At 35.2% G+C, this 72,089-nt stretch overlaps 3 protein-coding genes across 3 annotated transcripts; all 3 read left to right on the top strand.

Annotated features, from left to right (window-relative positions):
• The first annotated feature begins 4,862 nt into the window (after nt 1-4,862).
• On the top strand, nt 4,863-5,634 carry LOC129255580 (uncharacterized). Its single transcript, XM_054893925.2, has one exon. The coding sequence runs from the start codon at nt 5,035-5,037 to the stop codon at nt 5,632-5,634; it is 600 nt and encodes a 199-aa protein (XP_054749900.1). The 5' UTR covers nt 4,863-5,034.
• A 39,203-nt stretch (nt 5,635-44,837) lies between these two features.
• Nucleotides 44,838-48,224, top strand: LOC129256292 (homeobox protein HB1-like). Its single transcript, XM_054894536.2, has one exon. The coding sequence runs from the start codon at nt 44,889-44,891 to the stop codon at nt 45,528-45,530; it is 642 nt and encodes a 213-aa protein (XP_054750511.2). The 5' UTR covers nt 44,838-44,888; the 3' UTR covers nt 45,531-48,224.
• Nucleotides 48,225-56,770: 8,546 nt separating this feature from the next.
• LOC135153431 (prostatic spermine-binding protein-like) lies at nt 56,771-64,489 on the top strand. Its single transcript, XM_064095985.1, has 2 exons — nt 56,771-56,920; nt 64,271-64,489. The coding sequence occupies exons 1-2, from the start codon at nt 56,771-56,773 to the stop codon at nt 64,487-64,489; spliced, it is 369 nt and encodes a 122-aa protein (XP_063952055.1).
• Nucleotides 64,490-72,089: the final 7,600 nt, after the last annotated feature.

Raw genomic sequence — 72,089 nt, 5'->3', positions numbered from 1 at the left:
TTCCAAACTTGATATTTAAACTCCATATTGAACAAGATATGAAAATCACTTAACAGGCAATGCGAGCGCGAAGCGCAAGCGAAAATTTTATATAGTGACATGAAAGATTCTTTTTATTTTCCACGTCTTCCCCTCATTTTATTTTATTCACTCGTCTTCCTCCTCTTCTTTTTTCTCCTCTCTTTTCCCCAATTTTCTTTCTTTCTTTCCCTTTTTTTTTGCTCCGCCAATAGGGGGGGGGGGGCATCCCCCCTGGATACGCCTGTGTTATCTGAATGGAAATTTCATGAGAATTGCAAAAATGGCATTGAAAACGTGGTAGGGTGAACTGCTCACATTCTACGAGTTAAAACATTTAACTTTTAAGGACCCGAATATACTTTATTTCAAACATTCATATTTTTTTTAGCCCACACCTTTAATTACTTACCATATTTGTATTGCTCATAAAATTCCCTTTCAAATAATATATAACTTAAGGGGATTCAACAATTTCATTGAGGTAATTTTTATATACAAATTTATATTAATTTTCAAATATCCAAAACCAACATTTTAATGGTTTTGATCTTAAATTTCTAATTAATCATATTTTTTAAAATAAGTGTGTGATGTGTATAGAGAGGTGTATTATTATTCCTGTTATATTAAGCTGTAAAATGCGACCAAAATCAAAGGCCTAGCCCCTTGAAAATCAACGATACGCATGTTTAATACTAGCAATACAACAATCTCGTAGAGTCACATTACATGTAATTTGTGCCGCTTCCACCACCCCTCACCTACCCTTGCTTTATTCATTTTGTCAAGCAGTGTCACAAATTGATATGCATATAATACAGCTTATACTCTGTTATCAAATGACGTCAATTGAATAAGAATACATCTCCTTTCTGCCGAAAAATCACGCCTTAAATTGTTCCCAGGCGAGAATTTCTTCTTTTTTTATGTAAGGAATTTTAGGGTTTTCTTAATTATTATCATTATTTAGGATTAATTAAATGAAATTAATTATGAAAAATGTTTAATTATTATTCTACTAACCTCAAGCTTTAAAATGTGACTAAAACAAGTCTCTAGCCCTCTGTGTGCCAAAGTTATTCATGTTTGCAATATAAAACGTGACTCTCCCATAGACTTTGTGTATACCGCTTCCCCCTCCTCAACCACCCTCGCCATTTTTCTATCAGTCGCAGTGTCGCGAATTAACGTGCTACTGCGCTTATTTTTTCAGACATGGTAGAGCATATATTTATTTTTTAAATGATACCAATTTTATGACAATATCTTTCCGTCCAACTGAGATATGGTATGTTAAACCACATCAAAGTTGAAAAAGCGTTACAAAACCACCTATTTGTGGGGCGAAATCAAGACACAGTCATGTCTATCTATCTATCTATCCATCCATTTATCCATCCATCCATCTATCCATCCATCTGTATTTTAGTCTATCTATCCTATCTCTCAATCTGTCTATAATTTTTACCTCTCTCTATTTGCCTGTTTATCTTATTGCATGACCCTGTCAGTGTCTCCTTCAGCTATGATTTTTGTTCTTTATAAATTTTAAGTCTATTATGAATGATTTTCTTTATTATGCATACTTCACCAGTGTATGTCTGCACTATCAATAGATCGGTCCAATTATCTTTACGAAAGCCTATACATCGACATCTTACATGATGATATGAAGTTTTTTTTCATAACATACATGTTCCAACGAGAGATGTAAACGATCTTTTTAATTGTAGGGGTTTTTGTGAAATGCTGCCCTGGATGAAAGGAACCCCAGGTCCATAATCTAGCTGATTAGTCTTTTGTGGCAGAATAGTCGCAATTTTTATCTAAACGACCAAATTTCTAGTCTATTATGTTGCGTAGAACACTGGGATAGTACCACCGAGTTGGACTGCAACTTTCAACATTTTCAATTGACTTGATTTATCTAACAAAAATATATAAAAATTTTGAAAATCTCTCATTAAACTGTAAACTTTTTTTTTTTTTAACACCACCTTGCTTAAAAGTGATCAGATAGGGCCTACTTAATCAGTTGGCTACCAAACACGGCCACTACAGCACTACTCTTTTAAAAAGTAGGATTCTTATTTTTTGTTGTTGGGATCAGATGATCTACTCATTTGATTTCTTTCGTATATGAGGTCAATTATGACACCATTCCCTAAAGGTCGGTCAGTTTGACTCCATTTCCTACAATGTGGGTTTTTGCAAATCATTTTTCAGCCTAGTTATTTTCACGATGCTTGTGTCGAATTGGTTTTGGACATACAGGAGAAAAACTATTCTGTCTAGATTAATACCTAACTTAAATAATAAAATTCTTATAGATTAAAAATCGGCTGATTTAAATTATCTTCCCACCAGTCCGTTGACCCTTGATAATAAGCTAACTGTGATACCCAGATTATCAACCGATATCTGAGTTTCTTTTAAACAAATTTTCCTCAATTTAATAAGCACAGCGTGAGAGGGGAAGGAACTACCAAGAGAAATGCGTTTAAAAAATAGGCAGCTAGGTAATTGTAAACAAAACAAAATTATATATGTTTACAGCATACCTTCCTCGTATACAACATGTCCAATGGGATGTTATCATATTTAGAATAATATTTTAGTCCGAGCAATACTTTGTTCCGTTTCCTTGATCTTTTCACCGTGTTGAGGTAACGTATGTATCCGGTCCCATATTATTTCTCAACAGTAAACTCTGATATATTCTAATTTTCATTATAAGTTTATAACCAAGTTGTTGCGTATGTATATTTAAAACAGTTTAGTCTACTGGTTTTTCATACGTGAATGTACTAACTACTTCCAGATTTTTGCTGACTACGAATCTTATATTTTAAGAACAGGGGTGTTACATTTAGGGCCTAACCGCACGTAGATGTACACTCTTAAAAGTGTTGGGAAACATACCGTCCACATAACAATTGGTAAAAACTTAATCCAATTCTGGGTAGTTTTAAACCAATAATGTGTGCTTTGGGTGAAAACTACACAGTATTGGTTGAAAACTACCCAGAGTTGGATAATTTTTTTAAATCAATTGTTGTGTTGACGATATGTTGCCAAACATTTCAGGAGTGTAGGGTACGTATTAAAGGTATGGGGAATAAGGCAGGATCCTTTAACCACTCCAAATGTTCAAAAGGATCTTTTTTATTATAAATTTTCATTAATTTTAACCCATAATATACACCATATCGTTCGATTTCGCTTGAAAATATTCAAAACTACCTTTGAATCAAAAGAGTCGTGATGTAGCGGTTCTGACTCTCGCCCTGTAACCAGACGGTCGTGTGTTCGATTCCCTCTGCGGCCTGGAGTCCCTTTGCAAGGCGTCAATCCACACTTTGCCACTCTCCATCCAGGTTTTAAATGGGCACCGGTAGAATGCGAAAGCCTATGTAGTATTCTTAGCAATCGACTCTTGAACTATTGTTGGAATGTTCCTCACGGAGTGGAGAAAGTGCATCCATTGTGTGTGTGCATTCCAAGTTCCGATGACCGGGATGTATAATAAGTAAAATATGCATAGCGCTTAGAAGCACAAGTTATTAAGGGCTGTATAAAATTAATGTAATTAGTATTACCACTTACGTTTCGCTTCGCTCGCTCACTTGTAATCACGATAATTTTACGTAATATTGCTCCCTCCCCCTAAAAAAAGGACTGTTCTGTCATTGGGTCTTTTTAGTAGGCCCTATCTCATTCCAAATATTTAAACCCTACAACCTTCTCGCCAAACTAACCTCTTCATCGATCTGGGCAAAAATAAGAAGAAAGAGATGACAATGCATTCAGTCATTTTCTGAGTTGTTCAAACGAACAGTGCTATGTTTATTTTTATCATATAAGCACAATTATTTATTAATCAGCTCGTTCGCTGAGCTTTTAATCATTATGCACAATTTGTAATTTTTTTCTGAGTTTAAAACCAAGGGGGAAATAGTGGTCGTATTTAAAACATTAATGCAGTATAAATAATGTTATATCAGTCGTTATCCTATTAATTTCCATTTAATTGGTTGTAACGTTCATTGATAATTGCCTACTTCTTTCCCTTAATTTGTTTTAAAATAAACCAAGGAGTATGATATAGTGAGTTATCATTATGGATAGTGACATTAAAAACAATGAATTATTGATTTTTTTTTCTTTTCAATGTAGACTTATTAAAAACTAAACAAATGAGCAACATGGAAAATTTACACATCTGGCATAATAATGTTTGTATAGATTTAAAATGCGATTTTTTAAATCAATTCAAGTATAGTTTTTAAATTTTATTTTGTTTTGTGTTATTTCATTATAATGGGCCCGTTTCATAAAGGACTTGCAAATGTTGTAACTTTGCCATAATGGCAACTACCATGGTAACAGGGCTCAGCAGCCAATCAAAATCAAGGTTACAGTTCCAAGTCCTTTATGAAACGGGCCTCATATCTTGGAATGCTCAGTATCCTGTCCTACTAAAGATGTAGAATGTGTGAAGAAAATGAATACAGTTTGAGGGAAGATTACCTTTTTTACTTTTTAATCAAGTAATAAATGACTTATGGGCTCTGCTTTAAGCTAGAGGTGTATATTTCAATTCCAATTCTCAAGGAAAAGGAATCAAAATACCCATAATTCAACATGAGAGGGTTAAGAATAAGGGAAAATTCAATCATTTTTATTTTTGTGTGTTATATTTCAATACCTCATATCCTATTTTCGGGTAATCATGAGTCTTAATGGAATTTTATGAGTAGTCTGAACTATGGATTTATAATTTACCATTGTTTGTTAACAATTGCATAATTAATCACTTCACAGGTTGTGTGAGGTTCATCACGGCCTGTGATTGGTCGGTTGACTGCATGACATCTCGCCCAAGGTGTCTTTGACGAGGACGACTGGCTGGATAGAGAGTTGCAGGAGATAGTGGTAGTAAATCCAGCCGACTCTGCCCGACCAGGAAGCCCATAAAACTCCGTCTAACGAGCTCACAAATCAATCGTTTAAATGAGCTCAATGTTTTTGAACTCACTTTTCAGCAAATATCAACCGGGTGAAGCGTGGTTTCCGAGTGGTTTTGATCCCGCGGTGAGCGCTGCCAACAGGAACTGCAAAACGGGACCAGGGGAGCCCGCCGTAGCGGCGGGTGCCTCTTCTGTAGGGTGGAGAGGGATGCATGCGGGTACCGCTGCTGGACATTATCCCACTTTTGATTTTACAAGCTCCAATTACTACACGTCTGTCAATAACACCCCTTTCAGTACATCATATGGGTACCAGGCATGCGGTTTTGCCTCTACTTGCCCCCAAGTTCAAGTGCAAAACGGGGGCTATACGGACCAATATACCACTTACCCCCATCATAACGGGTATGCCACGCCCAATATTACGGCTTACCCAACTACATGGAGCCCCTCCCAAAAAGACACTGGGTTTGTTAGTCCCGTGAGTGGGGCCTTTATCGGGTCGGGACAGGACATCACCATTCAGGGGCACCACGAAGGAAAAACACTCGACAACCACATCGATTCCAAAGCAGATGACGGAGAAAGCGAACCTGTCTATAAAGGTCCTGTGTATAACTGGATGAAAATACCAGGTGAGTAATATAGAATCATGTTATTTATTTTCTTGTTTTCATGTTTTTTTTATTTGCCTTGATGTGCATGTTTTATTATCATTATTATCATCATCAATATCATCATCATCATCATCATCATCATCATCATCATCATCCTCATCATCATGGTGTGTGTTTTGTTTGTTTTTGTTTTTTGCTCTTTACCGTCCTCAACATCAGCGATTGCTTCTCTAAAAAGCAAATTGACCATGTTTACATCCGGTTCGAAGTAAGTAAAAAAAAAAAGGAGACAAATACAAATACGACCTTATATTAAGCTATCCGGTTATTCATTATCATGCTTTCTATGATTCTAGAACGAAATATAATTATAGAATTACCAGCCACATTTACATGTTTATTTTTTGTAATTTCCTGAAATTGATATACTTATTGCCATCGGAATAATAATGATTAAATTTAGTTATCCAGATATCACACATTTTATTACCTACAGAGTTCAATTTGTAAAGCAATTAATCTGTTATCACGATAATAGGAATTTTGAATTATTGCAGTAATAATTTCGCATGACGATAGATAGCCTGTAAGAACGTCAAAATACTTTATTACTACATTTAGATATTAAGAAGAATCAACATAATATGCAATTTGCAGAAGGAAGAAATAGAAAGGGAAAAATTAAACGACAAAAGAGAGAGAGAGAGAACGGGGGGGGGGGTCCGAGAAGGAGAAATAAATAGATAGCCAAAGGTAAGATGTGAACTGAGAAAGAAACAAAATGATGAGAATGGATAACATGCATTGCCACTGTGTGTATTAACTCAACTATTACTTTAGCTAAAATTCTGGGAAGTTTGTTAGAGATTATACGTATGCAAATATGAAATGGAATACTATTGTCATCATATTCGTAATTAGTAGCTAATGTTTTGATCAATCGTTTCTATTACTGTGGTGGTAAACGGGTATAAACTTCCGTAAATGGATAAGCCTCTGCGGATGCGTAACACATGCTCGCGATGATTTCTTATTTAAAACACTTACCTTGCTTTAAATACATGGAATTTGATATAAAAATACGCCAATATGTCATACCGTCGTTATGAAGTGATCAATAAAACATTTTTTACGCTGTATAGCATGTAACTTAATGGCAGACATCGGCGCCCTTTTTTGTTCTATTAGAATTCATGTTATTATAGGTTAATGTAATGGGTGTAACCTGATAGTAAAACTATGAATTTGATTTTAGAGTTGCCTCTAGAAATGGATTAGACATTGCGACAGATTCGGTTAATAAGATATGTTATTAATAGTTTTAAGCATTAAATGAAGAAAAAAACCAGTAGTAGTGGTAGTAGTAGTAGTAGTAGTATGAGCTGTACTATAATAGTAAAAGTAGTAGTGCACATATCAGTTAGTTGTACTATAGTAGTAGTATATACTACTACTACTACTACTACTACTACTAGTAGTAGTAGCAGTAGTAGTAGTAGTAGTAGTAGTAGACGTAGTAGTAGTAGTTGTAGTAGTAGTAGTAGTAGTAGTAGTAGTAGTAGTAGTAGTAGTAGTAGTGGTAGTAGTGGTAGTAGTGGTAGTAGTGGTAGTAGTGGTAGTAGTAGTATAGTAGTAGCAGCAGCAGCAGCAAAGGTAGTAGTAGTATTAGTAGTAGTAGTAGTAGTAGTAGTAGTAGTAGCAGCAGTAGTAGTAGTAGTAGTAGTAGTAGTAGTAGCAGCAGCAGCAGCAGCAGCAGCAGCAGCAGCAGCATCAGCAGCAGTATAGGGATAGGATTAGTGATGTAGGTGTTTTGATAATGGTGGTGATGGGACCATTGTAGCAGTGGTGTTGGTAATTTGGATCTTTATATCAAGTTTATCATGTTTATTTCCATTTCATTTCCATCATATACATCAAATGCATGCAAATTATACATAATTACATATAAACTACAGATAAATCATAATAACCTTACAATTACATAAAATTATAATAAGAAAAGCATAAGTAGAAATGAGGGTATCTACTAAGAAGGGTCCACTAGTAGTACAATCTGTACAATTCGTGGTAGTAGTTGAAGTAGAAGTAGTAGTAGTAGTAGTAGTAGTAGTAGTAGTAGTAGTAGTAGTAGTAGTAGTAGTAGTAGTAGTAGTAGTAGTAGTAGTAGTAGTAGTAGTAGTAGTAGTAGTAGTAGTAGTAGTAGTAAAAGTAGTAGTCACGTAGTAGTAGCAACATCAGCAGCAGTAGAAGTAGCAACATATTTATTTTAGATACAATATGTAATTCGTTGTCCAACTATTGTAAGCATTTTCAAGTTTCACTTTTGTTTGTCGTATGAGGTGTGTAAATGAGGGATAAGTTGTCATATAAACTATTTCTGCTCTATTTCATTACATGAAATGTTAAAAATTTCAATTTACTCCACTAATTTAGAATATGGCTAAAATCTATATTGGATATTCGAAGTCCATTTTTTGGAAAGATGTTAAAATGATTTGATTTGAATTTGATACTGTGATCAACTCAAGAGCTTATCTCTCATCAAATAGCCCCAAAATGAGATATTTCATTTCATGTAATGAAATATTGGAAGAAAGATAGCGAGTGAGTGATATCATCGTATTTCTTATTTGCATATCGCGCATTCAAAAATGTTTGCGAATTGTGCAAGTATTTAAGTTTATCTGATTTGATAGTTTTCCCCAAAGTGCATGTTTTTTTTTCATAGATTATATGAATGTGCACGCCCTAAAACAATTATGATGTGACTATTTGATATAAAATAAAAGTATGTCTCATTGGACATATATGAAGACATTTTAATTATATGTGTTAATAATAATAGATAAAAAAATGGCCACTTTACTTAGGTTATTACATGAATATTCGATTGTTAGATGATAGACAATATTTGTCAGCTTAGTATATATGAGTCAGTACGGGGAAGTTGTCATTCTTTTCAATGTTAATACTCTTCTTCTTTAAAAAAAAATCCGTTAATGAAGACAAAACTGTTAAGTTAACATCAGTAAATGAATTTTCGTCGAAGCTGATTTCTTTAAAATTGCCAGGCTGAAATCGACAATTTATTTTCTAAGAACTATACGTGTCGTACTAGTATAACCTTCAAATTAGACCTTAAAAAAAAATCAAGTTTCAAATGATTAAATTTCAAACATCTGGTGTGACAACATGTAAGTCTAATGTTACTATATCAGAACATATACCTCTTTCTCAAAAGATTATTTTACAATAAACAGCTGCTTGCGATAAATATTGTAGAAAGGGTATCAGCTGCGTCGCTTGGTCAGATCAGAAACGGAAGGGGAGATGACAGTCACAAAATGGGTAGAATGAACTACAGCACAATGGAAAGTTACTCGTAAAAAGTAAATAGGGCCTATATTGAATATGGGGAATTGCCAATTCGTCTATTGCTAACTCGTCCACTCATCACATGGTCTACCTTCATTTAGTCTTTAGAATGCCATTTCGTCCATCAACATTTCGTCTAACAACCATTTGGTCCAGTCATCACTTCGTCACCAGTTCTTCTGTGACCATTTCGTCTTATAATCAGTTGGTCTAAAGTCTACTTTATTTTCATTCATTTCGCCCAATTAACACTTAATTTATTTTAACAAATATGTCTATATGGACTAGGTGGCTATTGGACCAACTGGTTATTAGACGAAATGGTAAATGGACGAAATGGCAATTAGACCATACGGATACCATTCCGAGATCAGTGTCAGCATAATGAAATATTTAATTGAATTGAATCCAAGTTTGTCTGGTGGATGACTTAGGGATTCGTTATGTAATAGCTACGTCTGCACGTCAAGTTAACGTAAATTAATATTGAGATTGAATCTTGTGACAACTGACGAGTCTATTTTTATGATGACACGTCAAATATAATTAGTTTGCTGTACAGCATATCTTGATCCGTCTAAAGCAATGTATAGAGCGTCGAATTATATAACCTATTATGGATTGTGTGTTAATATTAAAATGTGTCCTCTAATCACTTGAAATTTCGTTGAATTCTATATATTTAAGAACACCAAGAGAACGAAAATGGGCATTGTGCGTTCAAAAGAGCATGTGGGTGTAATGATAACTTTGAATTTACAATGATAAGACTTTGACTCAAGAATCAGCAATACACGATAACTTTTTGTGGGAGCTTTGAGCTATTCATGTCCAATGGACAGAGGGAAACCAAGAGGACAGTGGTTTTACAAATTTCCCTTCTCAAATCTAAGTTGTCAAACTACCGATTCAACAGCCAATGGATGACCACACTTTCAGGTTTTATGTGTAGGGGTGCGGGTGGATTGGTAACCATCGATGACATTGTCAACAACAAAGGCTAATTACTAAGAGTAGAGAAAAAATGTAATGAAGCAAAGTAATTCACAATGCTACACTGATGGGACATGGGATCTTTGGTTTCGCGGGCATGCGATCTTTTGGACTTCTATCATCTGGATATTCTATATTCATGATATTTTGCATTCAAAAATAAACTAAAATTTGGGAGTTAATTTTTAAATCAAGGGCCTATGTAGGCCAACATAACTTGTATAAGCAATCATTCAGCATAAGACAGTATATAGATTCAATACAGTTTAAAAGAGAATGTTTTTAATTATGTATTATTTTTTAATGCCAACTCTGTTATTATTCAATTGTGATGACATTCAGGTTATTTTTATGTCAGAAAAAGAATTCCCCTTTAACAACGCCAGTCGTGGTTGCCCATGGACAATCGTCCTCAGTGGTAAGCATTCGACCGGTTTGCGTTTCGGTCCCATGGGAGTTATCCGGTATTGCAAAAGACGCCGCATATGATTTCGGATCATGTGCTGTAATATCGGTTTCTCCATGGAAACCAGATATAGCACATGATATAACACTCATGTGATGTTATAATATCAAAATCGATATCATTAAAGGGAAATAGAAGATGAATTATGTTTCACGTTGTGGTGGGAACATCGTCAAATGATACACAACTTAGATCTTGTATATAGAAAGGCTAAGTGAGATGAGAAATGAAATGCGTTATTCTTGTGGTTTTGGTTTAGGAAAATATGAAGAACTCATCAGAGCTGCAGAGTAAAAATGATTAAAAAAAAACAAGTAGTGCAAATTATCAAAATATGAGTGATAATGTGAAGGCACTTTTTTTTTCTCAAAGTGATATATGGCAGGTAATTGTCATGTTATTCAAATGAATTAATGATACTTTTACAACTAGAGGAAAGGAGATATTACAATTGTTATTGTTTTGTATTGGGGAACGGTAAGTTGATCATCGTCTTTTCTTTAGTAAGGATGGCGATCTTGTAGTTTGTTAACATCTTATTTTTCATAGCCCTGTGTGCACAACTCTACTTTACATTTCTAAAACATGGATAGAGTCGCAAGCAGGTGTCCTCTTTTTAATGCATTACTCACTGATGAAATATTTCACACGCGGGGAGAGTCAGTTGACATGGTCTTTGCTTTATGCGTTGATGATCTGTAACTCCTCTCTTGGACGTGACGGATGCTGATCGGCTAATTGGCGGGTTGTTCGCCGGGAAGGCCCCACCACGTCGACATGTCTGTGCCTCGATTGGTATGACTGAACATGACAAACATTGAGAGATATTGAGAAGATGCAGGGCTTATTTTCAAATTGGAATGCAGTTTGTGTAGCTCACTTCTTCAACGTGTTGATTTGTGTAAAGGGCATGTTTCAGTCGAGAGCAAGTAACCCAGTGAATAGGGTTTCCTATATTAATTTTAGGCAAAAATGAAACCGAACTTAATAACAGGGTCAATTAAATGAAGACATAGAATAATATGAAGATAAACTCGCTGAAGGTAGTTAACCGTTGAAAACAAAATTATTTAGATTAATTTAAAAAAATAAAAATAAGTACTCTATAATCCTATTTACCCTATCGTCCTTATACTTAAAAAGCAATACTGACCCCTACCTTATTAACATGACATTTAGATGAAGACATACAACAATATAAAGAAAATCCCTGAATGTACTTAACCTTTGAAAACGAAATTACTTTGATGAAGTGATTGAAAAATCATTGAATTCAGTAAATCTATCTATATCAATCCAAACAAACAGTGCATCACATTCATATTGCACATTAACAAATTTAACTTATTTCGGATATTATTCCAGAGACTATATAGCCATTCATGAACACTCCAAAGCGACGTTCTGAAAGATTTGAACACGCGGTTACCCCCAGATTTCACGTAAACGGTAAAAAGCTAATGTACAGAAAGGACCAGTTTCTGATCAATTGGTTTTATGACAGTAATGGTGATGGAGCATCAATCCAAAAACAATTTTAGCAATTGGCCTTGAATTAGATCAACAAATATATTTTCGTTACAGTTTCCTTTGCTTGGATCAATGGCAGTACCAAAACTCTTGAACTTTATAGTCTGGCAACCAGCTCACCACCAATGCCTCCATAATGGATCATTCTAATATAGGATAAGCAATTGTCTAATAGAAACTGCTTGAAGAAATACTTTTTTTTCAATATTTTGTCGCTATTTTGTATTACTTTTGTATAGTTTGATAAACATAAATTTCTTCACCTTGATATAGAGACAGCCTTGGAATAGAACTTCGTGATGTTCATCATGACTGTTCAAAACATAAAAATATGTATAGACTGAAATTCTCCCTGGTGTGTGTTACATAAAACTGTTCGCAAGTTAAGAGCGACTTTAAGCACGACTGGTGAACCTTTCTCACGGGCTAGATAATCACCAATGAACATATAATGGTGAACATCATTTCCCACGAGAAAGGATCACCAGTCGTTCTTAAAGTCGCTCTTAACTTACGAACAGCTTTATGAAACGGCTCCCAGGTGTATTCACATAGATCACAGTCTTTCAGCAGGCTAAACCTTAACATACTAAATTATAATGGGATTATATTTCTCGAGGTATGTCTGAAATAATTCAAATCTCAAATTAACGTTACGTATAAGATCAGAATGACAATGTCCACACGATTATTGCAATCAGTTATATCGGGAGGAGAGACCTGCAGGTTACAGTGATTCAGTTCGCTTTTCGCTTCCCAGGCACAGGTGATGCCAAACAAATAATAATAATAATAATAATACACATATAACAAAGTTTTTGTACATATGTCTGTTCAGAGTTACACATGAAATATGGGAAACATTTCAGATAATTGTCAAGGAATACCTACCTGATGAGGCATACCATAATACAATCAAGTATAGTATAGTATTAGGAAGGAAACCATGTCATTTAAATAATGATTTGTGGTCTATGAAAATAAAATGAATAATTTTGTTTTAAAGTTTTTATTTTGTGACGTCACAATTAGCAACAGCTGCACATTTATGTCGTAAATGAATTTAAAGAATCGTGTATGAAATACTGAGAATAAAATCACGTGTCTGATGATAATAAATGCACACTGTTGGATCTTTCGGTGGTATTTTTTTATTTTCATTTTTCTTTGGGGGGGGGGGAAGGGGAGGGTAGAAGATGGCAGTTTATGAGATTTATATCTATGCGGGATGGGCTCTCATCTGACGTCACCATCTAATTTTGATCAAGTCATTACACTAACTTTCTTGTGTGGGTTTTTCCCATTAAAAAAAATCTGAACTAACTTTACGTCAGAATGAACTTCGTCCTGTGCCAAGTATTATCAACTGTGAGCTAATTATCAATTCAACGTATTCATTTCAATTTAACATCACTGATGTCCAGTGGATCAGTGACCTGCTGAGCTCAAACTGCTTGAATGGTCATGAACATTTTGGCTAGGTTCTCGTTTGTGATGTCAGTGGCCTATAGGCCTATAATACCAGATAATAATTATTACAGTCGAGGTAATGGGAGTTTTATATTAAGGTAATCTAATCTAATCTGACTGGTTGGTCCAAGTTTTGTTCCCTGATGCAGAACCGATAGTTAACATGCAACCAGGGTATTTGTCCTGAGAATAGTATTTCGGTTCCCAACTTATACCACAAAACATGCAGAGTGGTCACTTTACGTATAGGCCTATTTTATTTGATCAAAGTGGTTACCCTGGATAAATGTTAGTTATTATCACAACTAACAATCTTGATGCAATGTGCGGTTTTCTTTTTATATCTGACGGGGGAAGGTTCACTTGTGGATATCTTCTCTTTTTTATATAAAAATAAGAATTTTGAAATATTTCAGAGACAGTCTACCAACGATGTTGATGGTATCATGTAAATCGGCTAATTTGTTCACTTTCAACCCATGACTGTATTTCAACATTCAATATTTGGAAATCATTCTAAGTTCTGTTATAAACAGTTCCATGCCAGTGATGATGCACGAATCATGCCTGACGACAGTTGTCCTTGCTCGTATCACACACAGTTCATCCCTTGACCCTTGACCTCTGGTGGACATGAGACTCGGGTTCAACATCGAAGACGAGGAGAAGGAGGATCATGAAAAGCGGGTTTATGACTCGAATCGTCAACGGCCTAATTACTCCATATTTGAGCGATTGATGGGTATTACTTCTAAACGGATTTATGACATTCTCCGAATGCGGTGGAACGAATATGACAGAAGTTGATCGAGATTTTAATTTTCGAACGACATTGGCAATATGATGATAATCGTTTTCAATTTTGATGAAATGGTTTTGGCCCATACACTCTAAAAAACAGGTTTACCCTATATTGGGTAAAATGGGAACGTGCATGTTGGTTGGGTAAAAAGATGCCCAATATTTTGTAAAATATTATGTTGCGTTGAAATAAATTTTAAAAAATACCCAGCAAGCATGCATGTTCCCTTTCTACCCAATATTGGGTAAAATTTCACTCAGTGTTTTAGCATGTATAATGCATTCAACATTTATTTCTACCTTGTTAATTAAAGCAGCTAAAACCCGTAGTATGTACAGTGCACAGTTGTACAAACCAACCAGATGGAATAGAACATTTCGAAACACTCTATTGGCATATACCAAGTTTAAAACGTAGTATACGAGTGGAATTTTAATTCCCTAAAACAAATGCAATAACTCTGATTTAGCAAAGTTGTCAGACCCTCCCGGACATCAGGCTCCCAGTATTTTGTATACAAAGGGGCTGCGTCAGGATTGGGGGAGGCGCAAGACGATCTAAATAATTGATCATATTTTTACACAATTGAATTATAATAGGGGTAGAGTTAAACTACCCAGATCTCTCCTTTTATTATCTTTTCCATTTTCATCAACTTTTCTTCCTTTCCCCTTTGCTTAACCTTTTAGATTCCCCTTTTCACTACTTGTCATATAGGGACAGCCAATCCTACCCCCCCCCCCGTGGTGCTACTTGTGTGTATACTTCCCAATTTCAATAAAAATAACCTTGTCATAGTGTATATATGCAAACAGGTTGAAGCGAGAAAATGACGAATTTGAAAATAAAAAAAAACTATTTCTAATCATTATAAGTTCACATCTACCGTTGATGACAGTGATGTAATGTTTATTCATTATCTGAAAAACATCGGCCTATAGGCCGATGTATTCTCCTAATACCGGCTCAAACTTCGCTGTTATTTTGTTGTACTGATCCTTCAAAGTATGTACTGATCTACGTGGTAAATGTCTTGCGGTTAGTTTTGACACACGAAGCGTTCGAGGCAGTGATTCGCTTTTATAAACAGAACCGTGTGTAAAGTTGTCCCCTATAGCGATGTGGTCTCTATATACGTGTGATCTTTAGATGGATCAAGTAGGCGGGTGTAAAACCATACGTAAACTTGAAAACTACAAAAATTAATAAAGAATTGTACCATCATATTCTATATATTACAAATAGAGGTGTTGACATTTAACAGTTTAGTATTGTCAATCACTGGCCTACAGAGGGGGGTGCTTTGGGGCTCTGTCCCCCAAAGTAATTAAACTGCTCTACCAGCGGAACCTGCATAGCATAATAAAGATGACATGAAGAAAAAAAGTACCTGACAAAAGGAAAGAAAAAGAAATAAAAAGAGATGAAATATGATAGTAATTTGTTGAATATTATGTTCAAATCTAGGTCAGATATTAGTTTCAAAAGCTGAAAACTCTCCCTCTCTCTTACAGTTTTTTTATGGAAATTTCTGACGTGCGCAATATTGTGCCCTCTTGAAAATATGGTGCTCATTTCGCCACTGCTGAAAATACTGTAAAGTAAAATAACATTTAACAATATATTATGGTGTTCTCATATAATATTATACCAGGTCGATTTTAAGAAATCTGACAGGGCAAAACAATAATTGCATTATCTGATTTTATGAGGTAACGAGCTAAATCCATGCGCGCGACGGTGGAAAACGATGTGAAAGGTATACAAAAAGGAGTAATGACAAACAAGGACTAAATCGATATCATCATACTTCCTTAACACTTCCGTTTCCGCTTCTTGTCACGGAAGACGATTGGTTAAATTTCCCACGACCTTTCACCCCCTATCATTGAAAGATAATTTATTTCGCATGAGGTCTTTCGTGGTCTTGATGTGCACGATCAAGAAACACACCGTTATTATACCATAATAGCTCTATGATTATACCATAGAGCAGATTGTTAGGATCGCCCAAGAGTAGCGATTGCTTCAGATCAGCCACAAAATTAATATTGATAACATTGCTTGTGTGAACTGTATCTATAGGACTTAAAATCTTAAATTTGCTATTGATTTACAATCGCAAGTAGGGGTAAGACGGATGCCAATGTTTGGTAAAAACAAAATATAAAAGGAAGGCGTCGCGTCGTTTAAGTACTGCTCCTAACATTCACTAGTACTGTTGGTCTTCTTTTTGCCATTTTTTTTTAGACCAAACGGGCTTCATTTTGTACTGATGACTTAAAAAAAAAACGCACTCTCTTAAAAAGAAATCCTGAATCTATGCCTGCTATTATTTCTCTATCATGTCTGACCATTCCTCGTGTCTACTAGTGAAGCAGTAAGGAAAAACATTCATGTGCAGTGCGATTGAAATAAATAAATGAACAAAACTAAATTGATTAGGCAATACATGCCAAACGATTTCAAATATTTAACTTTGGCTTAAGTTAATATCCCTCACGAGCAAGTATAGTTTCATTCTATCTTTCCTTCAGGTACCCACATCATCGGGACAGACCGTAAGCGTGGTCGCCAGACCTACACCCGTGCTCAGACTTTGGAGTTAGAGAAGGAGTTCCATTACAATCGTTACCTGACGCGGAAGCGACGCATCGAGATCGCCCAGGCCGTATGCCTGTCTGAGAGGCAGATCAAAATATGGTTCCAGAATCGGCGGATGAAATGGAAGAAGGAACGAGTACGGGACGGTGTCGGTGACGAGGAGGACGACGTGAAAGAAAGCGAGGGCGATGACGTCAATAGTTGTAGTATAAAGGAGGATGAGGACAATGAGATAGACTCCGATAAAGACCTGGGAAGTCATTAACACCATCGTCTTCGTCTTCATCATTATCAGATAATCTCTCTTCAAGTAGTATCTGTATCATCCCACTTTACTTTGGTCATATTCGTAATGATGCCAGCGTAGATCTGCAACTGGACAGTATCAGGAAGAAATCGAAAGATTCTTTGATTCTGATGGGAAGATCAATGTTTTTATCACTTTGTCATGATTATGATTATATGTGTTAAGTCTATGAAAATGTTTAGATCTTTTGCTGCACTTGCAATTTTTATTGCAAGATAACTTTACCATGTTACTACTTTCCTGCCTGTCACTTGCGTATACCGGAAGATATACCCCTACCATGCCCACACACTTTTCGGAGGGTGTATGATCCATACAAGAACCCCCCCCCCCCTCATTTTCAAGAAATGATTTTTAATCATCTAATGATCAAAAGTATAGTTTAATTAATGTGAATTTAACTTTCTAACATGACATCCGATTTCGATGAGATTTTCACCCTTATGCTTGTTTTATATTTCTGTTTTGACTCGAATCAACTTCCTGTTGGGATGTAGTTATTCTTTTACTTAACGGAGAGTATAGTGATCTATCTGAATGTTCACGTTATTCTGTCATCGCCCTAAGATGTAGTAAAATGTGAATTGCAGCTGAATTCAATGAAAATGATTATTGTGTGAAACATGCATTGGAATAAACAGTTCACACATTGCCTAAGCCATTCAAAATGTAACCCGACCCCTCCCTCTTTGACACAATTAGAATGACGAAGTTATATTCGTATATTCCTGACACCGCATTTTATTTCAAAATTTTGAAAAATATTTTCTTTAGAAAATGCTTTGAAAATATATTTTTTTTCTGGGGATGTCATTGTTTCAACTTGTCGAATTTTAATTGAAAGTGAATTTACCAACAATATAAACATAATTGCATAATTACCATAAACCCAGCTAACGTAAAAGCAAAATAGTGTTTTTATGTTTCACCATGTTCTACATCACTTCTTCGTCGTTAGTTTCAAGTCCAAGTCCACATCAACAACATACTGATTGGGAATAATTTGACAACATCGAACAAAAAATACCCTTATTTAGTCTAAAAAATAGTTACATTATGCACATATACGTAAATTACATGAATTAGGAAGCCCACGGTGTCACACATTTCACTTCTTATTTCGCATGTCATTAAATGTAATATAACATATATCATTTTTATTCTTACGATAATAAGCTCTTTAATGATAAACTACTATGCTCCATGGGAAATTTTACATTCATTATGGGAAAACAAATTGTTTATATTTTATATTACAAAATTCAAAAGATTGCATATCGCCCATGGTGTACATGACATTGTTTTGTGACATATGAACGAGAATTGAAAATGACTACTTTTCTTTTAATCATCCGATGTGAAGAAATTGTCAGAATTAAGTTTGTTTCTCTATTATTGTATTCAACTCATTTTGTATTTATTTAATTTGTTATTTTATTTTTATTGGGGTTGGATTTTACCTTTAAAGGACAAGTCCACCCCAACAAAAAATTGATTTTAATAAAAAGAGAAAAAATCCATCAAGCACAGCACTGAAAATTTCATCAAAATCGGTGGGTGTAAAATAAGAAAGTAATGACATTTTAAAGTTTCGCTTAATTTCGCAAAACAGTTATATGCACATCATGGTTGGTATGCAAATGAGGAGAGTGATGACGTCATCCACTCACTATTTCTTTTGTATTTTATTATATGAAATATGAAATATTCTAATTATCTCCTCATTGTCAAGTGAAACACTGATTAATTCCTCCCTGAATATGTGGAATTGGCATTGTTTAATACCATATGATTCAGTAAAGTCGGTCCCTATGGTCAAATCTGTAAAAAATGAAATATTGTATAATTAAAACAATAAAAAAACAAAAGAAATAGTGAACATCATCGACTGACTCATTTGCATGTCACTGAGTTGTGCATATCACTGTTTTGTGAAAAATAAGCGAAACTTTAAAATGCCATAACTTTCTTATTTTACATCCGATTTTGGTGAAATTTTCAGTGTCATGCTAGAATGATTTTTCTCTATTTATTCAAATCAACATTTTGCTGGGGTGGACTTGACCTTCAACTGCATTAGTCTGCCGATAAACTAATCGCCATCTGTAAATAACATGAAATGTGATTCGACTGATAGAATTATATAGTTGCACCACTTGTCCTCTTCAAAGTATTGTATGTAAGACATACGAAGAGACATGTTAACATCGATAGTGTATTATACTTGTGTTGTAAATAAATATGGGATAGACGTTGTTTTGAATATCTCTCTTTTTCAATGTTTTCTTTTGAGAATCAATTACATCGATTTTGTAAATTTCGAAGATGTGATGGTTAGATGGACGAATGAATGTGATTGACTTTGTATGTTGGTCCATTATTAAAAATTGAATTGTATTTGTTCAGGGACTGTATAGATCGATTATTTGATTTAAAGGACAAGTCCAACCGAACAGAAAATTGATTTGAATAAAAAGAGAAAATCAAACGAGCATAAAACTGAAAATTTCATCAAAATCGGATGTAAAATAAAGAAGTTTTGACATTTTAAAGTTTCGCTTAATTTCACAAAACAGTTATATGCACATCCTGGTCGGTATGCAAATGAGGAGACTGGTGACGTCATCCAATCACTATTTCTTTTTGTATTTTATTATATGAGATATGAAATATTCTAATTTCCTCATAGTCAAGTGAAACAGTGATTAATTGTTTAATACTATATGGTTCAGTCAAATCGGTACCTATGGTCATATCTGTAAAAAATGTAACAATTTATAATTCAAACAATAAAAAACAAAAGAAATAGTGAGTGAGGGACATCATCGACTGACTCATTTGCATGTCACTGATTTGTGCATATCACTTTTTTGTGAAAAATAAGCGTAAGTTTAAATTGCCATAACTTTCTTATATTACATCCGATTTTGATGAAATTTTCAGTGTTATGCTAGTTTGATTTTTCTCTGCTTATTCAAATCAACATTTTGCTAGGGTGGACTTGACCTTTAATCTTTGATCTCTTAATCGAAAGCTGCATTGATTGATTGATTAGTTGGTCGGTTGATTGATTGATTGGTTGATTGATTGATTGATTTTGGTTTCTGATCGTTAATTGATTGATTGATTAAGTTGTTAGTTTGTTATTTTGGAGGGATAACTGGACGCCCTGTTCCTGGAACGCCGTGTGCGGCGCTCTTCACATCTTAAGCTTTTTCGGAACATTTCATTAACTTTCGTTAGCAGAATCTTTGTCGTCACTAAATAACGCTCGTTTTTTATGTTGGCATTTTTCATTTTTTGGGGGAAATACATGGATACAACTCTGAATGGTTTAACTTACATATCACTGACTTGAAATTTAAAAAAGTTGAAACTGATTGCAAAGAAAATACGTTTTTTTATTATATGTCACGTGATCGATGACGTTTTTTTTTTCCCCTGTACCATAATACGTTCGGGGGGAGCCACTTCCTTTCAAAGATGCACAACATGATTGTCCAAGAAAACTCGTAAAGCCGGTTGAAGTTTCATCGTCGGGCGATATCTGTGCGTACAAAAGAATGGGTATCAATAGCAACTAATTTCTTAATCTTTATTTTCAATGAATACTCAGGCGTTGTTGTAATAGGTTTTCTCATAGTGTAAACAACGTCCCCCGGGTACAGAGATTTTGTTGCTCTCGGGTACTTTCCGATTTGAGAATTATCTTGTTCATTTTGATCATCGTACACGTTTTTTATTCGGAAATATTCGGAAAAGAAAACGCAGCTATATTTAGTGCATCACATATGTGCACACTGCATATCGCATATGTGGGTCATCATTGACATTGTTCGCCGTATTATTCAGGGTGATGGGTAAGTGAAAAGTATGGTCGTGTGACCTTACTTCGCGCGTGACCATATTTCGTGGACGGTCGTATGTCTCAGAAAGTACTTAAAGGGATGGTCCGGGCTGAAAATAATTATATCTTAATACGTAGAGTAGAATTCACTGAGCAAAGTGCCGAAAATTTCAACAAAGTCGGATAACAAATAATAAAGTTATTGAAGTTTAAAGTTGAGCAATATTTTGTGAAAACAGTCGTCATGAATATTCATTAGGTGGGCTGATGATGTCACATCTACACTTTTCGTTTTCTTATGTTATTACATAAAACCATAATTTTTTTATTATTTCATACTTGTGTGAATAATATGCCTCCCTTATAATGAAATAAGTTGCAGCAATAAATATATAATGCACTAAATCAGTCGTCAATCCATTTTTCTTGTTCTTGGAGGAAAAAATTGAATAAACCTAATTTCATATAATAAGATACAAAAGAACAAGTGGGGATGTGACATCATCATCCCACCTAATGAATATTCATGACGACTGTTTTCACAAAATATTGCTAAACTTTAAAATTCAATAACTTTGTTATTTGTTATCCGATTTTGATGAGATTTTCGGCATTTTGCTCAGTGAATTCTACTCTATTTATTAAGCTATAAATAATTTCAGCCCGGACCATCCCTTTAATATCGTGAAAATCTTATATCAATACCAGAAATTATCACAAAACAAAAAAGTTGATTCGAATAAAAAGAGAAAATCCAACAAGCATTACATTGAAAATTTCATCAAAATCGGATGTAAAATAAGAAAGTTATGACATTTTAAAGTTTCGCTTAATTTCACAAAACAGTTATATTCACATCCTTGTCGGTATGCAAATGAGGAGAGTGATGACATCACTCACTCACTATTTTTTGGTATTTTATTATATGAAATGTGAAATATTCAAATTTTCCACCTGTTGTCCTGTGAAACAATGATTAATTCCTCCCTAAACATGTGGAATAAGCATTGTTTAATACAATATGGTTCAATCAAGTTGGTCCTTATTGTCAAATCTGTACAAAATGATATATTGTATAATTCAAACAATAAAGAACAAAAGAAATAGTGAGTGAGGGACATCATCGACTGTGACATTTGCATGTCACTGAGTAGTGCATATCACTGTTTTCTGGAAAATAAGCGAAACTTTGAAATGTCATAACTTTCTTATTTTACATCCAATTTTGATGAAATTTTCAGCATAATGCTAGTTTGATTTTTCTCTATTTATTCAAATCAAATTTTTTCCGGGGTGGACTTGACCTTTAAACTTGCAACTATCCATGTTTCAGAAATGGGAGTAATTTTAAAGGTGCATATAGTGTGACATTGGTAAAGGTGCGAAGTTAAACCAAATTTTCTCTGTAGGCTGCAGTTTGTAACATCAATTTCCTCAAGATCCGTACAAATCTATTTCCTCTGAACCATTTCTTTTTATGAAAGATGACAATGAAATATTATAAATATTCATTGATTATTCCTTCATAAGCCTATCAGGTTCATGATCTGGGCCGGATATTTGCATGAAATTCTTACAGATTTTATAAATATAGTGTTCTTTATCAATCACTTCATCGTGAAATCATAAAAAGAAGTCCTCCCCCTCCAAAATATAGATTATTTTTCAACAAGCATGAAACGATGGGGAGGAGTGTACGATAATCGGTGGAGGAAGAAGCAGTGACATAATGAGCCAAGAACTATAAGGGAGCAAAACAGCACGACGTGCGTGGGTTTTTAAAATAAAAGGCGCGAGCGACCTCCCCCCCCCCCAAAAAAAAGACCTTTTTTAACAAAAATAAAATGTTGTTAAGATTTAGATATAATGGGCGACAAAGCGACCACCTCCCCTCCCCCCCGCTCCTTCTATGCCAGTGTAAGAAAGAAAAATATTAATGAAAAACGAAATGAAGATGGGAAAAGCAAATAAAGAACAAAATGGGGAGAGAAAAAAAGATAGGAAATAAGACTATATCAAACTTTAGAAGATGGAGAAGGTTTGTAGTAGTGGTGGTGGTGATGACGACGACGATGACGATGTTGATGATAATGATGGCGATGATGATGATGATGATGATGATGGTAATGATGATGATGATGATGATGACGATGATGATGATGATGATGATAATGCCGATGATGATGACGACGACGAAGGGGAGGAGGAATAAGAAATCAAATCAACGATTACGAAGGTGAAGGGAAAAAATGCAAAAAAATAGTAAAATACGCTTGCACTGCCTGGCATCATCCAATATCTCTCTTGAAACCTCTATTCCAATAGTTTGGTCATGACTTACGCCGCACAGATGACCTTGTAAATCAATGTACTGGTGATTAAACAAATTTAATGGAGTCCAATGATATACTTTTCAACACAATAATTATCATTTGAACTGCATCATGCCACGCGATCTACGCCTATCGAGGTGCAACTATTTTCTGAATGGCCGACCCTCTAAAGAGAGACTAGAGATACCTCGTGGCAAAGTCATGAAATACGATTATTGCGTGTAAGAGTCATAAAGAAATCGAGAATGGTCATAACAATTTGCCGAGATAGGGAAACAGATAAATTACAATGAGCCATTATGTTGGTTAAGCAGTCATCCTCTCTCTCATTTTTCACTTTCCATTGATCACTATTGTTTCTATTTATTACCCGACAAGAGCACGAAGGAAGAGAAGGCGAATAATTCACTGGTTGAAGTTTGGAACTATTAAAAAGGCGGGCGAACGAATACAAACGAAAACATATATCTTGCGATGTAATGTATGATAAACTATTTTTGAGAATCTGAATGATCTCTTACTGCGTTCAATAAATCAAAAGTCTCATTAAAATATAAGGATTCGTTTCCTTCACCATCATGAATAAAAAGAAAGGGGAAATAAGTCGACACAAAATGTGCATAATAATTATGCATCATTTCTTAACAATCCAAAACTCACAATCTCAGTCATTTCATTTTTTTTTTTAAGTTTACAGGAAAGAGGATATCGTAGTACATTTTGAATCTCTGTCTATTTAAGTAATTCAGAGAGAATGATATTGACAATTTTTATTTTCATAGTTTCTTTAAATCTCGCTTTCCTTATTGCATGATTGATGCTGGTTATCATTCATCGGATATTTCCCGGGAAAAAAAAACAAGCATAAAATAGAAAGCTAATTATCATTACATTACAAGGTTACAAATAGCGGAACGAGTCACGCACCCTTATTTATAAATATATCAACTAAAATTAATATAATCATTATTATTGTTGTTATTATTATTATTATTATTATTATTATCATCATCATCATCATTATTACAAATAATATTAGCATCATACCTTCATTTTCATGCGATTTGGTAGGGTTCATTGTAGAAAGAATTCATCTTGTAAACCCAATAATCTTTGTTTTAATCTGATTCTACATTCACTCTTTCATACTTGTTTTCGGTCTTCTCAAATTACTCATCTTGCCGCCAACCTCACCTCAGATAAATGACGAAAATATCACGAATATGAGCCCGAACCTTCTCGCTGATGTAGAATTTATGAGCCCGCAGAGGCAGCCCTTCGTTGTAGCTAGTCACTCCAGCGGTGTCACCTCATCCCACTGCCGGAGCTACGGGCAGACAGTGTGGTGAAAGATAGGGGTCAGGTGCCGAGGTCATTGGTTTTTTTCTTCCTCTTCTTTTTTTTTTACTGCATGGCTCTAACATCGGGTTCAAATATATTGAAAGCTTTGCTTTCATTAATTTCCCGTGCCTTATTTTGATATTTGAATTTATATTAAAAAAAAACATATTTCCTTTGTATATGATTATCTGCAATGCTGAGGGGAAAAATGAATAGGAATATTGCCAATTAATGAAAACAACTTGGTTTATATATATTAAGTTTTTATTGTTTTCTGGCTTTATATAGAAAAAAAAATTGCATAGAAAAATAACATTCAATGTATTTCCTGATCAAAATGGATGAAAATGTAGACCACTTTGCTATTGTCATCTGCCAGTTTCCTGTAGCTTTGTATGTGTGTAGGCCCTATAATATAGGCCTAGATTGCCTATCATGCCTATAGTATTAAGAGCCATCGCAGATCACCAAATAAGTTTTTTTTTTATTTATAGCGTGATAGGTCCATGTAAGTACTAAGTATTTTCGTAGGTCCATGTAAGTACTAAGTATTTTCGATGTAATTTTCTACGTAATCGATTGAAAAAAAAAACATAATGCAAATGATACAAATTTACAAATGGTTGCGAGCCATGCCTATTCATTTATTTTGAACAAAGAATAGGCCTTACAATAACGTTGAATTTGATATTAAATTAATTTTCATTGTTCAAAAATGGGAGAAATTCAATCTATTTATTTGTTGACAATTTACCATTGATATTACAGGAGATTACACAACTACGGATATATTCTTGAACATACTCCATTGAGGGTTTAAAGGAGGGAGCAAAGAAGAAAATTTAGAGAGAGAGAGAGAGAGGGGGGATAGATAGATAGATAGATAGATAGATAGATAGATAGATAGATAGATAGATAGATAGATAGATAGATAGATAGATAGATAGATAGATAGATAGATAGATAGATAGATAGATGGATGGATGAATGGATGGATGGATGGATGGATGGATGGATGGATGGATAGATAGATAGATAGATAGATAGATAGATAGATAGATAGATAGATAGATAGATAGATAGATAGACAGACAGACAGACAGACAGACAGACAGACAGACAGACAGACAGATAGATAGATAGATAGATAGATAGATAGATATATAGATAGATAGATAGATAGATAGATAGATAGATAGATAGATAGATAGATAGATAGATAGATAGATAGATAGATAGATAGATAGATAGATAGATAGATAGATAGATAGATAGATAGATAGATAGATAGATAGATAGATAGAGACATAATCATGATACAGAAATAGAGAGCGGGGTTACTAAGAGTTCAAACAAGGATGGGCACTGTGCTTAACATGCCTATAACACCCCCAAAATACGATGACATCGATCCAGATTTCATTTCAGCTATCCCTGTTGACATTCTATTTTAACTCTCTATACTTCTCTATACAAAACTGACCAGAGGACGTAAATTTGACTGTTAAACGTAATTATCCAAAAGATTGGTATTCCGATGTTCTTACGCGCGCGTGTGTGTGTGTGTATTTAATGGGGGTGGCTGATTATATCACTAACGAAAAAAAAATTAAATGATGTTGAATTAGTTATTGAAAGGAGTCCTCATACATGCAAGCATGTATCCATTATTTTGAAGAGTTATACATTATCATGTACAGGGTGCCACACCCGATTAGCAGATATTGTTTTTACTGTGATTCCCTTTTAGATATTATTTTCTTGTTTGTACACCAATTATATCGTTGTATATATATGTTTGGTTATAAAGCTTCAACTTCAATATTGCTTTCCACCACTTTTTTCTGCGTCAGATGATGGCGTACTTTCATGCAGATTGCAGTATGCCCACTGCTGAGTCAGCATGAAAATGATATGTCTTCATCTTGAACAAAACCGTAAGGTGAATATCTATCGATAAAAAAAGATAAGGCAGTGAATCTTTCATTTTCAGCTTGTTAATTTGTTTGATTTTTTTAATTGATTTTTTTACTCCTTGTATGTGCTTGGTTACTTAAGAACTCCGTGCATATTAAGGATAGTGCTTTTGGAAGTAATTTGCCTAGAGTAGAAGAGGATGGTACCACTGTATTCAGATCAGTGGATAGTACATGGCGCCTCGAAGAGTTTTGAAAGAGCGCCATCTTTCGACAAGAACTATATTTATTTTTTAAGTGCCTTTGTTCTTAAATTAATTTTTTTTTTTTTTTCAAAACGTAACAGAATAAACATTATATCAAAGTCCAACAGCATTCTCAATCGTCGTCGTGGTATAGTACTTATGAATCTTGTCTTTCAATCGGGGTGACGTGGGTTGAATTCCAAGTCATGGCGCGTTTTCCTTCAGCAAGAAATTCATCTACATTGCATCCAAATTGTGCTGCACTCAATCCAGGTGAGGTGAATGGTTACCTGGTAGAAATTTATCCCTTTAAACGCAGAGCGCGTAACATCTGCTCTGTTAAAGCCAGTGTAATTATGCTGCATTCCTGTAGAGCGCTTAGAGACTTCTGATAACTACTTTGAAAGTAAGTGTTAGGCGCTATATTAGCTTGTATAACAACAACAATAATAATAATAATAATGAAAAAATAATAATAATAATAACAATAAAAAAAAATAATAACAATAATCATCATCATCATCATCATCATCATTATTATCATTATTATTATTATTATCATTATTATTATTATTTTTAGCATTATTATTAATATCATTATTATTATTATCATTATTATTGTTATTATTATTATTATGGATAATATGGATTTGGCATATATATGTCACAAAAGCAGATTAGATAGTTGTATTTGCATATACACAATCATTTAATGAATCACAATTTGGTTCAGGGTCCCGTCTCATGAAGAGATACGATTCTTTTTCATCTTGGCAACTGCCATGGTAACAGGGATCAGCAACCAATCATAATCAAGGTTACTATGGCTGATGTCATAATGAAAAAAAAATGTAGCTCTGTATGAAACGCACCCCTTGGACTCGTCTTACAAAGAGTTGCGATTGATCCGATCTACCACAACTATGGAAAGCTAGCTACGTCAACATCTGAAATGCATATTATATTATATTTTCTAGATATACTCGTAAATCAATCGTCGTCTTGACACGTCAGTGGGCTCCTCTTTATTATGGATGTCCATGTAGGTTGAGGTTAATCGGATCAATCACAACTCTTTGTAAGACAAAATCCTAGTCTGAAAATTATCTGCAGTAGAAATCAATGTTATAGCCTTCATTTCGTTATGTAAATTTCAATCACGCCAACAAATACCGATGGTCAGCTGCAATGGTGCGATTACAATTGTTGACACATTTTGACAAGGCCACGTGATAGTTTTGTTTGAAAAAAGTGGCGGATAAACGCACCCATAGTAATATCCATGAGTTGCATACATGATCTAGCCTAGCTGATTTTATATATTTAAAAAAATATTTGGTGATCTAAAAACCCACTCTAAGGAACCACTTCTATACGTTTATGGTTTTTTAAAATCATTTCTATTAACTTTTCCACTTTAATCTTTCATGGAATATGGAGGCAAACTCCTTGGGAGGGGGGGGGGTCGTTTGACAATATCTACTACCAAATAACGTCCGCGTGGAAGAGAGGAGTGTAAATAGCTGAAATGATCATTATGATACAAAATTCGGTCAAGATGTCGTGTCTCCTGTACGATATACCCGGAAAGGGGTTATGCTTGAATTCCATGCAACTTGCAACCCCGCCTTTAGTTTCTCACTGACTTTAGATCTTTAGATGAAGATATTAGAAAGGGCGGGTCCATCGAAGGGTTTTACGTCGTCCCTGAGCTCTCATCATAAAGCACACATGGGTGCCGTAATACTCCGGTCTGTAGGGTGAGTGACCGATGAAATGGTTGAGCATGCCTCTTTAACTGTCATTATTAAAACATGGAGGTAAAAAAGCCTGGTTGTCTGATGTTTTATGAACGTTTACATCTCGGCTATGATAATCAGACCGATGAAATAGTTATGTTTTAGAATGCTAATAGACCCCGGTGCTGCCCTTCTAACCGATGATTATGACATAAATTTCAATGGAGCGAAGCCCGCTACAAAATCACTGTATAAATTGTTGACTGTACATGGAGGTACCGCATTTTTTTCATATCTTGATATTTTTGTGATAATTTTCTTTTCATTTCGTAATAGGTGGAAGTCCATTACCTTTTATAATGGCTATGATATGTTAAGAACATATATTTTTAAAAAAGAATAGCGAGACACCTATATATGCACCATATAACTAGGCTTATAAACGCAAATGGAATATGATAATGATGCCATCTATACCCGGGTTGAAAGTGGTAAAAAGGATCCAATTAACTTCATTGTCAGAATCAGGAAACACGTCAAGATCAAGTTTTTGTGTCAGTACCATGCTTATTGTTAAGAGGAGATAGATGAAAAGAAAGAGAGGTAAATATAGATATTGGGAAGGAGACATATTAAGGGGGCAGAGAAAGAAAGAGAGAGAGAAGGGGGGATGAAGGGGAACAAATAAGAGATAAACAGGGGACTCCAATTGATATCACAAGCCGCGGCATATCCTTGGTCATTTTGTCTATTGTTGGCAGTAGAGGGCGCCTTGTCCTTTGGATCCAGGATAAACAGATCGCAATAAGTGTATGTTTTGATTGAGAGACATTTGATATTGTTGGCACCACTTTATCGGCTGTATAACTGAAAACTATTCGATAGGACTTATTAAAAAAAAAACATAAATAAAATCTCTGTCGCATGGCATCGCATAGTCTTACCGGTTTAATTGATTAGATGGAGGGTACTGCTATGTCAGGCAAGCTCCAAATATGCGTCATGTTGTGCTCTACTGTAACGTATTGGTCAAACTCTATTATCATCATTACTGAATAATGGTTCGTACTGATGGTACACGGTTGCTGATTACTACTGATAGTAGAGATATTGGAAGTAGGCCTCCTTTTATCGGCATTCAAACAAATGTTATGAATCTATACTTAAATGAATTAGGTGTCATAACAATAAAATGATAAAACCCTGACTTTCAAATGCACCCTGTGGTAGATGTGGTTTCTGATAGGTTGGTCAGGATCTTTATCATGAGATAGATAGCAGGATTGGATAAAAGTTAAATGGTAAAAATACAGACGACATCAAGTCGCAATAATAAATTATCTACTCCATTGGAGATGCGTAAGTTTTTTTAGAAACAGGAGATCGATGAATTCTGTATAGCACTTCGATTTACAACCAACAGTGAAGAACAAAGTGACCGGAAACACCGTCCCAAATTTATGCAATATATTACATGTATTACAATTTAGAGTTCCCAGCAGGGAAATCGAAATGAATGTGATTTGTAATGTGAAATCAATGTCTTTAATATCGAATGATTACACTTATTATACGATGCACCTCATTTTATTTCAGTTCATCGAATATCTTTACCTAATTTATTGAAATATCTCAACTAGTATGTATTAATGATTATGATTGGAATCGATTGGGGCAGTTTAAAAAATGAGTTTATAAAAGACAAAATTATATTCCAGTGGGGGGGGGGGGGTCTATGAAGTAAACGTGATCATACACTTCCAGAGATGTAATAACAAAAAAATCTAGATAATGGTATCAAGATGACCTTGACCCGATGTCTATTGTCATAGAATAATTTTTGACCCACAAACTTTGCTTTTCTCCTAGTAATTAAGCCAATGACATCACGACTTTAACGACTTTATATCCCGGTTCTATATTGTTTCAGATCACACTGTTTTCGTTTCTCTTTTTGAAACAAAAAAGTTGAGGAAGAATGATGATAATAAATAACATGTCCTCTTCGATGAGGCATTTACCGCTTCCGATATTGCACAGAGATCTGTCAAATACCATCAAAACTAGTCTTGGTACTAAGTAAGACAATAATTTTCCCCTTTTGCAATCACGGATTGATTAACTTTACTCAAAAGTAATAGAATAAATTTATCTATTTAATATGATTTAACAAATTTCTAAGTGTGTTTTAACGAATATGTAAGAATACGATGGTGAGTGCTATTTCTGAAGAAAGTGGTTATAAGCAGGGAACACGGAATAGTAGGAATGCCATTATAGGCCGTCATACTACTCTATTTTGTTTATACATTATACATGCAGGGAAGTGTGAACGCAAGGCAAATGCTTAATTTTACACAAAAAGAGTTCGTTAGATGACGGTGATGAGTCGAGGTGAGGATAAGTGAAGTCGCACATGCAATGGGCGCCATGCCAACATTGCCAATGGGGCGAAAAATGCAACCAAAAAAAATAAGAAAGGGAAAGGGGATACCTCAAAAAATCGGAAGTTTTCCCGTGAACCCAGCGATCTGGCTTCTGCTTTGCTTTGGATGTGCAGGAGCCCTTTATATTAGCAGGAGTGGCCGTTTGGGTGGCATTGCAAGATGAGGCTGTTCCAGAGTCCATTTTGGTATATTATAAAACGTGACCATTTCTAGCTTCACCTGAAACACAGACTATCCAGGATCTCTGTCGTCCAGGCCATGGGCAAGAAGCCGCAGAATACTTTTCACCTGGTGACCCCCAACACACCTGAACAGCCAGGTGAGTGAGACACTGGGAAGACATATCGCACGAACATTTTTTCCTGCTTTATAGGAAAGTGGGTCTCTGTGTTTGGACGTATGCGAGGCTGAACTACCAGGACGGAAGGTGTGATGAACAGATAATAGTTAATGATACGGTTTTCGACTTCAGATATGTCAACATAGTGTCAAATATACGACAATCACAATTGAATGATTTAAACAATAAATTTCTTTACAAAATAAACCATGAATGTACCACTACAAATACCCTAAATATAAAAAAACACTCCACAATAATTAATGGAATGTCCTTTCCAATCCACAGCAGAATCATATAAGATCTATGAAGAAGATTATAGGGTAACATGGTAGAACGAATTGAGGTTAAAAGGACGAACTTATTTCATCATCCCTCGTATATTGTTTTTATATCTTGATAAATGTAATACCTTTATACACTTGGAAAAAATATGTATTACGAATTAAACGGGTACTTTGGTTTGATATTAATATGCAATGACTGAGCTGATGATGCCATATCAACACTTTTTTTATTTTGCAGTTGATTGCTTTATTCGACTTGCTACTCCAACAACTGAATCTTCACTGAGCCCAAGCTCATTGATCTCTGTCGCACGCACGACCTTGGGACAAATGAAATATATACTCCAAGTTTACAATCAAGCCTATATCTTTATCAACATTGATCAGTTGATAGAGGATTTGGATATTCAAAATACAAAGGGTATGTTGCATGACGTTTCTAATGGTATTGTAACATACTTTCTAAATGCAAAGGTGTGAATTGATGGATTTGTCGTTCTTTCGTAGAGTGAAAGAACTGTCAGTCTCTGAGCATGCTGAGTGATAATGCATTTTCACCTGAGTGCTAGAGATTGGTCTTCAGCCATCTCACCTGATATAGTAGAGTGAACAAATTGACAACATCAAGTTGGACTCTATAACATTAGATACTTTGGCCTTGACTTGGCATATCGCAGATCTTTCTCATTAGCAGCCTTCAAGTAATCTACATCGTGTTCAATACTAAGGAGTTGTAGGAAGTGCTGTATATGTTATGATGTACCCACTGGCGTACCTAGGATTTTCCAGAAGGGGGGCAGATTTTTGGAGGATATTTCGTCCGCGACAAGCAAAAAAAAAAAAATCAGGTTCAAAAGAGGGGGCCCACGTCTGTTTTAATTGCATGTGACTCGTCAGGGGGGCAGGGATACGTCCCCTGCATGAGTTGTGACTCGTCAGGGGGGGGGGGCAGTCTGCCCCCCTCCTCTTAGGTACGCTAGTGGATGTACCACAGTGCAGTATGTGTTGTCATCATCCTACCCCCACTTTCTCAAGTCAAATTTTACATTGACCCATCCCTCTGCGAAGTCGGAGCAGGGACTTCCGGGTCAAGTCTTTTTTCCCCTTTTTTCTGCTCCTAAGTCATTTATATGTTTTGTAATTACGGTAATTGTTGCTATGTCTGTTATGCATGTAACAATGGGGTTCGATCGAGGGTTGAACAGAGTTTATAGCCAGGGAAACTATCTTTTTTAAAAAGATTTTATAGGATGGTTGGATATCAGAGGATGGATGGTGGATGTCTTTGTCTGAGACGCACTGCTAACTACCAACCGACGTATACAGGGTGGATCGTTGCCCGGATCGTTGCCGTACAGAACATATAGGTTGTCTACATCTGTCGCTATCAGGCAACCAGCTTTTGCTCTGAAGTTGTCATTGAGAGAAAGGTCAAGCAAGTTTCTTTGAACATGTCGAATGGGCGGATCTTTTCTAGATTGCGATTGCGTACTCTCCAGCGGAATTGCAAAGCCAAAAACAGTTGCCCTTTAGTGCATCACATGGGGTTATTCCGATTGCTGCTTGAACGAAGTGAGCAGTCAAGGTTGACGAAAAAATGCACCTGATGTCTAAGATTTGCGGTGATGAATATGAATACAGTTACGTGTGATTGATATCTATTCTCTAGCATCACAGTACACCATCGGCATTTATCCCAATGGTCATTCATAACTCTGCAGATGGTGCATTACACCATCTTTATTTGACAAATAAAAGTTGCCGTCGTTAATTTCGAAACGAAAAAAACACTTCAGAATCCGGTTTCTCATTTAAAAAAAAATAAAGGTCTGAAATTTTCAGGCGTAGAGTTTATAGATAATGGGCGGGAAGTTGGATGGGACAGTTGCGACATCCATATCTTCAATAAAACAAATAAATATTACTATAGTGCAACAGTATGATGATATTCCCATCAAGCCTATGAATGATAAGGATATTCGTAACTCAATGGTTTGATTGCCTCGCTCACTCATTCACCTAATAAATAGTGCTCCAATTCTAGCTCCTTTTTTATTTTGTAAGGTTGTAAAAAATACCTTTTATGAAAATAATATCTCATTATTATTATTATTGTTATTATTATCATCATTTATTAGAGGGGATAGGGGTTGTATCATATATGTCTGCATGTATCATGCACAAAGTAGTGCAGTTCATGACGCCGAATCTTGTCAGACCCTTGCTCACTTTTTGAGCAATGAGAGAAAATCATTGTCATTGTCATCCTGGAGGCAGAGGCGATCGCCCCCCCCCCCCCCGAGCCAATTGAAATATGACGAGCAGTTATATCAGTTTTGCCCCCTAATAATAATATGGATCGTATATACTATCCCTAATTTGTATTTTATGTACATTTTATAGTTTATCGTTTTAGCAATAAAAAATAAACTGAAATAAAAATTGTCGAATCAAATTCATACTATATGTTTTTATGTTGTTGCTGTTACTTCCAAAAGTTGAGAAATAAAACAATTACAATGCATTGTGACGGATTCCATAGTGCGTGGACCCAGGTGTCCGTACCAACATACAGTTTCTATTAGGATCAAAATCAAGTGATAATGACCTAGGGATTAAGTCATTGAACGAAAATAAGAGACACAGTGAAGTGGAGGGGATGCTTGAAAGCCAGAATATTGATCGCAATAGGCCAATACTATTATTCGGAGATGAAGTTCAAACGGCACACCGCAGTGGGCCCCCGTCTTACAAGTAGAACATCCGGCGTCTGACGGTGTATTGTAGTTCCCGCGGCATTGTTGTGTAAAGCCCCCTTTATTATATCCCTTTTTAATATACTGACCCAAAATGGAACATTTTAGGCACTGTCTAAAATGAACAAAACATATGAAGAGGATAGGAATGTCACTAAATTAATGATGCGAGTGCGAAGCGCATGCCGGTTTTAGGGCGACATAAGCGGGACATGCTAAGCACTTTTTTGTAATCATTGGAAAGCATTAAATCATTTTTTGACATAAGGACCTGGAAAAGAAACATTTCATTGACTGTTTGTGGCCAAATTGTGGGAATTCACGAAGAAGATATTATCTCACCATTATGCGAGCGCATGTAGGTCGCTTGTATACCTCGCTCTAAGAAAGAAAAAATGAAAACTCGAATCGCAGGCAGAAAAAAAATGACTTAAAGATAGGACATTTCAAGCCCCATACTCTACAGTGCGTATAAAAAACGGGACAGTTTTGAAAAGTTTATAAAAAAAATTGTTTGAAATTATTATATCTATATTTTGATGTTAATAGATGCTCTGAGATCTTATCTTTGAAATGCCATTAAACAAAATAAATTTTGTTCATGCTTGAGCGAACACGGGACGTTTTTGTCGAGGGTTCAAAAAGAGGCTTGCGCCAAAATGGCAGAAATGAAAAATGTCATGATTAGACTTTTGGCTAATCAACAGAATTCCTTTTAATCTTTTCATTATCTTTGCCATAATTTTCGAATTATGCAGTCAAATTTCATTTACAAATTTATTTATTTACCTGAATTATATTGTTTTTCATTTAAACTTCTTTTGCCTTTGAATTTTCCTCCATAAGTAAAAAAAGAAGACCTTTTTTCAACCCAAGTAAGAAGATTTGCATTATTAATTGGGACTCTTATTCAAATCGTTTTATAATGTGAAACAAATTATGTTATGGTACCTATAAAAGACATGAATCCTATTTTCAAGAAGTTATTGAATCCTTCACTAAGTTTAATTATGTGCTTGACAGGAAAAACAGGAAAGGATTTATGTTTTTCAATGGCAATGGTGTATGAGTCAATGGAGCAAGATATGGCAGATCTGGTAAAATGTATTAAAAAGTTGTGAAGCGAGCAAGCAAAAATGTCCACTTTTTTATTAAAATATCAAATTTTGTGATTTTGACATAATATTCCGAAAATGATATCATGTTTCACTATCTATGTTTTCTGTTATTTTCCTTTCCACTTTTTTTTCTTGGTCACGATTTTTTTATTTGGGGGGGGGGGGAGGAGTACCCCGAGCCCTCACCCATTAGTATGCCACTGTTCAAAGGCACCATAACCTTTGTAGCACACAATGAAAGGATTTGAAGAAAAAAACACGCTCTCCCATACTTTGGTTTTAAAAAAATTGTTCTTGCCTAAAGAAGGAATATTCAAAGCTAAAAGACAAGATATTAAAAAGGAACAACAACAGAACTATTCTAGCAAATAAGTAGATTTGGAAATGAATTTTGACCGCATAATTCGAAAATTATGGCAAAGATCTTATGATTTTTTTTTAATTGAGGGGGGGGGGAGCATCCCAAGCCCCCGCCCATCTGTGTGGCACTGTTCAAAAGGCACCATAACCTTTGTAGCACACAATGAAAGGATTTGAAAAAAAATCCACGCTCTCCCATACTTCGGATGAAACAAAATTGTTTTAGCTTGAAGAAGGAATATTCAAAGCTAACAGAGAGCATATTAAAAAGAAACAACAACAGAACAATTCAAGCAAATAAATAGATCTGAACATGAATTTTGACCACATGAATTGAAAATTATGGCAAAGATAATGAAAAGGTTAAGAGGAAGTCTGCTAATTAGCAAGAAGTCCGATCATCATATTTATAATTTTATGCCATTTTGGCGCAAGCCTCCTTTTTAACCCCAGACAAAAACATTCCGTGTTCGCTCAAGCATGAACGAAACTATTTTTTTAATAGCATTTAAAAGATAAGACCTTAGAGCACCAACTAACACCAAAATATAGACATTATAATTTGAAACAAAAATTTTATAGACTTTTCAAATCTGTCCCGTTTTTTTATATGCACTGTATATGAACTCAGTACATGGTGAACCAAGTTGTCGATACTATACAGTCTCTATAAAGGATCTAATTGCGTAGGAGCCAAGAATTAATTCATAGAACAAAGACATACATCTTTAAACGTTGATGTTAATCCGTGACGTCATTCTATTCAAGAGGGGATGAAACAACAGATCACCCCTCGTAACAATGGCGTAGCACATAATGTTATCAAGCGGTGCGCTCGGAGACGCTCTCATGATTGGGCAACTACGACATAATATTGAATATATGAATGTGCATTAGACAATTAGATCGCTGACTCATCCCAGGGCGTGAAGTCGACAAAAATGACGTGCGCATATGGCTAGCTATGCGAGAACTTAATTTTTCATCTTCTTCTTTGTTTTTAAGAAACTTCTGACGATGTGATTTGGAAAAGTTGAATGTCAATTTAAAAAGTTCAATGCCGATTTTCAAATTAAACAGCAACATTAATCACGATTGAAAACGCAATTACAAAACGGAGATATAATGAAAAACAAAGGGTGTGTGTTCAATGTCCCCCATTCCTGGTCGTAAAAGGAAACGTCTTTGAGATCGCTATTGGGAGTAACATTTGGACGCCGAAAAAATATACGCTTGAAATCGCGATTAGGTCAGATTTTACGACCTTCAGCATCGCGATTGCGACATCGAACATGAATGAGTTTTGAAGCGTATTTGAATTTGCTCTCCTAGTGGAAGCCAACACAAGCACCTGGCAGAAATTTATCTTTGTTGTTTTAGCAATCACTTCGCAGACACTTTCTATAACGAAAATAATCTATTAAAAGGACAAGTCCACCCCAACAGAAAGTTGATTTGAATAAAAAGAGAAAAATCCAAAATGGATTACACTGAAAATTTTATCAAAATCGGATGTAAAATAAGGAAGTTATGACACTTTAACGTTTCGCTTAATTTCACAAAATAGTTATATGAACATTCTGGTCAGTATGCAAATGAGGAGACTGATGACTCACTATTTCTTTTGTATTTTATGATATGAAATATTCTAATTTGCTCCTCATTGTCAAGCGAATCCTCACTGAACATGTGGAATTAGCATCACAACAACCATTAAACGTCAGATGAGAAAAAGAGATAGGCTTTAAAAAAAAGCACACAAACAGTCCTGTCCAGAAGCATGGAAAGCATACTGGCAACATAGGAATCAGATTGCTAACAATGTACATAGGACACGTCGTGAGTATATCATCGGGAAAAGCCTGAAAGACAATCCAAAGTCTTTCTGGTCGATCTGAAAACATTGGTATCCCAACGTTGCGTACTTCGACCAAGCTTTGTGCTACAGCCTTGGATAAGGCAGAGGCATTGAATGGCTTCTTCCAGTCACTCTTCACTCGTAGCCAGCCTCAATCTCATGTGCAGAAGGGACCATCTTCTTACCCAGCCATTGGCCACTTGCAAATCCACAGGACTGGGGTTGAGAAGCGCCTTCAACAGCCCAATCCACCCAAGGCTAGTGGGCCCGACGAAATTCCTCCAAAACTTCTGAATTTGATAGCTCATGAGATTGCCGCTCCTCTATCATTCATCTTCCTGAAAAGCTGCAACTATGGCATTGTACCATCTGACTGGAAACAGGCATTGGTTCCTCCCATACACAAGTCTGGTAAAAAGTTTGACCCCTCAAACTCTAGACCAATCTCGCTGACATGCATATGCAGTAAGGTTATGGAGCATATCATCCTGAGCCATGCATCTAAGCACATCGCAAGAAACAACATCCTTTCTGGTGCTCAGCATGGATTTAGACAACTGCGACTCAATTAACATCAGAAGTACATGATTGGTCTTCTATCCTTCAACGTCGAAGTCAAGCGGACATCGTCTTCCTCGACTTCCAGAAGTATTTTGACCGGGTCCGACATCATCTTTTGTCTTCCAAGCTTGAATTCTATAGAATCACTGGTAACTTTCTGCGTTGGAAAATGTCACTTCTTGCTGATCGGAAGCAGGCAGTTGTCGTTGATGGATCAAAGTCAACATGGAGAGATGAAACATCTGGCATGCCCCAGTGTTCTGTTATCGGGCCAACCCTGTTTTTGCTGTACATCGATGACATATTAGATAAATGTACAGTCAACGATGCGTCTCTTCGCAGATGACGGTGTCATTTACCGTGAGATCAAGCATTGTGACGACTACCGAATCCCCCAAAATTACCTCCAACAACTGTCTAGTTGGTCTACCAATGGATGATGGACTTCAACATCAAAAAGTGCGCAGTGTTAACTATTACGAGAAAACGCACTCTAAACATCCAGCAGTACCATCTGACAAATAGTGTGATCCCTAGAGTTAACAACTACAAATTACTTGGGTTTCACAGTTTCTTATGATCTGCAATGGAACAAACATTGCCAACCATTCGACAGAAAGCAAGTCGTACTCTTGGCCTCCTGCGTAAGACTCTTTCCTCTTGTACAAGAGATGTGAAGTCGAGGGCCTACACATCATTGGTGCGCCCTCACCAATACAGAGAGCAGCGGCTCGCTTTGTGTACTCTGACTACAGGATCTCCACATCACCTTCTGCTCTTGTAATGTCACTAGAATGGGAAGAACTTCACACACGCCGAATCCTGCCACGTGTTCTCTCTTTCACACCTATCGTCACCCCAGCAACATTTTTCACAAGACATGATCACAACTTGAAGTACATCATACCTGAGGCCACAATCGACCCCTTTAAGTTCTCCTTCTATCCAAGAACGATAAGGAACTGGGAACAACCTACCAAGCTCAGCTGTAAACACCACAGGAATGTCCAGTTTCAAGGAGGCTGCTCTCCTTGCCATCAGAATGATGCAGCCTCCTGTTGGATCCCAAATGATATAAAGTCAATAGCTTGGTTTTTACTTGCACTCGGTATAGCATGTTTTACTGTTTCTACAAATTGCTTTGTCTATCCATCACCATTTCATGACGCTCCTTCCAGTGGCTCACTTTTATTTGTCATCCCAGTATTATAATAGCTTCCTGTATGAGCTGCCAAAGGGACTCCATCAAATATCAAGTATATGGTTTAGTAAAGTTGGTCTTTATTGTCAAATCTTTAAAAAAAAATGAATATCGTATGATTCAAACAATAAAAACAAAAGAAATAGTGAGTGAGGGACATCATCGACTGTGTCATTTGCATGTTACTGAGTTCATGGAGTTGTGAAATATCACGGTTTTGTGAAAAATAAGCGTAACTTTAAAATGTCATACCTTTCTTATTTTGTATCCGATTTTAATGAAATTTTCAGCGTTATGCTAGTTTGATTTTTCTCTTTGTATTCATTATTTTTCTGGGGTGGACTTGACCCTTAATAACAAAGCAGTCTTTGTCGACAAGCTGTCAATCAAAACAACTGTGTCGTCCTGGACTCTGCACAGACGACAAATTTGCACTTATTTTTCGTCCTGTCCGAATCTTTAAACGATGTGCTGTCCCGGTCCACCAACTTTCGACAATGACCTCTAATCTGTCCATTATGATTTGACGGGCGTTTTCAGTAGATGCTGAACGTTGCAGAAAGCGTCTGCGAAGTGGATGCTAGTCTGCAAGCACAGACTCATATTTAACACTTTAACTAAAACCATGTCTAGACTGAAGGCTAGACTTCAAAGACTCTCTCTGGAGCCAGCCAGAGTTTATAGTGAATCTAGGCTCACTACTTCAGATTCTGCATTACGTACTGTGTGAAATTTCTAAAACCAAGGGTCTGTGCCTGCAGACTTAGTGGATGCTGAAATAAAGCTGAACGAAAGCGGGAAATTTAAGGACGATCGACATACAATCAGGTTTAGATTTTGGCCACTGAACGGTGCACCGCTGATCGTGTGTGTGTTGTGTTTTATAATTGCATTTTCAATCATGATTCATGACTTGATATTTCAGCTCCAAAGGTGATAGGCGAATAATAAAACTTTCCAAATATCCAACAACAACAACAAAATTTTTGTGAAGATTGTCTTTTAAAGAAAATTCTCGTTTCTAGACGATTGAGATTCGCGACTTGTTCCTGATTCCGAGGCGATGAGTCACAAATTAGTTGTTAATTTTTAAGTGGGCGGGAAATGGAATCAATATCCTTTGTCTACTTTTATTCACTTTTTGTTTCGAAAGATCGATTAAAACAAAACGCACCGATACCGGTCCTCGTACAAGTCACATATTTGTAGGGGATTTCCCCCCCCCTTGTCTTTTCTCATCAAAATCTAACTTTTGAGTCAAAAGCCTCTTTGATCCGTAGTAGATTAAAACAAAGAGAATGACACCTAACGAATCTGTATTAATATATAAGTGTATATAAAATTATGCCTACAGTATATGGAGAGAGGCTCATGACATTAACAAATTAAAAGAAAATAATAATAATAAAAATTCCAAATCTTTTTCTGATTTTCGTCAACCTTTAATTGATATGTTTATTTAGTTGTTTATTTCAGATTTTTTTTTATTAAAAAGGTATTAGGATCATGAGGATGAACTTCCCCTAAAACAATACCATCCAAGAGTCTTGTTTCAGTGTGCCTAGTATCGGTGAGAAGAATGTATGAGTCGGTTTGTAAAATTGCAAGATCGTAGTCGTATACACCCTTCCTTGAATAATGATAATTAAGTATTCTAAGGAAATAATGTGAACAAATTTGGTAAAACGAGTATTAGAGAAATCAGCCTTTTTTAATTTAGGAATATCAAAAATATGTAATAATGACAATGAAAGATGATTACTACTTATTCTCAGTGTCTGTCACTTATTCTGTGTTCCTGACCCATGGCAGGGGCGGCGATCCTGGAGGGCCGAGGGCACAGTGCCCCCACTTTTTGAAGCACTGAAAAGTTCCTTTTTTTACGAAAGAAAAAATGCCCCTCACGAACCTGTACTGTGCCCCTTTCAACTGAGAAGGACCCGTTTTATGTGTGAGCAAGTGTCTCCTTGCCTTCTTGTAAGTGCCCTTTCTCGAATCAGTGCTCCTTTACACCTAAGAGAGCCCCACACGAACGCGTTCTGTATCCCTTTCACCCGAGAAGGAGCAGTTTTATGTATTAACGAGTGCCCCTTTGCCTTCTCATAGGTGCATGTTTTTCATATCAGATAGTGCCATTTTCGAAAGAAAAGGTGCATTTTTTCCCCATGCCCCCCCCCCCCACTTTCCGATGTCACTCCGCCAACTCTGACCCAAGGGTAATTATTTCATTGCCGGTCGCTACCCCTGACCCTCTTGTGAAGTGATTTAAACCACACTACGCCTTTGCACAGGATAAACTTGAATTGTCAGTAAAACAAACAGATGTGTATTGTTTAATGAGTTTGACGTCACGTCATATTAACAAATAAGCGAGGAAATCCGTGGTTCCCATGTGAACGGATCACGGATAAAGGAAAAGTACCCTCGGTTCTCATACAGTAAACAATGGTCATCTTCATTTAGGGATTGTTCAGATAATTTATTTTTATCCCATCTATGTGAAAGGTTGTAGGTTAACTTATAAAATGGATTAAATTAAGCAAGGCAAACACTTGATGAAAAAAATGTAGTTTTTTTTTAATGCAAACCGTCATTTAATAATGAAGGATAAATAATAAGCACCATGAACACAGGAAGAGGAAAAAATTAGAATAAGACCGTGGACATGTAGTTGTATGTCCATTATAAGACGAAGGGGGGGGGGGTGGAAAATGAAGAGACGGGGTAAGGAAAATTGAAAAGAAAAAAAAGGAAAAACTGATAGAAAATAGAAGTTTAAAAGAAGTCATTTCAAAGGATGGATGTTGTTTCTTTGCATTTTGCATTTTCTACACTTGCGCATTTACCTTATAAAAGAGAAGGAGGTATCCACGCCGACCTGATATCCAATCGCCTCAAGCAGTGTGGCGTCACATCCCAATAATAACCCTTGTTTGAATCAACTTCATCTCAAGTAGTCTTGTCGGTACCACAGACCGAGATTTGATAGGGGGAACAATGACTTAATGGGGCAAATGGCTTTCACTTTTGTCAAGTTTTACAAGATTACCCGTTCAAATTGAGAAGAAAGGAGAGATTAGTTACACACGCTGTACACCTTATTGCACTTTCAAGTATTTTGTGCTTCCGATGTTTGGTGCTGATACAACTAATCTCTCTCTCCCCTCTTTTTCCCCCTCTCTCTTCTTCTTCTTCTTCTGTATGTCAATACATGAAATACTAGTATGAACTATTGTAATTTTCTTATTATATTAAACTAAAAAAATATTTCTTCCTGAACATGTGCAACTGCTATTTTTTTCAATATTGTATGGTTAAAAAAATAAGATAAAAGAGAAACAGTGAGTGAAATCATAAATTCTCTCATTTTTATATTATCACTGTGCTAGATTGTGCATACTGTTTTGTGAAAAAAAATAAGCGAAATATTCACATGTCTCATTTTATGCTATTTGATTTCGATGAAATGCGCAGCATAGGCTTAATCTATTTTGCTCTTTTAATTACATTCAACACTTTCAGAATATGAAAAATTGTTTACTTATTCTTAAAGAGACTTTCCCATGCATAGTTTTATTAAGAAAAAAAATGCATGAGTGCCAAATAATACCATTAATTTATCCGATTTCAATGATGATTATAGATAGCGTTGGGATTCATAATGCAATTATTATCATGATCATCCTAAAATATCATGACTACATGTCATTGAATTCGGTATCATAACTTCCGATTGAAGTCAATGATAATACAATAATAGTTCGAAATGTTTATTGATTTTGATAATGAGAATTATATAAGCAAAATCAGTATTTTTAACAATGTTTCTATTCTAATAAATGTACAATTTCTTAGTAAGGAAAAAAGTGTATAATCGATTACTTCCGGATCTCCTATATTTTGTAAAAAATGAAAATCCCCTTTTTTAAGTTCCACGACTTTCGACCACAAACAAAACTATTTTTTCATACGGAAGTAAACGAAATGAATTTTGCTGCCTGTTCATCAAATAATGGTGGTTTGAGATTGTTTGATTATGTTTTATTAACGCACAACAAAACAAAGAAGTACATTTAATGACAGAGATGCACGACTCGACGAGTATGTGTGGGATTTATTTCATGATTAATCTATTTATGAGAATAATTCCCCCGGTATGTTAAGATACATTTTGCTTTAATTTGATACAACTGTAAATATCTTTCAAACGAACCTTGAATAATATATCATATCATCGGGGTAAAATAATACATTGTTTTGAATTTGCCGAAATCTGGAAATGGCAACAATGTTGGACAGCAACAAAATAATTCTAATTGATGATTTTAGAGCCGTGAAAATAATGTTCTATCCAAAATAGAATATCGTTTCTTCGTAGGATTTATTGTATAATAAGTGGGCGTGTTTGATTCAAAGGGTTCATAATACCTGGGGCTGTTATGGAAGACTAAGGGAATTTCGAAATCATTGTTAAACAATAAATCGAGATGTGCTCATGTTTATTCATATCTAAAAGTTTCACCATTTATGTGTTTCAAATATGTGTAATTTGATTTTTTTTTTACTGTACAATAACTGCCCAAAAACGTGAAAAATGGTACTCCATAATAGACTTATTTCATTTACTGAAGCTAAATACACGGTCAGCTCAGAAATGGATTGGTATACAAAATCATTACTGATAGAGATAAAATTTCCAGACGAATTATTCATTTATTATATTTTATATATGATTATATATATATTATTATAATATGTTGATACTGGGTAACATTTTCAGAATAAATGTTTTCTTCTTCTTTCTTTCTTTCTTTCGAGCATGCTCTTGCCTGTTAACATAAGAACTGTACAAATAAAGGTAAGGGATTTTTAGATAAATAATTTGAAGAAAAAAAAAATTTTGCAGAGTGATCTGATGGCATCATAATATCAACCTTGGTGAAGGCGCATCCCTTACCAGTCGCTTAATGGCTTTAATTAGCGTGTGTGTCTGTGTGTGTTTTCTATAGTATAGAAAACTTACGCATCGCAAATGGTTTCCTTCATGTTTGAAGTGCCTCGATTCCTATTGGTCAGTAGACCCGTCGGTATCGAGTAGGAAAAAAACCCTTCACATCCGAGCCGCCGTTCGGATAAATGAGAGACCTTTTTTTAACGGAGGTCCAGAGTACATGCAGGAATCTCAAATATTAACCAGAGTCATGCAGCCTCAAATTCAAAGATTATTTCCAAGCGACAATTTATAGCATCAATTTTGCAAATAGTAAACATCATTAGCGGTGACAGAACGACCAGGAAGAGAAGAGGAGCCACTGGTTTAGTTTCGTAAAGGGTTTTCTCGCTGTTTTTTATTTAATGAAGTACTTTTATCATTTCTTCTCACCATGAGTTCGAGTTCATATTTCGTCAACCCAGCGTTTTTTCCGACTTATCCTCATGCAGGAGAGCAGTTTTATGCCACCCCTCCCGGCAGCTATGAACTCTCATCATGTGCTTTTAGCAAGAACCCCAAAACATCATCCTATTCATCAAGTTCTTCGCCGCCGAGCCTCGGGGCGTCGACAAAGCCATCATGCACCCAGCAGCTCGGTGCTACCACATTTTATGGGGGAGGGACATTATCGAACTTTTCTACGGCAGCAGGGTACGGTGACCATTCGACGACGTCGGCAGGTTACGGGTCCATCTCCCAACCGATCTCACCAACGAGTGCGTGGGATTCCAGAATGGCTGCCACGTATAATTCGACTTCATGGGGTAGCACAGCGGCGGAGTTAAGTGACGGGAGCTACAGGGGTAGAGTGAACGCTCTGGCCGCTGGTACAGGTTGTTTGGTATCAGCCGCAGCAGTAGAACCTAACAACAATCATTGCTCACAGGTGATGTCTCCTTGTAAATCTACCTCAGGTTATCCATGGATGCCCGTGGCAGGTGAGGAACATTGTCTCTTTGACTTGATTTTCTTTGAATGCAAATTTTGTCATGTAGTGCCGCATCATCGAAGATGTTACTCCAGATTGGGTTAAATTAAGGGTAAACATACTCGTGTGTAAAATAATGCCAGATTCATTGTCACTTTTACTCAGTGCTGATGAAAATCATGATTGACCCGATAAACATTGTTATTAATCTATATTTTGCGAAATTTCCTGTCAAAATAGGCATGTTCACCATTATGACCCAATATTTATGACATTGGTCGATTTTTTTTCTCACTTATGACACCCAAAGTCTTTAGGCTTACAGAAAAAAATGGGGAAAAACTATTAGTAGGGCTTGTTCAGATACACCATCCAATCTATACCAAAATTGAAGTTGATAAGCCCAGAAAGCACCATATCTGTTGAAACATATCCCCTCATTATCGTTAATACATAAACTAAAATTATATTTACTACTCTATCTGTATTTTCAATATGGTATTTAAAATCATTATCGTGTCAATTACTTTTCTTATCAATATCTCTTTTAAAAATCACCTTTTCCCCATAACTGGTATCAACTGAGCTTCATCACTAATCAACTAATATTATTTACTTGTATTGTAAGGGATACGAATTGATTTAATCATCATGCATTGTGGGGTGTGTTTTTTTTTTGTTATCTTTCCCATTATCTTTGTTTGAAAGCTATTGTCTTGTGAACATATTCTATTCTGGATGTAGCTATAACAAAATATCAAGTATTTTGTTTGGCATAACGTATTATTAGCGGTTGTACACGATAGGAAACTAAACTGAGAATAGTTTCGAAGTCACGCAAGCGTTGATTTCCTCTGTAAACGAAAAATGAAACTACAATCACGATGGTGGGACAGACTGGTTTGTGGCAATCGCTTATTTAAGTAGGTGAATAAGCTAGAATTAGAAAGTAAGATAATTTTTTTTTTTATGTTGATGGTGTATAACAACATTATACATGTTATACCAACATACCATATAGTAGGCGTGTATAATGCATTTCGTTCATACACTGATGTTGAAGCTAAATGTGTGCTCCTTTATCTGATATATTATATTTGTATATTCTATTATCAGCAGTTACCTTAATTAGTCATGTATTGGATAATAATTGTGCAAAGGTGTCAAATATGAATTATATTACAGAAAAAATATTCAGTAGAATATTTTTTTTTAAAACATATTTACAGTGTGGTGCATTATTGACCTATAGGGGTGAATCCTCGGAGCGTTTCTTATGAAAAAAATCACGCAAATATAGTTAGGAAGGAAAAACCCCAAATCATACATAATTCTTAGATGAAAAAAAGGAATGTAATCAGGTAAGAAAACTATATGTAGCTCTATGCTACCGGACACATGCATCTTTTTAGTTGATGAAGGTACATCTAGCAACGAATTCCATTTCCATGGTTGTCTTAAAAATCGTATTTAATTACGGCTAATTGAGGAAGAGCCCAGGCAACGCCAACGGATTAGTTGTATTTGTGTTTGGTATTAAGTTTTTTTCTTAACTTCTTAATGGGGCTAAGATCGTAAGTCACAGACGATAAGCCAAGGTTGTAACTGACACCATAATACATGTCATGAGGACACGCATTCAACGCGTTTATTTTAACGTTTTTATGACGTCGTAAAATCCAAAGTTAGTGACTTCGCGTTGTGATAATTGGTCTACCACGCGCCTTCGTACAGTATACTGAATCCAATTCGTTTATTTCAACCATTCGAGCTGTTCTTCTGGATCGAAATTGAAATCATCGTGAATTTCTTCAGTTTATATTTCCTTTTGTTGGTTTTAACTATTGTATTGTACTCTGACGCATGCGTGGTGTGCAGTAACATGGTTAAATCATATGCCTGCAGTGTTCATGCATTTTTTCAGTTGGTAAATCCCATCATGAAGGTGGCTATCACATACTGGTACAGATCATTCTTTCAGCTCTTATGTCCTAAAACTTTTTAATTAGCGTTTTTCATGTGAATTTTACGATTGTACAGGAACGTTTCTTTTCATTGTTTTTTTTTAATGATGGGGAATTATCTGTACAAAGCCTGTCGACTCCTGTGGTTCTTATTTAACTTACTCGCTTTCTATATGTTTAATAACGTAATTGCGTCTCACTGAACCGGTGAGTAGGAGCTAAAGATAGAAATAATTAGTCTCCTTATTTTTTTAATTCAAATCAATTGCTCTATATACAGAAGGATCTTGTTTTTTTTTTTCTTTTCTTTCTAATCCTTGTGTATGATAAGACCGAAGGAAACCAGGCTGGCAGACAACCCCTGGAAGTCTTTTATCTAATTTGATCGATCTACTCTAAATTTCCGGATTTCACTTTCCGGCCACATCTGACAAGGTGCATGAGGAAATTCATCGACAGATTTAACTCCACATCAATATCGTATAAATTTGATACAAATTAGTTATATATGCGATATTTATATAAAACAAATACAGGTCGAAAATATGATAATGCATTTACATAACATAATTATATTCGTTCTACACAACAATGAATACTATAATGTCCAATGGTCTGCAAGATTAACATGGTGAACTTGAATTTGATAACTTGCCTGGTTACTTTCAATATAATCCAATGCAATTACACTTTAGTCATAAACAATTTTGATTTAACCAAAAGGGTATTCATATGAATATATCAAAAGCTTTTGGAATTAACTCCTTGCACGCTGAATAATTTTTGAGGGGGGATAATAATTTTTTTTTCTATGTTATTTTCTTTGATTCAAGATTTCCATATTGCCGCACCATTGATACTAATTATTATTATATAGATGTTATGCAAGAACTATTGCCTTTTATTAGCTTACCTAATCTGAAGGTTTGTGGAGAAAACTAATTATTACGAATTGAATTTAATTGTACGAATGTACAAGATTGCAACATCAGCGCGCTAAGGGTTAATACTTGCATTATACTAGTTATTAACCCCCTATTTCACAATTAAAACACGGCTCAAACATTTCGTTAATAATTATGCTGAGTAGATCATGTAGATGAAAATATATATGTATATGCTAGATTTTATATTTTACATGGTGCTGTGTGCATTATACCAACTCCTTGATTATACGTAAGTGTACTTGTGGGATTTTTCTCTCTCTCTTTTTTTTTGGGGGGGGGGTTATGATGGAATAATCCTAAACATATATGTTTTTAAGTGTGAAAATGTAGGCCCATAATGCCATTGTGCGGCAAAAATAGACAATGTTTTTAAAGATATTTGGTGTAATAGAAAGTGGTACTTTATTAATAGGGCATCGCGGCTAAGGTCTTGGGTGTGTTGTGGTGATAACTGGTGTCAGTTAACACCCTAGTTGTTTATCTCTCTATCACTTTCTTTTCTTCCAAATTCATTATTAGTATTTTTGCATGTGACCTATCATTTCTTTCCTTCTATATCATTCTTAAATCGTATTTGAATTAGGAAATTAGATAGGGCCTACTTTCATAAACCTGTTATTCTTGTCTATGTGGACTTTTTTTAAACCAGGGTTGTTATAAGGAATTTGTATTTTGTTGTTGATCTTCGTGATTTTTTAAAACAGAATATATATGATTCGTCCATCATTTGATCTTCAAAAGTCGGCCAGTTCCGGCGGAGGAGATTTCAGTGGTTAACCACTGATTTCTCTCCTTGTCTTGCCTCATCCATGAACTATAACCCTGACTCCTACTGCAGTTCACTTCATTCACAAAAACAGCAACCAACATTTAACACTACGCGAGGGACTAGAAAACTGATAAGTTGTCAAATCGATGGTGTAATCAGTTCATTTTTATCACGTAGTTGTTGTTTTTTACTGCTTGATAAGTTACGCAGCTTTTAGATTTTTCCGTATCGGATATTCGCCCATTGACAGTACTTGAATAAAAAAAAATGTGGGATTGATAACCATGATAAGCGTGATTTGGACTCCTTTCGCTCGAGTGAAAATTGGAAAACTTCCGTTATTCAATGTAATGGATGACACACCTGTAGATAGATTTATCAAAAAGATAACCAATTTCTAAAATATTGTTTTCAGTCCCTCCATCTCTCTAATTATCTATCTATCTATCTATCTATATCTATCTATCTATCCATCTATCTATCTATTGTCTACTTACCTACCTACCTATATCTATATATCTATATATCTTTCTCGCATTTCTCTTTCTTACTTTTCTTTTCACTTTTCTTCCTCATCCTATTCTTCTGACTCCCCTTCTTAATTCTTCTCAGTCTTCTCCTTCTTCTTCTTCTTCTTTTTCTTTGTCTTTTTCTTTTCTTTTTCTTCCTCTCTTCCTCCTAGACCTCTTGCTTTTCACCCCCTCTGCTTTATATATTTCTATACTACTCAATAATATTAATCATCAGATTCATTCCATTTTATTCCTGTTTTTGTCATGTTAATCCTTCCCTAACACGAGCACCCTGTCACCCTACCCCTCTCCTCCCCTTCCCCCTCCCCTCCCCTCGCCCTCTCCTCCCCCACTGCCTGCAATCTGCTTTTAGCGACCCCTCTATACAAAATGTGACATCTAAAGCTGATAATGGCTGTATTCATATACATATACCTCTAGCAATATTAAACCCTAAAACTTAATATACTGTATGCCATTTTTATAAGGCCAATCAACTGTCTGTATCAATTGAGATACCTGACCCCATTATGTGCTTGAACAGAAAATAACAATACAAGCCCCCCCCCCCCCCGTTTTATCTTTCTGAATATTTAAAATATAAAAATTGATATCACGAATCATTGCATGAGACATCTTTCAAATGTTAAGCCTCGGCAAAGTTACGACTTAAATAATGAAAAATCGAATGACTCAGAATTAAAAGGGGTTATAATACTTATTAAAGTCCTATATGATTTTTTAGCTGTTGGAAAGATAGAAAAATTATGCTAGCTTTCATATTCTTTCAGGACGAAAAAAAAACGGTCTACTTCAAACGCCCCTCAGGACCCTCACATTTATCCCTTGAATAAAAAAATAAATAAATAGTCGAGCCAATCATTTTGTTTTTATCATTTTTAAAGCATTTCTGTGTATACAGTGCATGCGATGCACAAAAAAATAAAATCAATATAAAATTAATATAATATAGAAACATTTAATTATATATTTCAGATAATTTTTATAGATTATTTATTGGAAAAGACCAATCTTGTAAATAAATAATTCTAGTATTTATAAAAAGAACAGTTATTGATTTGATAAGAACTACCACTATAATCAAATGATAACATTAATGGCGACAGCGATGATGAAGATGATGGTGACGATAATGATGGTGAGATGACGATTATATTATATAACAACAGATAATAATAATGATGATAATAATAATGATAAAAAATAATCATCTTCATCATTGCTTAATTACAAATGATTGAAAGAATTAAGTTGATACGTGTTATGCGTTTCTTGTGGAGAATTGCTATTATTAATGTTGTTTGTCAGAAAATATGAGTCAGAAATATGTTAGAGAATGTGATTGAATGTGATTCAAAATATTACCTTCTGTTCAATAGATTCAACATTTTCTTTTATCAAAATGTCTAATTTTCTTGATATACTTTTCGAATTACATTTCATTGTATTTTGTCTACTATATCAATTTATTTTCTGCATTTTGTTCTTGTTCCAAATCATCTCAATCATGTAGGCTAAGCATGTGATATCGTTGATTTACTTAGATAAAGAAATACAAGAACTAAGAAAGTCTACCAGATTTTATCAATTTTTTGATAATATATTGGATTATTCTGTAAGCTACGAAATTAGTAGTTAGATAACCAGTTCTCAGCCAACATGATCAAGTCAATAGACTCGTCACATTATTAACGATATTAGAGGAAGTAGTGCAAGCAGTAAATTTTCCAGCGCAAAAAAGACCGATAATCATTTCATAGTAATGATTCTTCCCCTCCAATATCATTATAGCTCTTGCATATTAGGATAAAGACGAGAAGCAACAAGAATTGGTTCCGAAGATCTGAACTAGCTGCGGTGTCAAGACATCGGCAGCGGCGCGGTGACAAATTGCAACGGGGTCGGCTCGGGGCGCGTGGAGGCCACCAGACCCATTAGTGAGGAGCGGAAGGACGCGGCTGGTCGCCGTGCGGGGCTTGCGAGACGTGATGAAATATTGAATGGGATTTCTTTGCGACCTAAGGAAACTTTAGGGCGCGAAGGTTTTACAATCATCCCATATATCATGCCGAAAGGAACAGTGTAAAAGAAAAAGAGGGGGATACATAGTTTTCCATGAAGCAATGTGTTTTATAGCTCCATGGTTTTTTTCATTTCAGAATATTGATGCCATACTGCACGCACAATTTTGATTATGATATTGATCATGGATCGGTGATGATGGTGGTAGTGGAATGAATATAAAACACCGGTTATGATGAATTTAATGATGATAATTGTTATTTTGATTAACAGGAATGTATAACCTGATACACATCGTGACTAGAAATGAAAGCTTAAGGACAGGGCAAGAAATTGAGAGAAATAATCGCCCAGTTTCTTCTCTCGTGACTTAAAAAAAAAGCGACGATCTTGGACCCCATCGACTTTTCCCCTCTGTACTATATATACTATATTCTACGATAAAAAAAACTGTGACGTAACGCTGTTTTTCTTTTTAAAAATCCCGTAATATACTACTTCCGATTCTTAGTTTGATTGCTCAATACATCTGCTTCCACTTTTTTCCCCCGAATCCGTTCAAAATCTTGAGATTTATTTTGTTTTGATAATAACAACTGCCAGACTTATAATTCAGAAGAATCGAATCCCATTATCAGTCAATTTTGTTTCAATATGACCCAAATATAAACACAACTAACTTGGAAATATTTCTGACTTGCGCGCTATATATCTCATTGTTTTTATCACGTTCTTTTTTAAAGTGCCATGTATGATTAGAAATTAATTCGATAGACAAGAAATGGCCTATATTATATCTCAAATATGAAAAATATACCTGAAATTGTATTTTCATCATGTTCATGGCACGTCCATTGAATAACTTACAGAATATAAAATTGATATTTTGATGTTCGTTTTATAATATCCAAATGCAGAAAATTATTATTTTTTATATTTTGGCAGGGTCCAATAGTAACATTTAAGATCACAATTGAGATACACCTTGTTCATTTTGTTATAATTTGTTGAATAGTTGTTCTAAAAAAAATACCCTCTCTGAAAATACTGCATGGTATAAAATTAAAATTTGTCGCGAAACATTATGCTTATTTGGGGGTAAATTCATATTTCGAATACATCTTATACTGCACAATAATACAACGACTGAATTCGGGTTCAGTCACCATAATTACCTGTGCTTGTTATCAATGGATTATATATATAATCTGTTCATTATATCAGAATGTCCGTATTTACCCATACCATGGATAGCATGTATAATATTCATGTCTTTAAAACCAACATTTTATAATTGTAACTGCCACAAGACTCATGTTTTACTCATCTAAATTCTTTTAATTAGAAGGATTATTTTCTTTCGAAAATAAGGGATCAAAATGTTGTTTGTGATGTGCACACTGAAAAGAGATTCATTTGAGGCAACTTGTGATTTTGGAGGTAATGATTGTTTTTATTGTCTTGAAAAGAATAAGAAAAGAATTGGGATATGTAATGAGAGACTGAACCCATTTATGATATAAATTTCTACACTGGAGTTCATAAACTAAGTTTATCTTTACATTTTCGAATACTCTATTTTCAAGAATGTAAGATAAAACTGAAGTTATCCCACACAATTTGGCTATTAATCTTCTTTCTCATTCGGGGATTGATTCCAATTCAAAGGTGCATGCTGATGTAGTTACTTTCCAGAATATTATTAAATTTTCCTGTAAACCATCACGGTAGGTTCTTGAGATCCTTCAGTCGGGACATCACAGGAAAGACTGAGAATTTGTTTGTGTTCAAAGATAAATCGTGCATGGCTTGAAATTATTTATTCTCTCACGTAGTAGCAATCTTTCTTTTTTTCATTCGTGGGAAAGGATGGCTATTAGGCATACTGGATGTTTTAAGCATCAAGTCTTTCTTAAGTTTTGATACATCCCCAAGTTTAGGTCACTATTCAACTTATATCAAACTTTATTATAAGCATGTGTAAAATGCCGAGGATGATGTGAAACGAAAATTGTTTAGTAGACGTTTTTTCAGATTTAACAAGCAAATTTATTTTTGTCGGGAGTCCAATTGCTTATTTTTGTTTAAATTTTGTCCTACAAAACCATCTGTCAAACTTGTAACGGACTGATAAATTAAGGTTATAATCTTTTATATTTATTTCTGATATGCAGTTATCAATGTTGTGACGTAGGTGTTACACATGACACACTATATTTTGATAGTTCTGCTATAATGTTTTGTTTCAAAATTTGCTTTTGCTTTCTTTGCGATTTTTAAAAATCAACACGTTTTCCCCAACCATGGATTTGTATTCAATTGGTTTTGACATTTTATCGCATACATCACGACACTCACACCACGCAGTTGTGATTACCTTCACCTATTTCGTGAGGATTCTTGTAACCACTGTCATTATTATGACGATGATTTATGGTGGTGACAATTGTGATGATGATGATGATGAAATGGGTATTGATGGGATATGATATGGGTATTGATGTCGATATGGGTATATTGACGTCGATAATGATAACGTGATTGTTTCGATGATAGAGTAAAAGAGGTTTTTTTTTTTCGAGGGTGACTTGTACCATTTCTGATTAATGATCACATTATTTTATAGGAAGCCTTTTGTTGCTCTCATTGATCCACAATAATCCAGAACGCCTGTTAGTATTGATCTGCTAAATCTCATTTTGATCTCTTTTCACACCCTTTTAGGGTAGTATCACCCGTCTTTTATCGGCTTATTTAGATACATAGACCTTAATATCCCATCCATTCTGCTCAAAACCTGCATGAGCGACTCGTTTCAAAGTACCTAAATATCTGGAAAAGGATTACTCTTAAATAGAAGAGAAGTAAAAGAACAACTCAGAATAAATTGCTTTATGGGATTATACGCTACTCAAACACTTCGCACATCAGGAATTCGTGATTTATCTTTCAAAAAATGTTAACGCAATTATTCTTAACCAAATAAATCTGTTAATATGTTAGACAAAATAAGTTTTGTTTTTGCTACCTCTTTGAACTAGCAAGATGACAATAATATAAGTCTAGTAAAGTTATTGTGATTGTCCCAAATCCGAATGAAAGATCAGGAGTTCTTTTTTTTCCAAAATTAATCAACCAATAGACTAAAATAAAACAACGTAAAATTAAGTTTTTATTTGCATAAATGCTATACTATCCCAAATTGCACATTTGTTTGTGTGTAATTTCCGGCACACAAGTACTTCGGATGTTGACAGAAGTTCATTGAAATGTTAGTAATACATGCTAACAAGTAAAGTAACAAATGGAATTCCGAATATACCCCAAAATAATATTCCGATAACACGTTCATCAATGTTTGTTGTCGTTGGAAACAATATTTGGGACACTTTTAACGCAGATCATTGCAGTTTAGGAATATTCATGAAAGTAGGAAAACAGATTCAGGTACGATGGCCAGATTTCATATTCGGTATATTATCATTGTTTCATTTCGACTTCGCGTTATAATCATGTAATATGCGTCTCTAATTAAACTTTTGTCAATTAGAGACGCATATTAAATAATTATAACGCGAAGTCGAAATGAAACAATGATAATATACCGAATATGAAATCTGGCCATCGTACCTGAATCTGTTTTCCTACTTTCATGAATATTCCTAAACTGCAATGACTGCAATTTATTTCATATTGATGACATGCATTTTAAGTGGTCATACAGTATTTCCCGTATTTTATCTATTAAAGATAATGTTCATCAAATAAGTTTATGTGGGCTAAAGATACACATAGGTCTAATTCATTATGCATTCTCCATGAACAGAAACGGCAATTGCTCAAAATTTACATCGCGTAATTGCGATATAAATACAATATCCGAGGTAAAAGTTGTTTGCAAACCATACACATTAAAATACTGGTTATTAATTTGAATTCATCAGAGGAAGGTAAAATGTTATCATACCCACAATGATTTGTCGCCTATATAAACTGATAAAAACTAAAAGCAATCAGAGAAAACATACAAAGACAGTACAGTCACAACACCCTGACTAATGTCTGCCATTCTGCTATACTCGACGATACATTATTATATGTTTGCTCGATCCTTTTTACTAATTATCAGTATTGATAAGGTCCAATGTGAGCATATATGTATCTATTTATGGGTCTATATAATTATGAAATAAGGTTAACAAAGGAGACAATCATCAAACATATTGATTTTGCTTAATTGTTTTTAATGTGATTAAGGTATAATAAAAACAAACAACACTGCGCAAGAACAAACAAAATCATGCATGTTTGCCACCACTGATATGCCTCAAGCATAAACAATATCTTAATGCAATATTCATATCTATTTGCATAATGTATCACTTTAAAAAAATGGCCAAGAGAAGAATGAATCAAGGAGCATATAAAACAAAGATTAGTGATTAATAGCAAATATGAAAGAACACTTTATAAACTAAATGCGCATGTAATATTGATCTTGATTGGTCAGTCCATTTAGCAATTGATCGATAATCTTTGAGTTACGGAGCCAAGATGGTAATTTTATGTAGACCTATATGACTTTCTGTCAACCTTTGTCCTGTTGGAATCGATAAAAAAAGTAAAGCGACGTCGAAACGAAAACAACAAACAATATTGTATGCATGTAAAATCCTAAATCATTAGATACAGTGAGTCATGCAATATCGGTCTTTATTTCTAGATGTAGGTTTACATAAAAATGAAAATAATTTACACGCACCTATCAGCGACCTATGTCCCTTTTCAATATATGATACATGAGTTATATTAACTTGTATTTATCACTAGATTGTTTAAATATATCTTTATATCAACACTTTCATAATTTAAATAGTATTTTATAATGTGTCCACTTCTTTGTTCTTTGCTCAAACTTTCTGCAGGTCCAAATGTTGGTCTTGAAGTCGGCAGGAAAAGATGTCGGCAGACCTACACTCGTTATCAGACATTGGAGCTAGAAAAAGAGTTTCATTTCAACCGCTATCTTACACGAAGGAGAAGAATCGAACTCAGCCATCTTTTAGGATTGACAGAACGGCAGATCAAGATCTGGTTCCAGAACAGACGAATGAAATACAAGAAAGAGAGCAAGAATAAAGAAGAAGGAGCATCGGGAGAAGGTGAGGGGGACAACGAGACCGATTCAACGGGTACGGAGAACGCTCAATCTCAGAACGCTGTACACGGAGTGACGATATTGGAAAAACCATCGTCGTTAGTATTGCATGTAGAAGAAAATGTTGGATTGAACGTTGTACGACATTCGTGAAAATGTTGACATGGTAGATGAAAAGTGACTGTATTTAAACAAAACATATTCCTTGACGTTAATTGGTAATTTATACTGAAAATGATAAATACAAAAAAGAGTCAGGGGATTGATTGATTGAAGAGTTTATGTGGAACCCAAGGGTATTGTGATATCATACTTTGGCGTTAATATTGTGTGTGTATGTGTCACCTGGATGTACATAGTAATATCAACTCGATGTGTAAATTATGTATATAATCTATGGACTTTGTGTGTATAGAGAGCAAAAATAACATTCTTTGAATGTTGACATAGTTTTAATGTATGCTGAAGTACAGTGTTGCCGTTATTGTACACCGCTCTGGCGTCGGACAGTCAATGGGGGAAACAGCACGATGAGTAACTCCATTCGCTGATTTCATGCAGTCACGTGACTCACCACAAAATATACGCTCATGCAAATTTGCTATTTTGTTGTTGGTTTATCACCCTCATATTTTCACAGTACTAAGTTATGAAATTGCTGCACTTAATCCACGATGTACAAGTATATCATTACACCCAATGATAATTTAATGGGTATATTTTGTTGAATAATTTTGAAAATTGAGAGGAATGTCGTGTAAAGTTTTCTCAGGAGGTAACGTGCATGATCCCAGTCACAATTAGAAGTGCAAAAATCAACCGAGTATATCATTTCCATGTAGGAATATTTGTGTTTTAGAAAGGGAAACAACACATAACTACATATAACTACCTTTTGTTACAAAATTAATGATCTTCTTATTGTGCACCAAATTTCTGGTCATAAAATAATTAGAAACTTGTAGTCTGAGGCAGGGCAGTAATTCGTATTAAGGTCATTTCTAACTCACCTTTAAAAAAAAGTAAAAACCCATATAATCACACAGTTTCTAATATATCCAATCATGAACATATATTTAATGGCTTATTGATTCTACACTTCAAATGTAATCCCAGTTGTCATGATTGTATGGTGGGCTACTTGGCCTTTACTTAGTAATTAGAGGGGAAATGTTGAAATACTGTTTAGTATACAACAATCATTGTCAATGGAGGTGAAATTGATTGAACTGTGTTTGACATTCCAGGGTGTATCTACGCGTATGTGATCAAACAAAAACTTACAACATTCCAAATATTAATGACTGATACTCCTCTCATTCAGGAATTCAATGAATATTTGAGAATGTATCAAAAGAGTCCCTGACATTTTAGTTTTCTTTTACAGCCAATTCTTTGATACTTAATGATTAAGATATAACTGACACTTAAAAAACAACTTTCTCGAATATCTGGTAAGATAGGCATGTAATCATATTACTTTTGCAGAACTCGATTCGATTCATGTAAAACTGAATAGATCCTATTTATCAAAATGGCAATTTTATTGTTTCCCATATCGATGAGAAAATAATGTTTAACTGAATTTCTATTAAATGGCTCTCTGATAAACGTATCTATTCAAATTTGAGCAGATTGTTTTTAGAGTATGCTATCAAATGATATTCGTTGCTATCATCATCAGTGCAATTGGATGTGGGTCAATGATTGTGAGGTCTTTTCTCCGAAGCTCCAATCCGTCATATTTTACTTTTCCCATCCATTATACACTTTTTAATGTGAAGATTTCCTTATCCAAAGTGACATGATTCTCTTTAGAAGTTATCTTAATTACATTCCACTGTAGATTTGCAAATTTTAACTAGAAAAGAGTACACTCTGTAATGTCAAGTTTCAATGTCATTTACAACGTTTATTTCAGAGAACATACCACGGAACCATCTTAATAATTATCAAACTATTTCTTTATGACGTTTAAAAAATATTTTATACTCTCATATATTTTTTTTTTCTATTTGTCATAATTTCTTTCTCGACCAATCTTAGACATGTTAAAACCAACCCGTTTACATTTTACTTGATGCATTTAAAATGAACTGGAGTAAATCTTAATTGTTTCCTACCCGTAATGTCTTCAATTTGTTGCGGATGTCTTAGCCACGAAATAAAACAGTTTAATGTTTCCTGTCATTTTTACTAATGACATGTCAGAGGCTTTAGATAGTAATCTTAAAGATGTACTTGCTGATAAAGACTGTAATAACCCATGTATACTCTATTATTCAGGAAATATCTACAATGCATGTCAGTTTGATCAAGTTGAATTGCGGTAGTCCTATTCAGCAGTGCACTCTGTATATCGTTCAGATGCGTCTTGCCAAGTCATGGCTGTGTACATATAATCCCATCTACCCATAAAACTATTAGATCAGAATGAAAAATTAAATAAATGCTTGTATATTTGTATTAGGCTATTGTTAAAGCTAGTCCACAATGGCAAATATTCGGCCCATTTACAATATGCTTGTTTAACCCTGATAACTATATAGCAAATGGAACATGACGTTGAGTTGTGTTCCAGTGCAAGATGTTTCAACAGATGTGCAAAAATAGACATCCTCGAGGGATGATCTCACTTATATCGAACATCGCTACAAATGCAAATGACTAAACTTCTTTTTCGTCTTCATTCATTTGAGAGTTAGATATTATCCAATACGATGTAACGATGCATTTTGAGGTTGATGTTGTTTGTTCACAGACGATGTCCTCGCTATTTTAGCGCGCGCTAAACGGTTTCGCGCCATTGCGCATATGATTATCAGTTACAATGTAGAAATATATGTTTCTTATTATGGATTCATGCCTACCGTCTGGTATGTGTACAATCACCGATGGTGGAGCAGGACACGAGGAGGGTCTTTGAATAAAACTTGATTGATGATGTCGATTTCTGAAGAATAGATCACGGTAATTGACCGAGAAAAAAGAGGGCGAGCATGCAGAAAAACCTCATATCTCACGCCTCAATGCGTGATAAATCTGATCGTGAATCAGTATCAGGGTACTCTCACCGCGGAGACGAGCTGAGTTGATTGGATATATTGGGATGCGCTCAATTTGTTTCAGTTAACCATGCATGTGTTTCAGTACCCCCCCCCCTCCCTCATTCCGTTTTCCAGGACCTTTGCTATAATTACTTAACAACATATAGCTTAATGACGAAAGTCTATGTTGGTATGTTTACAAAGCATCGTCGGTCGGTTAACATCTGAACAAAACGTTATTAATTGCCTTTCCTGCTGTCATTTTCATAACAAGAAAAATTATTAATGATGAAATTAAGCAGGACGGATGGCAAGAGATGCTGGACACGGGCGAATCCCGAGGGTGTTTAAACAATCCTGTCATACTCCAGAAAAATGGGAGCGGGTTGTTAAAATAAAACAAATAATCATAAAATTTGAATCCAAATCACTTAAGAAGTCACGTGTAATTATAACATGACTACCTCTTACTTTAGACATCATCATCTGGTGTTTCTGATTTATTACTCGTTGCCCTCCATTTAACATAGTATTTAGGTCTCAACATCTGCGTCATGAATATGCATTTAAACAATAAAGCGATGTAATACTGAATCAATCTGTAATAGATATACCAAGGGTTTGCCCATTGCCACACATGTACAGATTTGTAGACTTAAAGAAAAAAAATCATTTTGAAACATACCAAACCATCCATGAAATTCATGGTAAACCAGATTTCTAAAGCACCCGTGATGATAGACAATGTCTATTGAAAAAAAACTTTGACAGATTTTAATGAGAATTGCGATTTTTATTTGGAAAATTCTCTCCGAAAACGTGCCGAATGATATCATTATCAATTGAAAATGCTTTGAGAAAAGAAAAGTAATTCATGCTCATGTTTTACTCTAGTTGTCTAGTTTTAAATAGACGGGTGTTCGGTATATCAATTTACTTTGAAAATGTTAAGAGTGGAAATTATTAAACTGATTTTGACTTGTATGTGATTGTTTTCACTGAGCTATAAAGGTGCAAATACTTGTGATTTTTTTTATTATTGATGTCTATGTGTGATATGTGGATATATTGCTTTAAAACAATAAAGACAAAACAAAAAATGCATTTTTCAGATCTACCCCTTTCTATCTTTATGAATATGTGTGTGACTTGCATAATTATATTGATATCACAGTCATGACAGTGATATACTTAAAACAAGACTGTCAGGGATGATCACAAATTGATTGGTTGATTAATTGGTTGATTGATTGGTTGATTGATTGATTTATTTATTGATTTATTTGTTTCTTTCTTTATTTATTTATTTATTATTTATTTATTAATTTATCATTATTAATTATTTTTGATTTTTTGTTTATTGATTGATCAAGTTTAGTGAGTGAGTGAGTAAGTGAGTGAGAGAGCGAGCGAGTAACTGAGTGAGTTATTTTATTCATTGATTGATGGCTTGATTGATTATTTGATGATTTTTTTTCGATGATTTGATGGTTTTTGTTAGGGGGTAGTCCTAAAATTCACTTTTTAGCTTTATACTTATGAAACAATATAAATATGTAATAATCTCATAGGCCTATTTGAATAGTGCGAGTGCGAAGCGCGAGCTAAAATTTGTTGAAACGTCATGTATTTTGTCCTGAAAATTGAAAATTTGGGCAATGTTTGTGATCCTGAACAAAATGCGTATGTAAGTAGAAAATCATACTGCGAGCGCGAAGCGCGAGCAGACATTGTTAATATATAGGGCCTACGTTCTGGCCTGATCTTAAAATGACCTGTTAAGGACTGTTTGCAGTTAGCCATGAAGACGATACATATTTCAATGATTAAATATATTTTTGTCATTCCGAAGCACTTTTTTCAATCATGTACGGGATAGGTATATAACTAAACAATTGATGCAAGCGCGAACAAAGAAAAAAAATCAGACCTAAAAACTGGACACTCTATTCATGTTTTTTTAATCATGAAAAGAAACACGGGTAATTGGGCATCTTCCTTCATTATGCGAAGCGCGAGCAGAAAATTTTGGATATTCTGATCTGAAATTGGAGAAATAAAAAACATTTATGTTTTAAATAAAGAACAAGCTGCGTATCTCAATAAACATGCGTGCGCGTATTTTAGATTTAGACCTATAGAATCTGGGCATTCTGAATACATTCAGAAAATCAACAATCAATAATGCGAGCGCGAAGCGCGAGCTTAAAATATTTGATATTCCGATCTGAAAAGGGTCAATTTAAGCACTGTTTCAAGCACTGTGTAGGAAACTTGTGAAGTGGATGTGGATCGCACTTAATAAATAATGCGAGCGCGAAGCGCAAGCTGAGGTTTTTTCCAATTATTTTGACCGGAACATTCTTAGGACATTGTGTCATCATATGAAAATGATGACTAATTTCCTATTCCTCTTCCTAAGCGCGAGGTGAAATTTGTTGAAATTCCATTTGTTGATATTAAGGCCTGAAAACTGAACATTTTAAGCACTTTTGTAATTATGAATAGGATGCATGGGTTAATATATTTTAAACAATTAATGCGACTGCAAATCGCGATCCGAAATATTTATAAACTGTTTTGAAAAGGGGATTTCAAGTAGTTTGTATATAATTAAAATAGAGGTATACATAACTTACCAATCAAAATGCGAGTGCGCAGCGCTAGCTAAAAATGTTGATATTCAGACCATAAAATTGATATTTTACAAAATTACAAAGCATTTAAAAAAATATATTTGTAAATCAAACAAAATAATTAAAGCTCGCTGTCCGGCCGAGCTGACATGTTTTGTATATTGACTTCAAAACTTCATATTTTAAGCTCCTATTGAACAAGATATGTATCTCATCGAAGAATGCGAGTACAAAGGGCGCACAAAAATTGTATATAGTGACATGAAATTTGTTTATTTTTCAAGTCTTCCCCTCACCTTATTTTATTCACTCGTCTTCCTCCTCTTTTTTTCTTATTATTTTTTTCCTCCTCTCTTTCCCCTTCTTTTTTCTTTATTCCCCCCTTTTTTCCTTATTTTTGCTCCGCCAATGGGGGGGGGGGGCTAAGGCCCCCCTGGATCCGCCTATGAGGTGAGCCAAAAACTCATCAAGAGCTTAAAACTTGCAACAGAGTAGCTGGTTGGTACTCATTTTCCTTCATTTCATTTTGAAGAGATCCTCGTTTTCGAGTCAACATAAAATAAACCGACAGCAATCTACTTTCACGACCATCTGTAGCGCCGAAATGAGCCAATGAAAATACGGATTCAGACACGGCGCATGGGACACAAAAATATAGCTACGACCGAGCGGGCAAAAACCTTAAACATCATATTTGTACCTCTCCCCATTTTTTTTTCGTTTCTACTTTTCTTTTCTCGGTCGTGTGACCTCCCCCTCCCCCGGTCCCATGCACCTGTAAGTGACCTGCAGTAGATTACAACGACTCGGAACCAAAGAGATTCGTCAAGAATGGTAATCAGGAATCGTGTCATGCCGGGTGATCTTTTAATTTATTTTTTTGTGTGTAGGTGTGTACAATTCTGTGTACTTATTTATGAATTTATAAATATATATAAATATTATCGTCTGTTTTGGGGGGAGGGGTAGGGCTTATCCGACATAATTAGCATGATCAGAATACCACTATCAGTGATTCGTGTCCCTTTTCAATCTTAGTGATGGATACAGGTTCCAGTGTAATTGATGAAAATAAATTTGTCTGAAAATGATAATAATACTGCAAAGGGGAAGTATTAATGGCTTTATTGCCTCACAAAATTGTATAATTTCCGTCAGAATGATAATTAGACTTCCACGTATTATCAGTCAATGACGTGACAACGAGTGGGAAATTTGAACAATGTTAAAGGCCTGCATGTTCTTGACGGATAGAAGGTTTATTTTGAATTGAATCGGGAAAGAAACTTCCGACTCTACCGTGGACCCTGCATCATTTCCCTTTCCTGTTTATATTTTTTCCCCTTTCGGGATGCACACGTATCTGCACTTCTCACGCAGGGAGGCCTTTTTATATATCTCTTCATACATGAATAGTGTGTGACAAATGAGCTACAATCAATTATAAACGTGGAATTTCAGTCTCAGGATTATTTAGTGATTATAGGGCAATGTGACACTGAACTGAATATGATCTTCTGAACTTGAATAGGTGAAGGATTGACAAAAAAGTGAGGGCTGGAAAAAAAAAGTTTCGACTAAAGGATTTACACTAGTGGTGGAAACCCCACATAGTGCAGTTGATTGCATGCTGTGATTATGGTCAAACGAAATTTAATGAAATATCATATGAGCAAAAAAAATGGTCATGGTGGTGCTGCTGATAATAAACGATGATACCAAGTGCATGGATAGGTCCATATTAAGAGCGGTCGTATAAATATTGGTAGTGGCGCGACTGTGAAAGTGATGCTGGCGATCGTACGCATCTGCTCGGTGGTGGCGGTGGTGATGGTGATGCTGATGATGACGACGCTGATTGTGGAAATGATTATTGTGATGATGGTTATAATGATAATGGTGTTGATGGTGGTGGTGATGATGGTGATGCTGATGGTGATGCTGATGGTGATGCTGATGGTGATGAGATGATGGTGGTCAGGTGGTGATGAGGGTTCACGGTGATGGCAATGATGATAAAGATGATGATGATGAGGAGGATGAAGATGAAGATGATGAGGATGAGGATGATGACGATGCTAATGATGATGGTGGTGGCTGTTGTGGCCTATGCATGTGTTGCTGATAATGGTGTTGGTGGTGGTGCTGGTGGCGCCGATGGTGATTATTCAAAAGCTGTTTTATGAAATAGTGGTGAAATTGATGATTATGACAATAATAAAACAAATGCCAATAATTGGGAATAGAATGGGCAGAATGGTAAAGGCGCATCACGACATTGGTTTAGTGGTCATTTAAATCTAATTGTTTCTTAAAATTGCCGTTCATCCCAACTAAAAACATGGCTAGAACTACAGCAATATACATTTTCATTCGGAAAAGGACATATACAGAAGTATATACTGACATGATTTTATATAGACAGAAACAAGCCCAAATTATACCCCAAAAAAACCATTTACTATGTTAATGAGTCATACTCATTAGTCCGGAAAATGAATTGTTTTGTTCTGGGGTTTAAAACAAAAGGTAACCGTGACCCCAATTACAACACATACATCCTCTACATTCGGGTCCGTAACATAAAGCTTAGCGGGTGACCGTGGGGCTACTTCATAAGATTGACTTGCATTGGATATTGTGTGTGATCAATCGTACAAATAATCTCTATACGATTAATTGCTAAGTTTTATATTAAGAGGACCTGCAGGGGGTGTTTCACAAAGATTTAAGTATGGCATTATAGTCGCGCTTAAATGCCGATGCGCGATCTCATTGATCAATACGTAGCAGTGCGTGTCCTCCTTGCATAATCATGATAATCTGACCAATGCCTTTTATACTGCACGCAACTAGACATTTAAGTGCGACTCTAAGTTATACTTAAATGGTTGTGAAACACCCCCTGGACTGGTCCAGGGGTGTGCAACCGGATCGAGCCCGAATACGTTTTGGACCATCAATGCATTATCGTATCCAGTTTCTTATATCGCTTTCATGAATTCATTTTTTCCCCACACAAAATTTATATTTTTAAAATGATCTTCATTTACCTTAATATGGAGATTGTCTCATACGATCATGTTAGATCATGGGGAAATGTATTTGAAATATTGTTTGCTGACTGCAGAAAATACAAGCGGCTTCTTCATAAACTATGTAAACGTTGGAGAAAATATGATAGTGTATGTATAAAGCATTGAGAGTTGCCATTTTGATGGAGCTATTTTTAAAATTCATTCTCTCTATCCTCTCCTTACATTAAAATGCGTATTTCCACATACGTTTCAATTTATCTATCTATTTCACGTAACTGCTGAAGGTTTCCATGGCGAAGAAGAATAGTGTAGTAAAAGGACTACCCAATATCGATATTTATCCTGAAGACGACAAGAACACACTTGTCAAAACGTCGAGATTGGGTGTTCCTTTTCAGGACCAACATGCCCATGAAAGATACATGAAACCTACTACACTATCTATTTCACGTGTTTGATCGTTTTAGTTGTTACATAAATCTATAAATGTTATCTATGCCCTTTTCTATGGTAATTTACATTGTTTTATTTTCCGCTTGTTAAATTTATGTTTTAATCTTGATGCTACTTTATTTTAATTATATTTATGGGATTCAAACTTGTACGGGGTTTTCAAGCCTTGTTTGAATCCCTTGACATGTTTTACTTTGTATGTTTTCCTTGTCTAACTAAATTCAATTCAGTGCTCGGTTGATTTTATTGGTAGGAAATATTATTTCACCCCAAAAGGCTAGATTGCTTAAAAATAATAATAATTGTATGTGATGTTGTATTAATTCATTCAACTATATTTACTAATTGAAGTTTCATTTCACTTTTCTCTGTTTCTGGAATTGCATGCTCTTCAACCTCACTTCAGAATTTGAGATTTTCGCATTTAATTGTTTTCCGTAAAAGGTCAAAACAACTTCCTTTCGTGAATTTGATTGATGAAAATGACGCTAAATTTAAGTTTTGATACAATTCTCTTTCAGTATCCTTTCATAACTGTAAATTAATATTACAAAGGCACTTTCATTTGAGACAGGTTTTGGGGAACTTTGCCACACTGCCCTTTTATCGTGCTTCTGATATTAACACAAGTAACTTGTGACCGTATATATACATTGTCCGACAATTTAGTAAAATGCACAGTCTTTCATTTTGATTTGTATGTTTTTTTTCGGGGGGCTGTCCTTGCCATCAACACCCAATAAAAATAGCATAAAAAATAAAACTCTAAAAACACTGAGTAAAAATATACCCAATATTGGATAGAAAGGGAACATGCATGTTTTTTGTTTTACATGGAATCTCCTTATATTTATTTATATGTCGTAAATTGAAAGCGTTTGTTTTCAGTGGAGGTAACCAGTTTTTGTACAATTGATTCATTTCTAACTTTAAAGCGAAATATGTGGTAAGTTTTACTCTTCGACTTAATAATAATAATATTCCGCATTTATACATCGGAACGACGTCTCTAAGCGCTTTACAGATATATTATTACCCCGGTCACCGGATCCTTGCATGCCCGCATACAATGTATGCACCTTGTCCACTCCCTGGGGAGCATTCCAACAAGAGTTCCAAGACTCAATTGCTAGGCATACTACATAGGCTTTCGCATCCTACCGGGTACCCATTTAGCACCTGGGACTTTCAAGTGATGTCAAATTTAAGGTATTTAGAGCCATGTCATATGATAGATACTTGGTTCTCAATATTGCTTGGTATTTTTTACCCCTTATTTGGGCTATTTCAACGCAACATTGCGTAAAATTTGCATGTTCCAATTTTACCCAATATTGGGTATAACTTTTTTTTAGAGTGGAGAGGTGTCTCGCAATTACATTGTAATTGATAGGAATTATAATCAAATAGCAATAACAAATTTTAAGATAAAATTATAATATCAATGATAATAAAAATAACAAAAAATAAATAAATGAATAAAATGTAATAATAATTTTTCGCATTTAATAATGATAAGTATAAAATCAAATAATAATGATAATAATGAGGATGATATTGTATTATCATCATTATTATTAAAAAGGATTGGTACAGCTCCGTCTATCTGGAATTTTTTTATTCCGAGGCGCTCAAAACGAGAGTTAAAATTAACCAAATTACGATGTAAATAATGAATCTCTAATCACTTGCTTCAGATGAAAATAAAATAATTGCAGAGTCAAAGTGACAGTTTTCTTTAAAGGGTGGCACATTCATACCATAATAATATAACAACCTGATGTAAGTTGACGTGAAACATATGAAAACAAATTGATATATATACTATTCAGTATTGGGATCTTAGTAATACAATCATAATTCCAATTTAGTAATTCGACAGTCACAGCCTGTATATATCTGCAGACATCACACTGAAACCAAACATGACTTCTCAATTTTTATAATGTTGAGCCAGGGAGAAATAAATAATAGCAAAAATGGACTCAAATCAATTGATATTACATCAGCATGATCAAGAGATCAAACTCTTCCCCCCCCCTGAATCCACGTCATCATTCCAGTTTTCTTTCCACACTAACTATGCAATATCTTTCTCATTTATTTGGAATCCACTTTCATTCCTAATGGAATCATTATTATTATAGGCCTATATCTTACTGAAGTCAATTTATGTTTGATTCTAATTGTTATAAATGAATGTTGCAGCTGAATAGCTTTCTGTCTCTGTCCATACAACGTATTTTGAATATACTGGTGTCTATCTTGGTAAGTCTACATCATTGGTCATTAAAATACATTTAATGGTTATCAGATAATTGATAGATTTCTACCGGGCACACCAATCTCCCTCCTGCTTGAATAGACGAACACACCGGTTAAATAAAATAATCTGTGAACAGTCTTTGGGTAAATGCATATTTAAAACTTGTCAAACTTGTGGTAAATCGTGTTTTATAGGGATGTGAAACATCAAGCGATTAGTACCATGCTTCAGGGAATTCTAACCAACAACAATTTTAAAAAGAAAGCTCCAAAAAGTGGGTATCGTTGGCAAACAGAAGCCATGGCCCTTTTCAGCCAAGATTTGATATTATTTTCAAGTAGCCGCTTGGAGGGGGTGGATGAATAGCGGTAAAGAGAATCGACCCCGCTCAGATTATAGGATTTGCTTTCAAACTTGAATAATTTTTTTCTTGAGCGCGATTACGCCTGGCGGCCGGCGGCGCTGCCTGGGTGGCGAACACAATAGGGTGCTCTCCAGAGAGAGAGAGGTTGCCAATTTGCCTTTCTTAGGGCCTGCTTCGAGTGAAAGGACAGAGAGTTTGGAACATTCATAGTTGAGACACTAAGGAGCCCCTGCCTGGATTGATACTTAAATAAGCGGCACTAATCCATGATGACTTAATCAAAGAAACTACAATCAAACCAAATCAGTACTTGACGAAGGACAAAATATCCCCAAAGAATTTCAAGAGTAAATTATTTTGGACCGTTATATGGGACCTCACTCATCCTATCCTTTTTTCATGTTATTAAATCATTTCTAACACGCTTTATGAATTTCAGTTTCAGGTTTGGCATGCAATATGCCTAGGCGACAATTTCATGCAAAATAAAGCATTTTTTTCAACAACATCCAATAACAATCAAAACAATATAATTGAAATTCAGATAATCATTTCGTATTTTTCTTTTTCAGGTCACTGTAAACAAAAAAACCGCGAAAATGATAGATTAGGGTGGAGGTCGGGATGAAAAGGAGTTTTTGTTATTTAGGGTAAAAGAAAAACAACAACAAATTTCACTTCCATCTACATTTGTACACAATTAAGGAAATCATTGCAGCGGATCCTTGTCTCGCCGCTCAGTCGCAGCCGAGACGAAAGGCGCAAGGCGAAGATGAACGTTTGCTGCAAGAGTCAGGAGACAGATAGAGAATAGAACATCAAAGATGTCCCGAACAATTATCTCAGGAATACAAGACGGCTGTTTGCTAAACAAGTTTGCATAACACCAATTACGGTCTTTGTAGTATTGTCATTTCACGATGTGGCGACCTCTTCAGGACCTATAATATTGGTCTGGATTGGTGACGATGGTCACCGATCTGTTCTGGTTCATCTAGATCTCCACTTTGTTAGTAAATTTTAGAGGTCACTCACTATAGAATTATAGTTTTATCATTGACAGTGACTAATGAAGTAAAGGCGTGAACAGTTTCTGAACTGATAATTCAGCGGAATAATACTAGAGGCCGATACCAAGTATACAATATATTACAAATATATGAAATACTTTCCTTCTGCAACTTAGTAAATTATGTTCTTGCTATGGCATGATTGCATGTTCATACATAATTATGAACAGGCGCGGTAGCATTTTCCCAGTGTGTTTGTTTGTTGTTGTTTTTTACCTAATTATTTCTTACACAAAAAAATCCGGGACAAAATCGCCATTTTTTAAATTAAAACTATTCATGTAAATGAGTTATCGATGAATCAATGCATTTGTTTTGCTACAAAAACGACAAATCAATAAATTATGAGGGCGGAGGAATAGGAGTATGAAAATGAGAATAAGAAAAACAAGATGACGAAGAAGAAGAAAACAATAATAAGAAGGAGAATTAAAACTAAAATAGAAACGGGAAAAATGATGAGGGGGGAATATAAAGACTGTAAATAAAGAAATTGAATATGACGACGAATACAAAATCCTTCACTATTGCAATGTATATTATTAACGAATTACCACGCATCATCTTCGGGACTTAATTTTGAATTGGAAATTTTGACGATTTTAACTCTGAAAATAAAAAAATGCACCATAAATGAAAAAGGAGAAGTTCATTGTACTGGTCACTCTGAAGTACGTGTACATGTGTCATCAGGCATCTCTGATGAACAATCATTAAAAAATTACAAAATAAAAAGTACTAGTTATAAGATAAAGAATGACAACAAAATATCTAGTTCTTGTATTCGTGTTATACTGCTTTGTATAACCATGATAACGTGCGTGTCAGGATATAACTCTTAAAATGGGCAATTTGAAATTACAATACATCACGATAAAGAGCCTTCTAAAATGCATCCAAAGATATGAAACATTTTGTAATTGGCAATTCAACTTTCCCTAAACGATCTTAAGGGAACATTTAAGACATGAGATGTCTTGTTTTCTTTCTTACAAAGAACGGCTTATTAAGCCCCTTTATGAGACCGTTTTGCCTTCTTTACAAATGAATTTATGGGGTCGTGAAATTATGACGAGAATTTGTACTCTGCCAAGCATGAAGTATACCGAACGGTGAATGGTCGTTAGCGATGTTTGATATTATGATGGTCTATAACTACATTTTTTTCTATACGCGCTGTGTGTCAAGAAAACAAGACAGAGAGGGTTGTTGATGTTGATGGGTGGGGGAGGAGGGGGGGGGGGGTAAGAGTTGACAGGGAATGAGAGGGGATGATCGCTGTGGTTTATTCCAATTCGTCTGATGCCAATTCGTCCAATTGCCAACTCTTCTATTATCAGTTGGTCTACCATCATTTCGTCCACTATCCACATGGTAAAATGTCATTTCATCCAATCACCATTTCGTCTAATAACTAGTTGTTCCAATAGCCATTTAGTCCATATACCATTTTGTCAAATTGGACTAAGTATGAAGTGCAAAATGAATGAAAATAAATGGATATTAGACCAACAGGTTATGAGACAAAATTTTCATACACAAAATGGTGATTAGACGAAGTGAGAATTGGACCAAATGGTTGATAGAGAAAATGTTGATGGACGGAGTTGCATTAGACTAAATGAAAGAAGACCATTTGGTGAATTGACGAATTGGCAGTAGACGAACTGGCAATTTACCATCGCTGTTATGGTTATTGGAACTTGGATCAATCAGGATGCTTTTTATCGATTTTTCAATTTTCATCAACAGCATAATAAAACTAAAGACTCTTAACAGCATTTGATATAAATTCACTTCAAAGTTTACTGCTGATGTTCAAGTATGCAAAAACATGCTTCCACCTTCATTCCACAATGTTATACAATGAACACATCTATTCATTCATACCCTACACGTAACTCTTTGAATTTTCATTTAATCAACCCCAGAATATGCACAGAGATCCATTAGACACCACGGTCCCGATTTATGGAACTCCCTACCAGAGTCTATAAAAAGATGCGCATCTCTTTACTCATTTTAGGCAAATGTTAAATCCATGTTATTATCAGAATATTTGAAGTAAGTTTTCTGTGTCAGTATTTCGGTTAATCATTACATCCTTCTTCCTTTGATTTGATAATCACCAAATACTCTTCCATGACCATCATCATCATCATTTCCATGGCCTTCACTTTCACCATTATCACCATAATCCTCATTTTTATCATCTCCATCTTCATAATTATAATGATGACCAAACATTACCATTCTTGCTTTACAAATGTATTAATTTATTTAGTGAGTTTTATTCCGGGGTTGTCAATTTTCAAGCAATCTGCTTATAATGACAATCCTTCTTCTGCAAACTGTAAATGTTGAAATTATTTGATAGTAGATCATATTTGTTTATAA

The sequence above is a fragment of the Lytechinus pictus genome, chromosome 3 (assembly GCF_037042905.1).
Source record: "Lytechinus pictus isolate F3 Inbred chromosome 3, Lp3.0, whole genome shotgun sequence".
Classification (NCBI taxonomy): Eukaryota; Metazoa; Echinodermata; class Echinoidea; order Temnopleuroida; family Toxopneustidae; genus Lytechinus; species Lytechinus pictus.
The sequence above is the reverse complement of the archived record's forward strand: the minus strand, read 5'-3'. Positions and strand labels throughout refer to the sequence as shown.

Coding starts and splice junctions, on each gene's coding strand:
- LOC129256292 (XM_054894536.2), top strand. CDS start 44,889: ATGAGTTCGAGTTCATATTTCGTCAACCCAGCGTTTTTTCCGACTTAT.
- LOC129255580 (XM_054893925.2), top strand. CDS start 5,035: ATGAGCTCAATGTTTTTGAACTCACTTTTCAGCAAATATCAACCGGGT.
- LOC135153431 (XM_064095985.1), top strand. CDS start 56,771: ATGAAATACAAGAAAGAGAGCAAGAATAAAGAAGAAGGAGCATCGGGA. Junction 56,921..64,270: donor TGGAAAAACCATCGTCGTTA/GTATTGCATGTA, acceptor AAATATTGGTAG/TGGCGCGACTGTGAAAGTGA.